At 38.1% G+C, this 57,889-nt stretch overlaps 1 protein-coding gene across 2 annotated transcripts; it reads right to left on the minus strand.

Moving 5' to 3' along the window:
* Nucleotides 1–8,503: 8,503 nt before the first annotated feature.
* On the minus strand, nt 8,504–55,737 carry ATP6V1H (ATPase H+ transporting V1 subunit H). Of its 2 annotated transcripts, none has more exons than XM_079299861.1 (14): nt 55,607–55,737; nt 54,122–54,248; nt 45,887–45,989; nt 44,411–44,500; nt 39,359–39,472; nt 36,567–36,671; nt 35,566–35,619; nt 33,336–33,433; nt 31,739–31,931; nt 28,529–28,707; nt 27,631–27,756; nt 25,414–25,515; nt 20,512–20,625; nt 8,504–8,852 (listed from the first exon to the last, which is right to left on the minus strand). In XM_079299861.1, exons 2-14 carry the CDS (start codon nt 54,223–54,225, stop codon nt 8,792–8,794), a joined length of 1,443 nt encoding a protein of 480 aa, XP_079155987.1. In that variant the 5' UTR covers nt 54,226–54,248; nt 55,607–55,737; the 3' UTR covers nt 8,504–8,791. The 2 variants fall into 2 exon arrangements, with proteins under 2 accessions (XP_079155987.1, XP_079155988.1); XM_079299862.1 differs by lacking the exon at nt 55,607–55,737 and adding an exon at nt 55,318–55,563.
* Nucleotides 55,738–57,889: the final 2,152 nt, after the last annotated feature.

The following is a 57,889-nucleotide window of genomic DNA, read 5'->3' on the forward strand; positions in this document are numbered from 1 at the left end:
CATACCTAAGTGGTAATTGAGGCTCCAGTTAGACACCACCTTATGAGTTCTACCTGTGCCCTCATGCTTAAGATTCTTTTTGGGAGGAGGCATCAGCTGCATTATAGATAACAGACATACAGTCATGTCTCATAAACCAGTTATTTCTAACATGGAGGTGAAGTTCCTGTCAGGACCCTCTGACACCTCTAACATATCAAGGCAGTGGTGCTCTTAATTTTTGCATTCTGGCTGGAGGAGAAAATCAGAGTTTGCAATATTGTCAGGAGCAGCATCACTAAGTTATTTGTTACACAGGAGCTCCTGATAATTTGGAATCTTTAGTTTTAATTCCTTTACTGCAAAGTTGTGCTGAGGAAAAGCGCTTTCCTCTACTTTGGTCAGCACTTAGTACTCACTAGATACTCATTTTCAAAAATGCTTGGAAAAGGGCATGCATTTCAGCTAAAGTAATGTCTATTAGAAGCAAATTCCCAAACATTTAGAGAAGATTTAGGCAGATCCCACTGTAAGGGCTTTTCATGGTAATTATTGTATTCAAAAGAAAATAGTCAAAATGTACAGATGAGACAGATGAGTTACTACCTGATCTGGCAGCAGAGGTTCTTAAAGCTCAGTAAAGTCAACAAAACCATTAAGGTCATCAGTGAGGAGTCTCTCTGAAAACAAAACAGAAATGACTACATACTTCAGGTATATAAGGCATCACTTTAGTTTGTCCAAGACCAATACCAGGAACAAAACCAGGATGCTGGGGCTTGGGAAAGGTGAACTTACCACGACAAGAATCCAGGCAGAAGTTAGAGGAAGCTGTCCATTTGCCCCTAAGTACCACCTCACAGAGCCCAAACCTCCCCACCACCTAGATCTGGGCTGCTACCAAGGATCCTCCAGGCTGCCTCCCTGCCACAACTCCCCAGCCAGGCTACAGGGACAAAGCAGAATCCTTTAGTTGCACAGGCTCTAGTGCCAAATATTTTTAGCTGCACAACCCACCCAGCTCCTCCTACCCTATTTGGTGAGGAATGACCTCTCAGACATGGCACACACGTCAGCCTAAAGGTACAAAGCCACAAGACTTTTATTGGCCCTTTGAGTAAGTCTCAGAATCATTTGGTAAGGTCTGACTCTATTTCCCTGCTTCACAGGCACTCTATTGCCTGCTTCACAGGCACTTCAGTAGGTAATAGCTTACCTACCACTTCAAAAAATGACAAGTTTTATCTGCAATTTCTAACAGTGTCACATAATAGAAAAAGAATATAACCAAGACTGAAAAATAGTAGCTTTAAAGGAAGTACTAACAATTCTCACACTTGGAAAAGCTGCATGGAGCTTTTTAGCCACAATTGCACCAGGAGAAAATACCACCTCTCCTGGCTTGTTTGGAGTTTGTGCCTCAGGAGGACCAGGTTTTCCTGCAGACATGGTGGAAGAGAGGAAAATGAAGCTGCAGGGTTGCTCAGGGAAGGGAACAGATTGGCAGCAATGAAATACATTCAGCATAAGCCATGAGACTCTGTCTGCTGTTTTGCCAGGCTCCAGAGAGCCAGAAGGTTAAGTGGGAATGCAGAGCAGTTCCTCCCTGCCCTTGGAGTCAGCTCTTGTATCCAGACACAGCACTGAACCAGCCAGTTAACCCAGCCACGTTCAGGGATCTGAAATAGCCATGTGAGAGCTGCACTGGTGCCTCAGCACATTGTCCTCAAGGGGCTTGTTGGATTGTTTTCCCAAGGCAAGCCAGGTGGTAGCTGTCTGCCTACAGAGAGAGGGGTAAAAAAGTCAACAGCATCTATTGTTGTACACCTCTTGCAAGGCCATACCAGCTTTTGACAGCTGCAGGGCAGCTTGAGATCCTCCACTTGTTGAGGTCTTTTGCCATCCCTTTACCTGACAAACACCCTCAGTTGGGAGCAAGGGAAAAGCAAACAGCTAGAGACGTTGCATCACAGATATTTCAAATTAAACATGGCTTGAGACACTTACCAATGGGAGAGTTAGATGGCACAGTGCAGTCAATCTTGAAAAAGACCAAGATTTAAATTCCTTTTGTGTAAGTCATTAGCATAATCTACACAAGTTGCAATGAAATTCCTTTCAGTGTTTCTCAAAATGTGGTTTACACTTCCCTGCTAATAATTTATGGTGATTAGGAAACTAATTAGGAAAAAAGTTACCTTTTTATTATTTTCATTACTATTTATTTATTTCAGAATTTTATTTTATATTGATAATACATTACCTATTCTGTCAGGCTACTGAGTTCAGGGCACACAAATTAAATTTCAAGTATCATGCTCTGATACTGCAGAGCCTGGATTTTGTGAGGTATGACCAGAGTAAAAGCAAAATACATCTATTACAAGCACTGCGTGAAAATTATCTTTATGAACTGGCTTTTAAAACTTTTTTTAAAACTGTGATTTTCCATATCTGCTTACAACAAAAGTTTAAGCTGTAGTCTCTCAGACAGCAAGAGGATGTGTTTGCATCCTCATTGTTCCAGAAAAAAATTCTGTCTCCTCAAAATACAAACTTAGAACCCAAAATTTTCATAAAACATGATTATGTAGCAGAAAGGAAGGCCAGAGTAGACCAGAGACCATCCCAGTACAAGAGATGAGAGACCTCATTTGTTTACAGTTGTTTTGCAATAAATCAGCTAACAGGAAATTCAGACTGTGCATTGAGAGCAGGGGCACAGGATGCAAAATAGAAGATGAAAAAATGTCAGTGGTTTTATGGAATGATCCACCACTTTTTCTCCATGCTGACTCACAACATCACAAGAGTTCATGGAGTCATCAGTGGATTAGGAAACAAAAACCATAAAAGGAAGATTCCAGAAATCTGCAAAATTCCTTTCATCTCCAGAAAGGGCCAGAGGCATGGCAGGGCAAACAGACTAATACAAAGAAGTTACAGTGCCTAGTCTCCACATGAAGTTTGGCCCAGGTTAAGGGCTATTCAGATGAGAAAGTTGGAACTTGTGTAGACACAAAATCTAAGAAGCCTAATATATTCTCTAAGGAAAGATTTCATCCCATTCCAGATTTCTTAGAAGAAAAAAAATCAGCACAGCACACATGAAGTCAGAGGTGACAAAATTCTAAGTGGGAAAAAATAAAAAGAAAACAGGCTTGCCAGATGAAGAGCAGTATGATAAAAAACTTGACTATTTCTTTAGCAATAGTATTTGATAGAATTTGAACTAGAATTTATATGAAAAACAGGTAAAATACAAGATAGAAGACATATAGTCTTCTCTTACCAGAGGAAAATAACTATTTGTTTCTAAAGCATTTCCCTTATTCTAGGTCTCACCCATGATCTGCTTGACATAGCAACAAAATATATTTAAATTGTGAAATTCTACCAATTCTAAGAGTAATTGGGAAATAATATAGAAAGAACTAGATGACACTGAAGAGCTGAAATTTTGAAGTGTGACATTCAGACACATTCAGAAGGTACAATGCATGCACTTCCTATAAAAGGACTTCACCAAAGACATCCCAGATGGATTTCAGTATTTCACCAGTGGTCTCCTGCCCAGACACTTGGATAGAAAGGACCAGCTCCTTTCAAGAGCTGCACCAGCTGGGGAAGCCAGATAAAGTGATTCTTTGTAAATGCACTGTGACCTTTGCAAATCTCAAAGATTGAGATAGACTGTGATTTTCCAGCAGAAAAAAAGAAAAAAAAAAAAAAAAAGCTGATCCCCACACTGACAGGCTCATAATCCTAAGCTGCATTTTAGCCACCTACACCTGACAGAACAGGCTTGTTTTGCACCCTTCCTTATCACATGAAAATTGCCTAGAGAATTATGACCTTTAAGTCCACAATTTATCATGTTTTCTTCCTATAAAACAGTCTGATATTATAGCAGTTCTGTGATTTCCAGATCAATAGGTTTTAACTGTCATTGCTGCAATCAGCTGTCCAGTTTCTTTGCCCACTCTTGGCAGAGATGGATACATGCAGTCCTTTAAAAATAGTTAATGAATGATACAGAAAAAAGTTATTTTCACCTTGACAGTCTGTCTCTGCACAGAATCCAGACATGGCAAACTGAAGAGCCTTGAGAAGGTTATGAATATGCTCAGAAGGGGACCAAAGATGGCTCTTGAAAACCTTAACTTTTTTCTTTTGCAGATGTAGTTTTCACACAAAGGGAAAAATTGTGCATTTCTGAGAAAATCTGTGAGATTATCAATTATACATAGATACAGACATATAGATAGATATAGACGTAGATGTAGACAGATATAGATATATAGATTAGATATACATATAGATTAGATATAGATACAGGTATAGATGATATAGATAGCCTTTCTGTCTACTTTTATATGAAAGTATTTTTTTCCTTTTTCCAGTTCTGCCTCAAATTAAAATTACTTTCCCATAGTACAGAAAGTATCTTGAACATCACCAAATCACAAAAACGAAACACTGCTAAACAACCAGTCATTATTCTTTTTTTTTTTTTTTTTTTTTTTTTTTTTTTGTTTAAACTCCTTACTATACAGGAATTTAGGTTAAAGTAGTAAGCTCAAAGGCCTGGTCATAAAAAATATTCTTAAACAAAGGATACTGACAGTTTTTAGCACAATTTGTGTTCTGTAATGTCTTGTATGCCTCAGAACCAAGGTAAAAAGAGTTCTGAGGTAACTCCCTAAATGCAGCACCTAACATTGCAAGACAGGTTGCTGCTTTCTGTGGTATTCGAATGACAATCCCTTTGGCCACCTGAAAATCTCAACAGCAGTCCAGATGTTTTTAATAATAATTTTGGATTCTAAGAGGAAGTAAACACAATTAATAACATACCTAGCCATCACAAGAGCATAAGTTCTCTTCTCAGCTCTGACAAAATGTGGCTGTAAGAACACAACCCCCAACTATTCTGCAGAAGCTGCCAAAGGGGAAAGCAAAAACTTTTAAAGTTAAACTTTTTAAAGATGAGTCAACTAATTTCCCTCTGAGTCCTTGTCACTTACTGCACTACTGCACAGCATGTCATACCCCTGAAAAAATACAGACCCAGCAGCTCTGAGTATTAGAAATTAGTGACCATCTTCATCTGCTCACACAGGTGCACAGAGTATTTTTGGAGCTCAGGTGAGATGCTGAAGAGAGGTGTGAGGTACACCGTGGGCCTGGGAAGCCCACCCTCTGCTCATCCCCAGTTTTTTTCCAGCAGTATCTCACACTGGCCAAGAACAAAATCTGGGCTCCTCTTCACTTGACTGCAGGCCTTAAGATCTCAACCAGCTTGTGGGGATAATGAACAACCAGTAAGCACAAAATTAAAGGTATTTTCCTGCCTTAGTTCTTGGTGTCAGTATTTCATCATGCATCCCTCCTACACAGAATTGTTACATGTTTAAATTCTATTCACAGTTGCTGTGTCTTGAAAACTTACTCAAATTTATTTCCCCTTCAGATTTCAGACCAAAACCAAAGTTCAAAGAAAATCATTTAACCAGAAAAGTAAAAGAAATATCAAATGCACAACTTAAAAGTCAGTTTATATAAAGATTTCAAATGCTCTGTCATTTTAATTAAACTACAGGAAAATTAAAGGAAAACGAAACTCCATTTATTGTTAGATGAAATATAGAAAGAGTGAAATCATGTTAGAAAAATGGTGAATTTCACCCAGAGAAGATTGATTACCCTAATTTGGAGGAGGGTGACTGCATTTCCTCGCTTTAGGAGCAAGTCAGTAATTTGGTCCATGGCAGCTCATCTCCAACCTTCTCTTAATCTTCATGTCACCAGAGGGAACAAAGGAAGCTGCTGGCACACACTTCTCTTCCTGACACTGAGCTCTACCCACACTGTCATCACACAGCACCCAATCTGCCACCATGGCAGCTGCCTGCCTGCACCATGCCAGATTTTGGGAGAGAGAGGCTGAGCAAGTAAAGCCAGTCATATTAACAGGTGAATAGCAAAAACGATGCTCGGTAACAAAAGCTAGCACTAAGCTTGTGAGACAAAAAAAAAAAGATTCAGTAGAAAGCTTTAAAATTAATTAAAATTCAACAAACCTTTTGGTTAATTCAATTTCCAGATCCAAAGGTTAAAAGCTCAACAGCTCTGTCCTCTTTTCTCTCTAGGGATCTTGGGATGGCCTTTCACTGCCAACAAGCATAGGGCACCCATGGGATGGGAGATGAAGAACCCACCTCTAGAAACTGCTCTGCAGCTTCCTGCTATGCCAAGATTCCCCAGGATGTGTAGGACACTATGAGCAGTCTGCCTCCTGCAGAAATCTCAGCTCTGGCAACTTCATTTCAAATTATTGGCTGCAAAGCAAAGTCCTTCATAACACCCTCCCCTGCAGGTTTCCAGGCTTAAGGTACAATTGTTGGCAGGAGCGCACTCAGATCCAATCTTTGAGCCACCTGAATGCTCCCACTGGCAGCTGGAAATCTCAGAGCTTGCAGGCTTTCAGGTTTCACTGGCACCACGGCATCAATAACATACAGAGATATAAGTGAAACTTCAGAACCATTTCTTTAATTAGAAAGCTGTTGGACATAAGGTGGTAACTAAATGTCAGAGAATGCCAGGTATCACACAGCTTAGAAACACACCACATGATGAAGAATTAAATTATGCACAGAATACTAGCAAAGCAGGAGAAGAGAATTTATTTGTATAATACATGAAAGTAATACTCAGATATTTCAGGTCAATCCCTGTAAGCAATTTGTTTCACATTATGAGCAACTTATTTCTAGCTCCTCCAGAAATTGAAGAGGCTTCCAGTTGTAGTATTTGTCATGATTACACCTGTAATTCAAACCCAGATCTCCTTACCCAGCAGTGCTTGAGTGTTCCCCTTGGAAAAGGAAACAACACACTTGGTTTTGAAGGTGGGGACATATTCCTTTCCCATTAATGCCATGTCACAGTTCTTGGACCCAACATTACAGCTGTAACCATAGGACCAATCTTTTATAGCAGTCTTAGGCCCTGCTTACATTGACGAGTGTGCCATGAAAAGCTGATCTGTAGAGCAAGACACTCGGTGCTAATTCAGCATTCACTCCACATGCATTTCTAAAGGCCATAGTTCAAACAAAATCTCAAATAGTCCAGTAGTCTGAACACTTGCCATATAGCCAAGACACACAGGATGTACAGCGTGATGTACATCATGCAGGATGCACATCCTGTGCTTCAGCTTGATTGGAGAAGAACCCCATTCATGGGCTGACACCACCATGCAATGTCAACTGAAGTGTGAAATGCAGGGAGGGCTCAGAGATTCATTCCAAGAGCATCCAACTGACCCAAGATAAGAATGGCAGTGTACGTGCACCCTTGTTCTCCCAACTGCTTCCCACCACCAGGGGGAATAGCCAGCGCCGAGTTCAGATCTACTCAGATGAACTGATTTTAGCTGGAGTGAGGGTTAACTCTTTTCAGCCTTCAGCATCTATCCTTGTGATACTGACTGCAATATCAAAGCCTTCTATATGCAAAAGTAAGCAACAGACAGTAAGCTACACAGTCCAATTTTAATTAAGCAGACAGAGAAATCATCAGCCTGTAGTCCTCTAACTCTGTTCTCTCTCTACTGCAACAGTGGTCAAATTTTAATTAGATATGATGAAAATCCAGGCTGGATAAGGAAAGTTTTCTCAATTAGTCTTTTCACTTGATGACAAAGTACTCTAAGCTTCCTCAGAGACTTGCACCTCAAATGACTACTGACAAGATTAAGGATAGAGTTATGGTCACCTTTTTTTTTTTATTGTAATAATGAATCACAAGAAAATTAACTACTTGTTGTTGCATGTGCCTGGAGCCAGGCTTCTATCTATGCAACCAAAGTGTTTTGATATGCCAAGCCAAAATCATCTTAAATTAATTGATTACATATTTTATACTGTCAGAACCTACAAAATACAGAAAATATTGATAGCCAAATTATCCGGCTTAATATACAATAGATTTTACAACAAAACCAGAACTCGAACATTTACAAGTATTTTCAATAAACAAAAACTCAATGAAATTACAAGTTCAGCAGTTAGAGCACATTAAAAAAAATAAATATAAAACTACCCTCAACTTGATCTCTGATCTACAGCCTCAACCAATGGTGTTATACAGCTGGACTAATAGCCTGAGGGTATGTTTTCATGGATAGAGGAGTGCTCATTTTCTTTTCTCATTTCCTGATTTTTTAATGTAGTTTCTAACCAGAGAATTACCTCACCCCCTCAGAAAAACCCTACCCATACATTTGCTTTTATGTACAATTTTAACACTATTTTGAGACTTGGTATATATTTTAGTACTGATAATCAATATTTCTTAGGCTATTGCACTTTCTATGAAACACTAAGTCAAGGCTTTATTAATTTCTCTAAGACACAAGGGGACAACTTGCTTTTCTTGGAAAGTGACAACACTGACAGTGCACTAAAAGAACAATTTTTCTAGACTAGTTATAATAGCGATTATGGAACGGATATCCTTTAATAATAGCCTTTATTATGAGAATAAATACATAAAACAAATGCAATATATTAGCCACATTTCTTCATATACATTCAGAATAGAACAAGAAGCCAATAGGCATAATCAGCAGAACTAATTGAACAAACAAATTTTTAGTAAGCCAACGACACTAGAGGGAAGTTGGAATGTTTATGCACCCATAGCAGACAAAGAGCATGTGATTTCAGTATTTTCTTTATATTGATTTTAAGACAAACACACTGTAGTTGTAAGCACAAACTGCATGAACTGACAGAAGTGTTCAGCTCCGTGCGGTGGCCGTTTGAGGCTGTTCTGACTGCAACTGCTTCCCGAGGTATTCCCTGAAATAAAACAAAAAATTAAATTGAGAAATGTTCTGGAGAGTGGGTAGTGCAATAGTGGTGGGAACTATAAAGTTGATAAAGAAGAAAAAGCTTTAAGTTCAGAATTAATCCTTCAAATAACGTCTACTATCAGTAGTCAACTGAAGCAGCGAGAGCATTCAAGCTTTAGATATTCATCATCTGCCCTGGGAAAATAAAGTACAAATCAAACATCAACAAAGCTGTCAAGATAAGGAGAGAGCCCAATGGGACCATTTAGAAGCCCTGACAACTGACACAGAACACCCATGGTGCAGATAAATTTCACTTGTTGAACACAGATTTTAGAAGCTGTGGCAAAACACTTAAAAGTATCCCTTTCCACAACCCAGCTGCAGGAGCACAAGTAACACAAAGGACATACTGGCAATGCATAACCACAGGCATGCAAAACAGTTGCTGATTCAATAACTACATATTCAAGTTGAGGAAAAGAAAAGATAATCAATCCAGGCCCACTATATAGCAACATTTTCTTTAAAGTGTCTTCCTCACCTGTACTTTGAAGTGCCCTAAGCCCCTTATTTTCTATCTCTCCTCTCACCTCTGGAACATCTCCCAGAATACTGTCACTCGCTCTCAGCAACAGTATCTAAATTCCATGGAAAAATACTGCACAGTTCTTCTGAATATTACAATCCTTCACTCTCTCTTGTGAAAGCAGATCAACACTTCACAAAAAAGAACCACAAAAAAGTTGAAAGTCATCTTTAGTAATAGTACCTGGGCTGCTGCTTGTCACAGAAAATACAATAATTGTACCACTGTATCAAGTGAAAGAGAGATTTCAGGACTTGTGAAATGTAGGCGTTCTTTTTCTACTGCTGATCATACACTTAGTACATACACTTAGTGCTTTCTCACTACACAGATATTTCAACCTACACAGGTTAAGCACCAGAAGTATCTCAGAAGGATGATGTTCAGAAAGAAGTTTCAAAAAAATCCACGCCTAACACAAGAGTATGTATTTTTGCTTTACAAGAAAAATAAATTTAAAATATCAGGTTTTTTGAACATTTCAAAAAGTAGTTTTCAGCTTAGTGTCCTGCTGAACAGTAATTCCTTATGCATTGCAATTTCTATCTCACAGTGAAGTCTAGCACCTCAACTGCACCACCCAACACCACTTTTCTCAGTTTTAACATTAGGCATCCAGAAAAGCAAAAGTTTCTATAAAATGTTAAGTCCAAACACCACTAGCAAAGAAAATAACACATCATTTGTATGCTGAACCATATGTTCTGATTTAGCACCTTCATTTACAGCTGCACCAGGTGCCATGTAAGATCACACTGTTCTAATGCTTGGGCTCCATATAATAGATACAAGTCTTTCTCGTAACAGACAGGTTATCACCCTCAAAGCAGAGGCTCCTGCTGGCAAAGAAGGAAATGAGCTGCTCTCATGTTTTGCAGGACTCAAAATATGCCACCAGAACAAAATTTGACAATCATCCAAAAACACAGCCAACAGCTACGGAAGAGCTTCCACACTCACCAAACCTCTTTCTGCTCTATGTTTTCAGTTGTCTTTTTTTCATTTGTTTCATGCCTATGTGCATGTACTCTAGTATTTCTACTCTTGAGATCCAGCCTTGAAAGCAGCTGACACTTGCTGCACACATGGCTCTGCTCAGCATATTACAAGACCATAACATTATTTATTCTTAAAGCACAGATAGAATCATATTGAATGTGAAATTCCCACACTGTTACTTCAAAGTAGGAAAATCAATCAAGCTAACAATCCATAACATTACAACTATTGCAAAGCTTACATTGTTTGAGATGCACAACCAAGGCTTTCTAAAAGCCCCACCAGAGTGCAGTGCAGTCAGCAAAAATCTCCAAGGCACCAGAGCAGTAGCACATTTTGTAGGTACTTAGTGCTTTCACAGACATATTCAACTTCTACAGTGGGTAGAACAGTATCTTCCCAACAAAACCTTTTGTAGACGTGAGTTTAAGTCCAGGGTCAAGGAAAAGCTCTCATCCCATTTCCCCATACAAAATGAGTACCTGTCATGCTGCAAAGTGAAAATACCATAGTGTTCCTACCCTATCACCTCTTTAGCCACCACTAAGGGTGATTGAAATGGAAAAACCTTGCATTACAAGCTGTTAGAAGGATCACTTAATTTTCTGTTTGGTTATCACTTCCATTTGAGGGTCATTGGTTAACCCAGGAAAGGTTACTGCACAGTGTAGATTAGATGAACATGGAATCATAGAACAGTTTTGGTTGGAAGGGACCTTAAAGATCATCTGGTTCCAAATCCCCTGCCATGGGCAGTGACACCTTCCACTGGACCAGGTTGCTGAGAGCCCCCTCCGACCTGGCCTTGAACACTCCACAGAATGGAGCATCCACAGCTTCTCCAGGAAACCTCTTCCAGTGTCTCACCACCCTCACAGGAAATAATTTCTTTCTGATATCTAATCTAAATCAGCCCTGATTTATTTTATAGCCACCAGCCCTTTTCCTTGTGAGAAGGCCCTCTCCAGCCTTCCTGTAGGCCTCCTTTAGGTACTGTATAGCTGCTCTAACCTCTCCCCAGAGTTTACTCTTGTCCAGGCTTAACAACCCAAACCCAGAGCTTTTCCTCACAGGACTGGTATCCCATGTCTCTAAATCACCTTCATAGCTCCCCTCTGGACCTGGTCCAAAATGTTAAGTAGGACCCTGTTCTCCCTCAGCTAAAATACATATTAAAAGAATAAGAAGATTCAAATGTTTTATAAATACTGGTATTTCATCACATTAGGAAGTTAAGAAGCACTGTAAGCTCCAAACTTATGAATAAGTTTGACATAAGTCTCCATCCCCATGCTGTTACAAATTAAGAGTCTAAGACTTTATCCTGCACTAATATTTAGTTAAACACCAAAAGAAAAACTGATACTAAAATTACTATTTACCTCACAAAATTAAAGTCACCTGCAAGAATGCAAGCATTCAACCCATTTCACTGTAAGAGCATGTATGATGAAAGGATGGATCTTGTAACAAATTAGTTAATAAAATATTCAAAAGCATCTGAGATTTGTGATGCATGCTACAACAGAAAGTAATGAGGTGGGTATTAGACTTATGTTTTTTATTAATTTCAAGCTATAAGCCCATGAATTGGACAACTACAATATATTTTAAAACTATTTTCCTCACACGGTAACAGAAAGGCCTTTATATAAAGGTCAGGTTTAGACATCTTCTCACTTCCTTCAACATAAAACCATCATTATTAAGAACAGATGATGCCAGTGCAAACAAGTTTGCATTTACAGATAACAGCATTCAAACATGAAACAACTGATTCAGTATAAATTTTTAAGAACATTAAAAAAAAAAAAAAAGCTTCAAACATGCAACTGTAGTACCTCACTTTTGAGACTAACTATAAAATCCTCAATTTCTCAATTAAAGCTCAGATAAACAAGACTCAGATAAACACCACACATTTTTCACTTTCCTGGTCACCCAAAGGTCTGATGGTGAAGCATAAGTAATTTCCATTTGCAAATTAATCTTTTCATGCTTACTAGAACAACAAGTGAGATTCCTTTCACACTAGAAATTCCACCTCTTTCGGGCCTCTTTTTAAACACACATTTTCTGTTGTTTCCAAAGTGCTTTTTCAAAGAAGAGAATAAGGCTTAGAGGTGAATACATGAATTCATTCTATCTTGAATTCTTATTCTAATTTATTTCTTCATTTTGTTTAATTTAATCAGGTTTTGTTTCTCATGAGAGAAGCTGACACCTTGAAGCAGAGATATACTTAAATGTCATAATTGAAACAAACGCTTTGATCCCTCCAAGACAAAAGCTTATTTAGGAAAAGGCACACAGAACTGATCCAACATGAAAGCCCCTAAACTCAGTGAATATGGAATAAGAAGATAATTGCAAACTGGCACACCACCTACAAATCTTATACTAGCATATACTATATACTAAAAGGTGATTGTGAACAACAAACAACCTATGATAGAAGGGAAGTTATAAGACACATACAACAGATTCCCTAGAGGCCATGTGTTAAAGGAAACAAGCCTTGAAGTTAAGTAGTACTACTTTCAGTGTGGTACTCCAAAACCCAGTGCAGCCAGAGTACCTGTCCTTTAAAGGACACTGAAAATTATTGAACAGGGGAAGAAAAGTATATGAAGCACAGAATAAAGGAAGGGTGACATTTTCATATTTTCTCTTTTCTGACATTCAACTCTTGCATGCTGGTTATTAAAGAAGTACATTATCAAAAAATATCCGACAGTCTTAGATATCTGCAATCTCTAGCTTGGTTTAGCAGACTGAAGTTCCCAAGAGACAGAATGCCTTTCTTTGACAAAAACCAAAATAAAAATATTGATTTTATTTTTCTCTATCAAAACATAAGTCTAGAGTTCCATACTTTTGCAAATGAAAGGGAAAAGCTAGTTCTAAAGAAATCCTTCAAAAAGCCTGCCACTTGACTCAACACACTCAAAAGACATTGCCAACATACACTGTCTACAGACAAATCATAAAGATATGACAAACAGTGAAACAAGTTCAGGCAGCAGATAGAATACTTTTAATAAATTGACCAGTTTTGCCAGCCTTATGTTGCATTTCTGCTAGAGGTCTAGTAACCTGGAGGGAAGGTATTAGACTAGAAAGTGATGGACAAATTTTACTAATTTATGGTGGCTTTACAAGCAGGTATTTGAATTACACAACTGATGCATTCCCAATTCTAAGCAGGCTAAACTAACCCTTGAAAACAGTGTCTTGTGTGTGTTAATAATCTATAGATAAACCATCCCTGGAACCTCTGAGCAGTACACATGAAGTGGCAACACCACAAGGTTGCAACCATCTGTCTAGTCTCCATCTAATCCAATGTGAGACAAAGCTGGAACACCCAACCTTTAACCCACTCCAGCTGTGAAGGCCTGTCTTTCTCACAAGGCACTCAGAGTACTTTGGTGAGACAGCCCCTTTTGTTCATTTAGCTCTCAAGTGAATTGCAGTGAAGTGCTTTCTACAAATAAGCTCCCTTGAACGTGGTTACTGCAGTGTCACATTAACACTGGTGGTGGCTGGGAGAAAGCAAGTGGAGCTCCACAGGGGCCACCACAGGTGCATTTGCCTCCCCACAGAGCCACAGTCACAGAAGCCAGGAAAGAAAATAAAGAAACCATGCTCGAATCAAACCTGGAGTGATGTTAATATTTGGTTCCTGAAATGTAATAGTAACATGTCTTACTGCTGGATCCAAAAGCACTTTTTTTTTTTTCTGTATATAATACAGAAAAAAAAATAATATATATAGTGTGCTCCTCATTATCATGTTCTTCACAGAAATAAACAGAAAGAGAACATTATGAAAGTAGTGAAGTGAAAAACAAACAGGTATCTTCCTAGAGAGCTGGGCTGGGAAGACTGCCAAAGTTGGAGTGCTACCACTGGAGAACTGCTGCTCTCTTTTGTCATTTGTTTATTGAACACAGTTTTCTTATCTGATTCAGTGGATTTACGCAATATGAAATATTCCAATTTTCAAATGGTATTAAAGAATATAAAATGTGACTATAATACCAGTGCCTACCATAAGTAGTTTTGAAGGTAAGTCATCACAAACCAACAATAAAAACAAAGAAACAAATGTAAACAGCAGAATCAAAGCCACTTTGACCAAACAGTTTTGGCCTCCAACACACCAAACTGAAGATTTGTATAAATTATCTTTTTCAGTGGAACCATGGTGATTTTCACCATGTATCTCCTTGACCTATAAATGTGGCTGTGTATCTCAAGAGAGGAAAGATACTGCAAAAATCTCTGCAATTCTCAGTACTTAGCTTAACAGATTCCACTTCATACAAACAAATAGAACAAAAGTCAACTGTTAAGAAAAACAAAATATAGGACATTGTTTCCATTTAATTATTCACAGTAAAAATATGCTCAACATTCTGATATGTACATAAAAACTAAACAGACTGAATGGTTGTACAGAAGGATTATGAACATTAAAAGAGAGGCACTTTGTGTTTTCAAATGGAGCCATGTCTTCAGCTGAATGCAGTATTACTAATAGACAATCTATAGATTATCTTGTGATTACTGAAAACATTACTCATAGCATGGTTTATAGCCCTCCCAACATGAAATGCAACATTAACCCGAGTCTTCCAATGAACCTCCTTTGCTCTCAGCAGTTTCCCTGGTTTTGTCCAATCTTTGAAACAGTTATTCTAGACTTCCAGTTCACAACTTCATATAAAAGCTATGAAGAAACAGCAGGTCAATGAGCTCTTATAACAAAGGTATTACCTAAACATTTGATTTTAAAAGAAAATAAACTGTGAAATCCAATTCAATATGTGTCTTTCTATTAGGGAGAAAAAGCATGAGCCATTTTTCACTTATAAGATGCACCATGAGCCATTCTTTGGCAATTTTAAAAACCCACTTGACTAAACCTTACAATGTGGTTTGAAAATGGTTCTATATTTAATCAGAAGTGTTGCTTACAACACTTAAGTGCTTTTTATGTAAGAATGACCAACATCAATAGTGTTTAACTGAATTTTCCTATCTGGAAATCAGATTTTTAAAGAACATTAATCAGAAGTAAATTATCAAAAAGTTGCTTCTTTGGTGACATGCTTTGCAGCACAGTTCATGAAAGCCAGCAACGTCTTTGAAAAAAGAAGATGCAAACTGAGCAGAATGTCTGATATTTTCCACGCTAACATGAGCTCTAGAAATATTAAAGTGTTTTTGCAGAGTAGAGATCTCATGACAGAAAACATGAGAACAGTGTGAATCCCAGAGAGCATATGCCAAATAAAAAAACACAGTCTCTACATCTACATGGAATGAAGTTTTGCAAGAATACACATTTATGTCCAAATAAAAAGATGGAACCCTCCATTAGACATCAAGTGCACCTGTAATTAATTGGATTTTTGCCTAACTTGTCTCATTCTAGCTAGGAAGTACTCTCTTAATTAATCTTAAAAAGATTAATTTTTATCAGAGACACTATATGCTCAAACTTCATTTAGTCAGCTTCTGTTAACTACTGAAAGAGAATGGCAGTGATAAAGAAGGCTAAGAACCATGAGAAATAAATATAGTGGAAGTTATTATCCTGAAGATATTGTTTCCTAGATTAAAGCCTACTACTCCATTAAGCATTCCACACCTTAGTGTGGAAAAATTAAGGGGTGAGAATAGGTGAAAACTTCATGGCTGCCAGTTAACTACCACCACACCCTGCACTTCTGTCTCCCAAATGCAAGCATGGTACAGAAGCCATGGGTAGAGTAACAGTTTCTAAATATAGCATATGGCAAATCCTAGGCAGTTTCAGATGTTTTACTGTCTCCTTGCAGAATTCCTCATTTTAAAGGATGGAGAACAAGTAATTTTGACTGAGCTGTACATTCAGAAAATCATGTATGAACCTCTTGCATATTCACAGCTTGTCCATTTTGTTGCTTCATTCCATATGCCCTTTATGAATTTCATTTCCATACCACACTTGATCATGCTTAAGTGATACATCCTAACTCCCACTGTTTAGCACCTGCCAACACACTCATACTCTTCATGTTGGTGTCAAGGAGGAGTTCAGGAGCCCCACGCCCAAGCAGGTGAATGTTTGAGAGGAGCCTGTGCTGGAGCAGGGTCCTGACAAGGACCTGCAGATCCATGGAGAGAGAAGCCCATATCAGAGCAGGTTTCCTGGTAGGACTTGTGACCCTATGGAGGGACACACAGTGGAGCAGCCTGTCCTTGAAGGACTGCACCCTGCAGTAGAGTGACCCATGCTGCAGTAGTTTGGCTGAGGCTGTTGTTGGGATGGACTCATGTTGGAGAAGCTCATGGAGAACAAATCTCCCATGGCAGGGTCCCCATTATGGAGCAGGGGAAGCATTCCTCACCCTAACCAGTGGGAGAAAATAATGTGTGATGAACTAGCCATTACCCCTATTGACATCCCTTCAGCCCTAGGAGAGGAGGGAGAGTTAGGAAGGAGGGAGAGGTGGAAAGAAGGTATTTCTAAGGTTTTATTTATTTCTCACTGTCCTGCCCTGGTTTTGTTAGTAATAAATTCAACTAATTATCTCTAATTTGAGCCTGTTTTGCCTGTGACAGTATTTGGTGAGTGACATCTCCTGGTCCTTATCTCAACTCAGGAATCCTTTGTTGTATTTTCTCTCCCCTGTCCAGCTGTGGAGTGATACAGCAGCTTTGGTGGGTGCATGAACCCAGGGTCAACCCACTACAAAGGATCTTACTATCAACATGGGGTGGCATGATTAAAAAAATTCAAGTCAGATTGAAACCCAGGATTAATTCCCATGTATAGGCGGTAAGTGATGCTAAAAAGATAATTCTGCTCCTCACTTCACCAAGTGCATGATCATTTAACATGCAAATGTAACTGCAGTATTTCACTTGAACTTATCTCATCTGAAAAGCTGACAGCAGTTACTGCTTTTGCCAATGTAGCTTCACCATTTAGAGAATGTCTGACAGTCTGATTTTCCCCCATTAATCCCTGACTTAAAAACCCCTAAGGGAAAGCCAGTGAGCAGCCTGTAATGAACTATTCAAATTACTTTGGAGTTAATTGTCTCAAAGTTGAGCTAGCAGTTGAATGATACAGTTGTGTTTAGGCAGAATGCTACTTCAGCTGCCCCATGGCACTCCCTGATTCAAGTACAAGTTTTTCTTACTCTGCTGGTTCCAGGCACAGCACTTGCACCAAGCCTTACTGGGGCAGAGCAAAGCTTTATTTTCTAATCCTTCTCTCAGCCTTCAGGAAAAGCCTGACGACCTCTTTCACACATGTCACAGACAGTAATGTCAAATTGTTCTGTGCCAGTTAAACTCAAGGAAAAAAACACAATTGCTTTGAGTGAAATAACTGTAATTCCAGAATAAATGGAAGCAAGAGGAAGAACATTTATTGTTTCCCCAGCTTGGAAGAGCAAGGGAAGCAAGACCTTGAAGTTGCTGAATAACACATCTTATGACAATGCAAAGCTTAGTAAGTAGGTACTTAAACCAAAGTGCGTGAGAGTCAGAGGACTCGGCTCGTGTGGTGAGAAGAGCCAGCAGTGAAACAGAAGAGCTCCCAGCACCCATCAAAAGCCAGATCTACATAAAGCCAGATCTAGCTTCCCACACACAAACAGCGTGTCATTTCCTTTGCTTAAGCTGTAAGCCCATGCCAGGGGGAACAGTACTTTGGCAAATAAGAGCCAATGTGTCCCATTGCTCCACTATGAATTAAAAAAGAAAGCATTCCCTACAGAGATGACAAATATGAATGTAGAAGAGGCACTAATTTACACATTCTTTTTACTGACATGTCAGAAGATCTGAAACTAGGCACTTTTGCCATCTCTCCCTCAGTCTCAAGTCTAAAGGTTCACAAACTGAAAAAAATGGGCACAGAAATTTTCATACTGTTAAAAAACCAAAACAAATCTAGAAGATTAGATGGGATGTTTTTACGAGTAGTATTCTCTCTCTAAAAGTGAGAAAAAGCCAGGCTTGGAATTCAGGAAAACTTTTACTACCAGACAGGTTTGTGCTGGAGAAAGACCAAAAGTCTTCCTACCAGAGTTTCAGGACAGAATACACAAGAAATAAAATCCATCCCTACTGCAGAAGCCAGTATGAGTAACTAAACTTTCCATGCTGTAAACTCTGTTTAGATGCAGCTGGTTTGTAATAGTCAGAAGGTTTCAAATGTATCAGAACAGCATAGTGAGAAATGTATTCAACTGAGAAGCAGGATGGAGCATAATGTAAATAACCAAAAATTAGATTGAACATGACCATGTGATCTCCACACACTCAGAAATTCCACGTTATTTATCAAAGTACTCCTTACAGGTGGAGAGTATTTGTCACTGTCTGATTAGGAACAGTGAATAATGCAGCAACACACACACAACCTCTTCAGAGCAGCAGGAAGAAAAGCCATGGCAATTATATATGATAGATAGTAAAAAAATAGAAAAGGTTCATTGGTCCAAGAAGGCAACACCTCTTTGAAAACATACTTTCTGCAAAACATCACAAGACACTCACATGGCTCTGGGATCAACACCAGGTGTTTGTGTTACTCTTTCTTCCTTCACTTGTTTGTCTCTGAGAAAAATGCCCAGCCTGGGAAAGGTCCGAGCTGGAGCTGAGAAAGCCAACAGCCTGGGAAAAATCCAAGTTGGATTTTTCCATGAGCCTTCAACAGTGCCCACAAATATTAGCTGGATTTTATGGAGTAGGGTATTTAAACATGTATTCCTCTTTTACAGAAGGTTACCACAATATATGAGCGAGGGAGCAGGATAAAAAGAATATAGTATGCATGAGAATTCAAACCTTAAAACCCATATTCTTCAGAAGGAAAGGGAGAAAATTAGGTTTGTTTTACCTATGATACACTGCAGAGAGAGACAATGGGAGCTTTCTGTCACCTTAGCCAGCCTGTCACAGCAAGGAGGTGACTTAACCAGTCAGAAGGTTCTTGATATACATTGTTCCCCTACCACTTTCACACTACTTGCATCATCCCTACTCAAGTCTTTCAAAAAGTTTACATTCTGTCATAGGTGAAAAAATTGACAGAAGTTACAGATATGTAAAAGCACTAAGCTTTCCAGAAATAAAAGGTTGTTTAAATTCAAAATTAAATTACTTTTTTGTATCCCAACACTTATGTTCCAACATACTCTGATGTATTGCTGTATTTCATCTTCCTTTAAGGCAATGTCAGACTGAAAATATGAGCTCTGGTGCACTCATAATTAATAAGCAGATTAAAAACTCCTAATTAGTATTTTTAACTCTCCAAGATTTATGCTTAGCATACCTAATTAGTTTGGCAATTTACACAAAGTTGCCCCATGAAAGCTGAAGTTTTCAGAGCTTCAGCCCTTCAATGTTTCCCTATAAAGGTCCTGTGTTCTGTTGGAAAGGCAGCATCACCCACCAGCAAGTTCTGTGCCAGAACTTGCCAAGACTTCAGGGTTATTAGAGAATTACTCAATCAGCCCACAAACTTCTGCTCTTCCACAAGCAGTTCAAATAAATTCATAGAATCATTACAGAATATCCTGAGTTAGAAAGGAACCACAAAAACCATCAAGTCCAGCTCCTGGCCTTGCACAAGGCCAGCCCAGTAGTCACACCATGGGTCTGAGAGCATTGTCCAAACACTCTTTCAACTCTGTCAGGCTGGTTCTGTGACCACTTCCCTGGGAAGCCTCTTCCAGTGCCCAGTCATCCTCTGGGTGAAGAACCTTTTTCCTAATAAAAATACATTTTTGCTAATAATTTTTAATACTAAGCTAAAATACATTGTTCAAGTGAATTATTTGTGTGACATTCAACCATGTAAGGAAGCAACTCAATTTAACTGCTCCAAAAAACACAGAAAAACTAAGTTCTTACCATAAGCATCATATTAATCTACTCTTTAAAAACTGCTGTCTTAACACATACAAATGTTATTTATTCCCTAAAAGAAATCTACTATCTTGGATCCTCTCTGCACAACAAAGATTTCCCATGGTTAGTAGCATGTTCAATAATCTTCACATACCAGTTGTGAACCATCAGCTTCTGCACAGCCAGTAGTGCATTATAACGAACTTGCTGGTCTTCGTGATGCATGTGGTTCATGACCAGCTGCTTACCACCAAGCTGTTCAATCACTCTGAAAAACAGGAGAGGGGTAAGTTTTTTGACATTACTTTCAAATCCGGGTAGCTATCCTATCCAATCACTTCACATTCAAGAGGTTTAATTAAGAGGTTAAGTTTAAATTAGATACCATTTTTTTATTAAAATTATTTATTTGCCAAGGCACACAACTCACCTGAAGTGTTACAAACACTGATTATCTCTTGTATGAACTACTGATGTTTTTTTAAAAATATTTTTTAAGAATTCACATCAGAAAGTGTTTATACTGGACTCCTGCTTGCTACTTTGAAATAAATAATCGAGAAAATAAACCTTTTCAGAAAGGGTTATTTACTTTACACAGCTCTCTAAAATGGTTCACAGGGTACAGCACTATCAGTTATTAGGTAGGAGAGGTAGTGCCCTCCACCCCATAAATGGGTGACAACCAGGTCACTCCATTTTTGGCAAAAATAAAACCTCAATCTCTTCTGGCACTTTCTAATACAGAAAAATGCTTGTAATCACATCAACACCTATTAAATCACCATACATATAATCACAATCACCTCATACATATAGTGCTTTTTGACATTTAAACTGTACCAGAACTGCAGCTACTCCAGCACAAGATGCAGAACTGGTACCATTCCCACAAAAAGGATATGCTTCAGTTGCATCTTTCACTACAAACTTCACCACCGTAGTCAGCCATAGCTTTTTAACAGCTATACCAAATCCCCTGTGAAATACTGATGAAACCCTGTACATAACATGAATATAATATTTCTTAATAAAAACAGCAGAAGGTAACACATTTAAAACTTGAAAAAGTATCCCCATCCAGATGATTTCATATGCAGCATTTCAGTCTCTCATAACAATAAGTTTGGAGAATATTTGTAAGAAATATATAAGCTGATGACTTCCATATGGTTTTTTTACATCAGTTCTCTCACAGATCACTTAGCAGTTAAACATGCTATCCTGTGAAGACACTATCATTTGTTTTTTGCATGTTGCACTGCCATTCTAAGCTTGCATTAGCTATCTGCATGCAGTACTGCTCTTTTCCTGGCCAGATTAATGCATTGCTGCTGCACAACACAACATACTTTTGCAAACTACAGAACAGGTAGGAAGACAGCACAGAGATAAAAAAGAGAATTTTCCATTTCATTTTATATCTCAGTCAAAACCATCCTTAAGACCACAGGAAATATTATTTCCCAGTAATATTAAAACATTTGTTTCATAAAGCTGGAATGGATTCTGAAAAGTGCAATTGTTTCAAGCTGGAAAACCCTCACTAAGAATTCAAGAAGTTATTAGCAATGTAACAGATCCAAAATAACCTTTATGCCTGCCTTATGCTGCTTTGTCTTTTTAATGAGTTATATATAAAACCACTGCACACAAAGGCAAGCATATGAAACACAAATAATTTTTTTTTTAATAAAAGGACTGACTTAAACCACTGAATTTTCAGGAATGGAAAGAACACGAAAAAGGCATTAAACTCAAAAGCTTCCTTATGCTAGAAGAATGCAAGAACCAAAATGAAAGGTTAAAAGCCTATAATCACAAGTGGTAATAGGTTCTTTCAGATGATAATATATCCCTGAAATTATTGCTGAAAACATGAAGAGTTGAAGAATAGCATTATCATTCTTACATAATGCTGCTTACAGGTAGAAATCACTTCCTAGCCATGAGTTTTTAATCCAAAGGTCTAAACAGTGAAGAAGGTTCAATCATGTTCCTTCAAGTTCTAAATGTGTCCAAAACACTATATTTAGTTTCCCCTCTCCTCAGCTGCTGCTTACTTTAGAGAAGCAATAGAGCCCAGTAGAACAGTTATATGTGCACATCTTCTGCAGTGCCTGCTCCCTAGAACACCACTGCACTAAGCCAAAATAGTGGCATTTCAAAAAGGTTTCTGGATGCTGAAGATTCAGGTTTTAAGATGGCCCATTTAGAGGAAGAAAGAAGACACAAAAGATAAAGATAAATTAATACAGTTTAGACTGTTATAGCAGAAAACAAATATAAAATCCACACTATGCTGAAAGCCAGAGAGAATAAAGGAATAAAAGGCTTTTTTCTGAATCCTGAGCTAAGGAAGAGAATGGCTCTAAGTGTCCATCTCTTATACATGTAAAACACAAAGTCCACATTGATAGCATTCAAGAAATTATAAGTGCTGATCATACATAACAATAATCCTTTGGTCACATGGAAGCTGTGCTGGAGGCCTGTATTTATTTTTAGTGACAGGGAGCACCAGTGCTATACTTTATTTCTGCTGTTACACTCTCAGAAAACGCATCTTGGTGAGCCTCATGAGAAACCCACAGTGCTACTGTGTCAACAATTTGGTCTACAATGTGTAATTTCAAAAGCAACTTTAAACTATTTAAGCACTGGGGAACAGCCATGCAAAAATGCAGTATTTCATTAAAAAACATTTATTTTGTCAGACAAAGGGGAAGGTTGGCCAGAACTGGAGCTCTATATCTCTACTGTGTGCAACAAGTGAAGTCAAGTAGTTTTAGTATCCAATTCATCTCTTCAAACTTCAAAAGATAAAGGATGATCCAGTTAAGAGTTGACTGACAATAAACACTTAACTGAAACAAAAGCATTTAAGACACCTGAATTCTTTTACTTTTCTAAACCAAGGAACTGTATCCATTCTTAAAGTGAGTCATGCAATGAGAGTGTGAAATACCAATCACACGTGGGAGCAGTACATGACTATATATCAAAAAATCATAAGAAATGGACTATTATGCTGGAACAGATACATGATCCATAGGTATTTTAAGCTTTTAGTTAGTTCCAAAATAGCTGGAGTCATATTTGGTAAGTATACAATAGATCAAAAATGAAATTCTTTAAAAGAAAGAGATTGAGGCATTTCAGTTTGTTCAATGGAACAGAAAGTTAAATAAGCCAAGTCTGTAAACAGAAAGCAAAGTATTGAAATTTGAGATAAGGATGTGGGTAGAACAGTATGTAGGACACTTTTTATTTGCTGATGACCACTCCTTTTGAAGGCTGGCACATTGCTGAACAGACTTAACAGCCTGGGAGCTGAGTGGAGCTGTAGTCCTAATAGCTATACATTTTCCCAACTGCAAGCAGAAGGACACAGGTCCTGTTTATCTACTCTTCTGATTTCACAGCTTTAGTCCAGCAATTGCATGGCCATACTAGCCCACACATTCAGGTAAATGCATCCAAGCTGTTTAAAGATTATGGCAAACACGTGATAAAATGATTTCATACAAAGAACTGCTCAAAGCAAGAACAACCAGTACTGGCCAGTCCTCCAGCTTTGCCACTTGCAGGTAGCACTTAGTTTCCACCTTACTGAAGGGTATCTTGCCTCTCCTCCAAACACTTTTCCAGTGCTTACAAGACTATGAGGGCTGTGAGTATTTCAGGAGTCAACACATCTTCCTCGCATACATATGCCTGAAATTTCAGTCTGTTGTCCATATAGTCCAAGACAGCAGTCTGCACAAGAAGAGTTCATTAAATTCCCAACAAGGCTAGAAGGTCATTGTTATCTATTGAGCTGATTCTAGATGAGATAATTAATTTTCCTCTTTATACTAAAACCAGTGTTGATTTAATTATTGCTGAGCAGCATTTGCACTGCATCAAGGACTTCTCTGCTCCTCATCCCACCAGCAAGGGGGCTGGCACTGCACAACGACTTGGGACAGGACACAGCCATGGCAGCAGACCCAAACTGACCAAAGGGATATTCTATACCATATGCCAACATGCTCAGCATATAAAACTGAGAGAAAGAGGAGGAAGGGGCGACCATCTCAAGTGATGGTGTTTGTCTTTCCAAGCATCCATTATGCATGATGAAGACCTGCTTTCCCTGGGATGGCAGAACACCTGCCTGCCTGTGGGAAGCAGTGAATTAATTCCCTGTTTTGCTTTACCTATTAGATTGTCTTTATCTCAACCCACAAATTTTCTCACTCTAACTTTTGTTTCTCTTCCTGCAAGTGGCTGTAATGACCCTGAGTTGCCAGCTGGGGTTAAACTATGGCAACCTGTTCAGAAAACAGGAACAGACTGCTTCTTTGCTTCAAAAATTGTCCCTCTGTGTGAGTGATGAGCCAGATTTCTGGAAAAACCAAAGGCTTATTTCAGCTTCACTGGTCTCTGCCTTAGAGGTAAACTCAGTAAACATTTTGTTCACAGGCTTTTAAAGCAGGAAAATATAGCAATGTCTGTGTGTATTCTAACAGGAATTTGGGTTTATAATGAACACGAAAGTTTTCACCAAAATGTGTATTTGTGTAGCTAAAACATGCTTAAATGGAAGACTGACAACTGAATCTGTGTATCACTGAAATTACACCACCAATTGTTTGTGGAAAAAAACTTCTCTGTAGTCTTAAGACACAGAACAGTCTTTATCATTGTTGAAATAGTCCATGTCTACCCTAAGTCCAATAATTACAGTCCAATTAATCATAACAGAGAGGAAAAATTCCAATTTCTTCTGGTGCCTGGCTTCTGCTTTAGTCTAAACATTGCATTCAATACTTACTTTAAACATTGGTTCCCTTCACAGTTAAGAGATATTGAAATATATTAAGTCAAAGATCCAGTTTGCAGTTTCTCAACTGATCTAGTTTGTGTTTTCTTATCTTCCCAATGAATAAAACTCAAGCATAACCTGCAATCCCTTTATAGCATATTTCAATATAAATAAGCAGAAAATGCCACAGGCACAGTCCATACTCCAGCTACTCTTCAGGATAACAACATACTGGCATTTTCCTACCGTTTCCCACGGGGGTAGTGTCGCACATATTCTCCCACATCATGAGCAGCTACAGCCAGCACCTGTGGATCATCAGAAACCTCCAGAAGTTTTGTCAGGATTCTAGGAAAGAATTTGAAAGAATCAAGTCCCAGGTTTTGGGTTGGTTTTTATTTTTATTGTTTTGATTTTCTTATTTGTTGAGAGTTTTGTAAGCAGTGATAACTTAAAATAACAAAGTTCATAAGCATAAAAATGTTTCACAAGTAACCCAAGCAGTAAAGCTAGAACTTTTTCCAAACAAATAGCTGTACTTAACAAAACTGAGAACCTGCCCTAATTAACAGAATCATTTAAAGTATTCACTAGAGTCAGTTTAGTGAGCTACATACACAAATACCTATAACCAAGGATTACAAAATTTCTCCTTTTTTATACTTTGGCTTCAAGACCAACAGTTCTGAGTTCTAGATAAGCTTCATTAAAAAGCAGTTCAGTCCTAACTCAAAGGCTGAAATGAAAGCTATACTACCTTGTAAATTATTTCAATGGCACATGTTATTTTCTTAGCATGCATAGAAATTCTGTCTGCACCTTTTAATTAAGTAGTTGAACCACCTTTAGCCAAAAACAGCTAGAAGTAACACTGTTCTCTACCCAGTAATGAGAAGGGAGGAAAATGAGACATATTATGAAGGTTAGGTAGAGTTGAAAAGGTTAAACATACAGATCACTGCAAAATTAGAGTATTCTATGTTTAGTGAGATGACAAATGTATTTCAGTCAGAGAAAATTAGAAACAAGCTGAAATAGGTAGGTTGAAAATTCAACTGGAATTTTAAAAAGTATCATTCTGGTAAAATCAATTATCACAGCCACTGCCTCCCTAGAGGCCAGAAAGTGACAGAAAAAGTGCTTCTCAAGTGAAGAGAACTCTTAATTCTCACAAGAAGAGGAAGCAGAAACTTGAACAGTAATACTAAGCAGAAAACACCCAAGATCCATATAATGATGTTGAACAAAATACAAGCCCAACATCGAAGGAGGCAGTAATGGCAGAAGGTATGAAAACAAATATGTTTAATAGTAGTATAAGAATATTAGATTTAGAAAACTAATAAGCAGGCAGATAAGGAAAAATAACATTATATGGCTCAAAGGAAATAAAGATTGTCTGTCAAATGCCTTACCAGGCAAAAAATTAAATTCTGAGGTGCAAGAATCTACGTTGTGGTGTAGGATGAGTGGGTTTTTCGTGGATTGGTTTGTTTGGCTTGGTGTTGTCGTGCTGAGTTTTTGAGAGTTGGGGGTGTGTTAAAAGAACTACTGAAGATCACTGTCTGTTGCAGCACAAGCACAATAAATTAAATCCCAGAACCAGGAGAAAGAAACACAGCAAAATGTTGTAATCACTACAGGAAATACTAAGCCTCAACATCAACTTCATGCCACAGTTGTCAGCATCTTAAATTTTTCAGTCTATAATCCTACATATTCAGCAATATGCTGAACTCAGGGAAGAATTTATCAGACAGTTTTTGGTGACGTGTCAGGCCAGTTGAAATGCACATAAAGCTCAGGATCACCTTGCTCTTGCCATGTCTTCTAACATCTCACATGCTCCATTTGACCTCCTGATTTCTGTTAGATATGGCCCTTATTAACAAGCCCTGAACTGAAAGAACACCATGTATTATCAGTTAATGCCAATGAATGTGGAACAACTGAGAGCCAGACATCATTTCAGAACACAGTTTCATAGGTCAGACAGCCAGTCTTTGATTGCAAATAAATACAAGTTCAGGTTCACTTCATCTGCCAATCTAGGTACTGCCAACACAAAATAGATATATGGCAACATAATGCATTGAGTCAAATTTCTCATGGAACAGTATCACAACTTTCAACTCCCAAATATCTAAGTTAGGAGTTCATTACTCAGATCAACATCACCCCACGGTACAAAATTAAGGTACAGTAAAAACATTTTTAATCAAATCAAACCTGCATGCAAGTTAAGCTAAAGATATTCCCTCTATTATAAATACATTTTGACCAGTAAAAGCATATAAACAATTCTGCTTTTGAACAGAACAAACTATACATTCTAAAATAAGCAGGATGTTTTGACTTGCTTTCGTTCTTGACACTATTTTGTAAATGTAAAACCTTAGATTCAGATTCATTTAAACACAGAAAATATTAAAAGATCACGTGATTCAAGACTTGAAAACTTACTTGAGTAGCTCATAATTCTTCTCATTTAGCCTTACAGCATTCTCCCGCCAGAACTTCTCAGATTTGTGCACAGGACTCCATTCCAGCCTTCCTGACTTGAGCTCAGAGCTGTATTCATCAAAGGAGCTGCAACACAAGACCTTAATGAGATATTGGCCAAGCTTCTACACTTTGAACCATATGCCCAAGCCTGTCCCTAACAAAGCTGGAGCTCAAATTGCTATGACACATTTGGAAGTCAGTACTCTGCAGAGTATGAGAATTGTTCCCTGTCTCACCATTTTGTAAGTAAGAAAATGTATGAGAAGCAAGAAGAAAAATTGCTTTCAAACACAACCCTCTATCTGCCCCAAAATACTATTCCCAGGAAATAAATTTAAAAAAAAAAAAAAAACCAAAAAACACAAAAACAAAAACCCAAGCCACACAAATGTAACATTTTGGAATTTAATTCTCTGTTTTGCTGGCTTTTTATGTTTTAACTTCCCCAATCAAGGATTTCAGTCTTTTCCTTACATCCACTTAAACCTTTGACACTACTTATAATATGCACTTCGATTTAGGCACAAGACCAAGAACTAGGTAAACACAAGCAAAAACTTGAGTAAATCTGGACAGTATAACTTATTCTAATCAGGTAGACTTCAGTTTTTACTGGAAATCCTTTAAGACCACTTTCAAGTCCTTTAACAATTTCTCAGTTACAAAGATCTCATATATAAGTGAAGATTTCTTTTCTATTCAGCTGACATACAACAGGAAATTAACAACCAGTACATCATCTCACTAACTAGCATTTGCACATCCTAACTCTGTAGATATTTTAGCCTTACAAAAGGAAAAGGTTCTACCAACATTCACATAACACATTTTTTAAAGTGCACACTGCAAAGCATACCTAAGGTCCTGCACGCTCTCGCCAAGCTTGTCCAGCAGAAATTTGATATCTTCACTGATGTCTTCATCATCATATTTCTGCTGATCCAAATTCTCTAGTTGCTTTAAAACCTTACACTGAATCATGGCAAGAGCATATTCTTGGCGAGTTTCTCTCTCAGTAGATTTCTCTAATAAATTCTAGGGAAGTAAAGATGTATGTATTTTGTTTAAGAACAGACTACTTTGAAACAAAATAGTATTTCAAAGAAATTCTTACAGAAGTCTTAAATTTAGTAAGTGACAAAATTGACTATTTCCTGAAACAATCTTTCTTCAATAATAGAAAGTACTAATTCACCTGTTCTGAATATTTTGTACATGAAACTCAGGTAACTACAGACAATTCAAAGAAAAAGGGCAGAATTACATCCCATATACCAGAACCACCACCATAAACAACCACTTTTATCTTGGATTATCATTTTAGCTTTCTATGGAGGAATAGCATAAAGCAGAGAGCCTTTAAAAAAAATAACCTGAAATCTTATTTCCAATTCAAAGTTACCATCTGGATTAAATCAGCTCTTTTCAAGTCTGAGAATATTCCAACTAGACATTTTTATTTAAACAGAAGCTTGTTGGTAAAATTGGAATTGTAAGCACAGAATGCAGTAGTCAAGTTCCAATATAATTTATTCATTACACTTCTACTCAATTTAATCAGCTTTCAATTATATTTTTCAATCTGAGCTGGCCACCTGCACTTTTTGATAAAGCTGAAAACTTCATTAAAACTTTATATGAATTTCATATAAAAGATAAAGTCCTTAATAAACAGAACATGTGTTCATATAAACAAGACTTAACATCTGCACGAAATAAGTAGGAAAAATATATAGAAGGAATTTGACTGCATCACTCTTATCACAGAACTATTACACTTGAGATGTCTTTGATATTAGATACACTATTAGCTACTGAGGAAGAACACTGAAAATCAATTTTAAAACTTGCAAACTAAATATGCCATATTACTGCTTTTAATGGCCATATACAATTAGCTTTAATGTGCAAAAAAAGCCACCCCAGTTTCTACTTCAGTAAGAGAACAAAAAGGTGATTCACAGAAAGTAATGCTAATTTACTTAAGAGTTAAAACTGCTAATGAGAGCAAATAACAAAATAATGAATCCTAAATAAGACAATTCAACACATTCAAGGAGTAGGTGGATAAAGGCTCCAAAGAACTCCTAGATAAGATAATTGCAAGCAGATGTGGAATCTATTGCAAATATTTTTAACTACCTCATACCATAGTGAGATACTCAAGCTTTTCATAGTAAATTTGAAAGGATATGTTAAGAAAGTAAAAACACAAACATATGACTATATAGAATGGGTCAGTAAACTACTCACTAATAAAAACCAAAATCAAGGTGTAAGACTAGTTCTAGGCAGGAAAGAGATGTAGAAGGGAATAAAAGTGTAAAAAATGAGGCAATAAAATAACAGGTAGAGAAAACAGTAGATTCAAAGAAAGACGAGTGCCCAATACTTGTTGCTTTATAGAAAAAATTATTACATTTGGAGTTATATATTTCAGGTAATTAACTTGAAAAAAAAAGTGAAATATGACAAATTAGGAGAAATCAAGTAGTAGAGTGGACATCCAAGTTGCCAAGACTCATGGATCACCTACAGTAATGTACAGACAGATTTTGGGAATCATCAAGCCTAGTCTTTTATTCAATTCCCTTCCCCCCCATAAGCTGATACTGTGGCATCTCATACAGGAAAAGGACTACTTTGCCTCTGCTACCTGTATTAATTTTCCTTCAGAACTCACAGCTCTGGTGTCTAATTTCTAATCTATTATGTTCCTGGCTGCCAGTTAACAACTCATTTTCACGCCAACACATATCCTTAATGTTGGAGAAAGGAAACAGCTAAGTTACACTCCCCCAAGCCTGTAACAGAAACAACTTATTCTTTCTTAGCCTTTATTTTAAAAAAATTTGCTTCATTTTTGTCTCCTCTTGCAAAACACAGTAAATCTAAGAACTAGCAATTATTTCTGCTACTTTTTATCACCTCAGAATAGGAAGAAACTGGATATAAACTGCTGAACTTCGCAGCTTCTTTTCCTCTTTTCAATTTTTTTTTTTTCAATCTGTCTTGCTATATGTTCCTTCTTAATCCTACTTTAAGAACACTGCATCTACAGAGCAAGAATAGTAAGAATATATAATAAGAGTATCTCATACTGGACACCTCATACCACTGTACTCCAACAAGACAGATTCTTATGACTGCCTTATCCAGAAATCTTCCAGTGGCAGACGTTTTCAGATAAAGAGAGCACCTTCACACAGCTTATCATTGCTAATCAACAAGTCAGTAACCAACAATTTCCCTCTCCCCATTCCAATGTGCTTGCAACACTTACCATTGGACCACGATCCACATCCAGGAAAACTAAAGAGCCTCCAAGACCTACTCTATTTCCCACTCAGGATACCAAGTGCTGCTTGAGAACAGCTTTACAAGTTGTTACAGCTTTCCTGTAATACTCACAAGACACTTGGCAAGCATGCACACAAAACTAGTAGCATCCATGAACATGAACTGGTACTCTCACAGTGAAAACAAGAAGCCTAGGTAATCAGTTCTTCCTAATTATCTTAAACAGGATCAGGAATTTTCAGGTATTGCAGACACAGTAATTCAGCTAATCACTCTTTACATGGGTATTCTCATCTGCCTTTACAGAGGCACCAAGAAAAGATTTTTGGACTAGTAAATAAAAATAATTTCTCAGTTGGAAAAACATATCTATTCAAAATAGTATTTAGTTAATTAAAGCTTCACAAGGTTAAAATTTGTCAGCTATTAGTAACTCCAGGGTTTTACAGCAGTACCAGTAGGAAAAAGAATCTTGAATTAAAAAAGAGAAAACACTAGTGACTGTATTAACATTGGCTTCTTTAGTCTTATTTTAAAGAAGGCATTGAATAGCAGATATCTATTACTAGTAATAGCCTGTATATAACCTGTAGCAAAAACTCAAGTTCACAAAAAAACCTCAACAACAACAACAAGCCCACCAGAGAATTATTCTTTCAATCAGCTTATCGATATGGTCCAGCAGAAGTAGCTGTGCATCAGTGACATTTGAGAGCTAGGAATTCATGAGAGAAGCACAGCAGGGCTGCAGTCAACAGATACTTACCCGAAATGCTGCAAGGATGATTCTGGTTACTTTCTCTTTGACAGACTCCTGAAGAATATCTGACAGCACAGGGACAATATTGTACCGACGAAGATATTCACACATCTGAGGGCTAAATGCCAGCAGCCACACACAGAAAATCATCTGATACTGGAGCTGAAAACCGCATTTGTTGCTCAGGACACCCATAATGCTAAAAAATAGATACAGTACACATTTAATTTTAATTGCTCCAATCTGAAACATTAAAAGAAATGGTAACAAAAACTTGTTGAAATGAGCTACTGAGGATGAGCGTACAACACACACTTCACAGTAACCTGCATCACTATTTTTCATTGTATAAGCAGCTTGTTCAGAAAGCGATCTTTTAAAGAGATGGTTATTTTCTCAGCCTTAGAGCCATAAAGCAGCTTTTTCCATTTGAACTGATGTGGTACTGTATCTTCTGGGTTACCAAGACAGCTTTTCTGCTGTTATATTTAAACCATTATTTGTCATTCTGGAAGAAATAGAGATAACTCAGCTACTCCTTCAGACTTAAGAAGAAAAAAACAAAACAAAATCTACACAAATTGAACTTCATTTTTTAATTGCACTTGTCCACAGGAGAGTATGAAATGAGCTGAAATATTCATTATCTAACAGCAAGCCCTCAGAAAATGTCTCACAGATACAAATATACAAATACTCCTAGAAAAAAAAAAATAGTATCACAAGACAATCAAGAAGATATCATGCAGAAGATTTGCTCAGCTGAAGTTTTGAAAATTTATTATGCAATTTACAGGTCAATTTTGAAATGGGTAACTCAATTTAAAATTTAAAAAAGAATCTACATTCAAAATCAATCTTGTCAAATTTAAGACAAGTTCAAAAATGGTAAAACATAGGCTTACTGTAATACTTTATTTGATTAAAAAGCTTCCTTGGTTTCAGCAGTGTCGACTTGATACCTAGGAACATCACTTGAAGAACACTTCACTAGGAATTTTGACTTTTCTCCATTTCAGTGTTAAGTAGTATTTCTCATTGAAGTGCAAGTTATGTACCAACCACCCCCAGTAGAGGCATAGATGGAAGAAAAATTCTTTATAAGCAAGCATTTTTAAAATAAGATTAGTGCTAAAATCCTGACCTAATGCAAAGTTATTTATTAGGAGAATTGGATAAAAGAATGATGTACTTGAAGCCATATGCAGGAAAAAATTCGTCTTAGCTCTAGAAAATGTTTCTTCTTTCACTAATATTTTCAGACAGAACAACTCCAAACTCAAAGACTAGGATGATTAGCAGAAATTCATTTCATTAGTCCTTGTTCTATTAAAAAATAAACTGAACATCTTCAGCTGAAGACAAATGGTTATATTCCTGTTCAGATACATACACAAGCAGTTCTTCTTGAACAGGAAAGTTGCATTAAAGCCTCAACAGTGTAAGTTTCCTTTGTCTATTTGACTCTGTTTATGTTTGAAAACAAATCTCTTTTGCATGCAAGCAGAACAGCTTGTCTGTTACAAGACAGCTCTATTCCAAAAAAAGATCACTGGGGAATGTAAGTGCATGTATATCCATATAAATTGAAATAGGTGCTCACCAATTTACTCCATCTGCTTCTACCCATGCAAAGCGGTATTCATTGACCCTGAGCATCAGCTGCAGACATCCAGCAACACATTGTACATACTGGGAACTCTGGGTGAAAAGAACAACACATCACTTCTTACCAGAAGAGTCAGGTAGTAAGTGCTGAAGTACAGTTTCCCTAATTAGGCTTTACTGGCATAAAAGAAGAGAGTTCTGAATATTAAGTAAGTGTTATGCAAGAGATAGCACTTTACATTATCAGAACATTTGAACATGCCTTCCTTTCAGTATCTATGAATGAAAGCTGTCTTCTGTTTGAATAAATTTTCTAGAGCATGTTTTTTTCTCTTCTTACTCAATTGTCAGCATTGCCTTCACTAATAGTAATCATACATTAATCACATATGCTGTTGATAAAATGTTGTTTGCTTTTTTCCTCTCTATAAGCCTTTTCCTTCAAAGTCTCATGGCAGCTAACTCACACAATACAAGATCATACCTTTCAAATATTTAATGAAGTAAAGAAGTTAGGCAATCCCATATGAAAAGAAAGGAGGCAATAAACAGAATTGAAAATAAAGAGTAACTCATTCTGTGTCTCTCATGAGAGATTTAAGTCCTTTATGTAAAAACTAAGTCTGTGCATCGAGACTCAAATCATCTAGAACATCAGTCTCCCAGTGAAAGGATTTTCCTACCCCATGCAAATAAAACAGCTATAAACACACAGACAGCTCTCCCACTCTAAATAATGTATCAATTTATCTGCATCACCAACCCATTGAACTTAGAGTTTTCTTTATAAAGAGTCTGTCATAAAAACATTGTCTTCCAACACCATTATAATTGAAATTTCATAATAGATCCCAGCTGTCATTTCCCGTATAAAATGCTACAACTGCATCTCTAATTTATTCTGAAATAAGACAGGACCTGCTTGAAAATCCTGCATAAACTGGATCTGAAATCCAAATACTAACAGAGTTAAGATAATACTTACCCACTTTAATTATGCTAAAACATATTTGCACTCTGCTGCACTGGGACCCAGCCATGGCACAGTATATCCATGCAGTGCCACAGTAAAATGAATATCGATTTCTGAGCAAGTCAGAGAAGCTCATGGCTCCACAGTAAGTGGTGGTGTGTGCTCTAGAACTATTTACTCTTTTATAGCTGTGTGACAGAGGGATGTCAGTCTAATAAAACCTAACACTATGGAACATAGATCAGCACGTGAAATACTGAAATACTTCAACTTATATGTTCAGGCCATCGCTTTACACCCTACCCATGGTTTTGCATAACAGTCTTTTCTACTTTAAACCCCAGACAGGGGATAATTTAAGAGGCTTCTCCTCTACAGGAAGCCAACACTTTAAAGCCATGAGTACACTGTGAAGAATAACAAATCCCAAGTTAAGTCTTCCGAGAGACTGTGACCACTTTCAGGCTGCAAAATGAACAAAAGACCAAACTGAATTCTACCCCACATTCAAGAACCATGATAAACTGTCTCATCATGCCACACCACCAGAGAACATCCAGTTAGGATGATCATTTGCATTTGTTATACTGCCACAGTTCATCTCCAAGCTCAGCAGCTATTATAGCTACATGAAATTCAGTATTTAAAAAAATATTGATACAAAAAGAACAATCTATTTTCCTCTGAATTCAAGCTATTCAAATACGAAAAGCTTACAGCTTTGAAAGCACACTTGCAATTTCACACTTCAGTGGTTTAGGGGCAATATCAGCTTTAATATCTGATGTGTCCTTTTCTAAGTTCTGCACAGCATAACAGACAAAACTTCATGGTTTCAGGTTTCTTCTACAAGTCCAGCATCTCAGTGGTAAACAGATAGTACTGAATCACAGAATCATTTGGGCTGGAAAAGACCTCCAAGATCACAAAGTCAGGGACTTAAAATCTTTTGAATATTAAATTAATTTTATAATTTTTTTTCAAGTTTTAACAAAGAGAATCCTAGATACATCTATAGCTTTAACTGGACAAACTAACTTGTAAAATATACACTACCACTGCCAATATTCTACATGAAATCAGTATTTAAAAATACTTTTGTTTCTTGGCGCCATCACCTGGCACTCTGTTGTACAGTTCTGATTCCAAGTATTTCTTATCACTGGCACCAGAAGAGATCTGCACCTTAATCCAATGAGTGAACATCACCTGCCCAAAATAGCAGAATGACAGATCTCAAAGATATACTCACATCACTTGTGGATACTGCTCCTGTATCCACAGAACTCCCTGTACCACGTAGTTTCTACAAAAAGAAAAAATAAAAGTTTAAAATCAGAGTTGTTATTCACCCTTAAAGAACAGTTGTTACCAAGTTTCTTACAGTTCTCCAATTTTTGTAAGCATAAAAAAAAATTAGAAACTATTAGATTTTTTTTCCTGCTTAATATATTACCGTAATATACAGTATTCATTTCCTACACACACTGCATGTCTAGAGGAAATTGCTTGGAACTGATCTGGTACATCAACATTTTTAATTATTTAAGTGTGGATTGATACAAGAAATTTATTTATCTTAGAATTTGCAAACTGTACTCTTGCATCTTTCTGAAGGAAATTCCAACTTTAAGATTCTCCTTCCAAGGAAAAAATTAAAACTGCATTTAAATAAGCCTAGTTTAGAAAACTATGAAAAATATATAATTAATAACTACTGAATGTTTCTCAACTCTTCAGAATCCACTTGTACTATAACACTAAGAGAATGAGAGACAAATCACTGCGTTTTGAAGGAAAAATGTCCAGAAATAAATACAAAGGAGAATGATTCATCTTTGAAGGACAAGTCAGAAATTAGCAGTTCGAATTGAGCTAATACCACAAAAACACTGTCCAAAAACCCAGAATTTATTCAGTTTCAAGACACAGGAATAAAAGTAAAGGCTTTGTACTACAATAAACTGGAAAAGGTTTTGATATTCAGTTTCTGCTGCCATGTGGCCTTTCTTCCAGCAGAAAAGGCAAAAAGCTTTATCATTAATTTACATTTCAAGGACAGGAATAAAACACTTAAAATACTAAGTTAAAAACTAAGTGCTTGAATAAAGAACATTTAGCTTTAAAAATTACAAAGTAAAATTTTATTTTAAAAAAACAAAAACATACCTCTTGTTTGCACATTTATACATTCATATTCTTGAAAAAAGTTTCCAAAGTTACTGTAAAGTTTAAACAAAACCAGATTTTTACCTGTGAACTAAGCTGAGTTTTAATCCAGTTGAAATAGTAATTCAAGTCACTGCCTTCCATCAGCTCCCTCCCCCACGCAGCCAGTTTGGCAATAATTCTTGCTGCCTGAAAAAGAATGCAATAAATCAATTTTTCAAACACAGCAATTTCAGAATTCAGTGAGAAGTTCTGTAAACTTTGGAAATCAATTTTAGACAAAACACAGTCCGTTACAGAAATGTGTTTTCTATGTAGGAGACTCTGTGCCTATTATCAGTTACCTGTAGCTGTTGAAGGTCACAAGGCACCAATAAAGAACTCAAAAGATGGAGGGGAGCTGTCGATGGGCTACTGCTGCAGGTCACCACTACAGTCAAAAATCAATCAAAAGCAAGACACTTGATGGCCTAACACATTCAGGCTTGATTTAAGCAACTATGACATCTACCAATACAAATGACAACATAGTACTGAAGGGTTCTTGCACTTAAACTGAAGGAAGTAATCTTCAAGAAGGGAGAGGTTTCAAGTCCAAAAAAGGAAGAGCAGAAAATAATATGGAAAGTATAATTTAAGAATGAAGTTGGGGATCAGGTTAAGAATTTTCATTATTTCTATGGCTTTAAGAATACTTAAACAAGAGTGTATTTCTACATCAGAATTTCAAAATTATATTTGAAGCAAGTCTACATTGCAGCCTGCAGTTAATCTGCAAAAGTATTTGAGCCATCTTACATATAAAGAGGCAATGTAAACAAGAAATTACTGAAGCAGGGGTTCACATGCACACAGTTCCATGATGCAGTGAGCACACTATTCCAACCACCTTTTCACTTTACTGCATTCACATGTGCAGCACCACCACCACTGATTTCTAGAGGTATTATAAGTGTGAGGCTGAAACAACAACTGCTATACTAAAATGTGTCAAATCCCCTTCTGAATGCGAGCAAGTTACCCTATAAAATCCCTCCAGCTTCAAAATACAAGATATTAGCTCTCTAGTCAACCATTCTTCTGAGCGAAAATTGCTACCTGGCCCCTGAATGAGAGACCATTTATGCTTAGCAGAATTTGAGCCTACACAAAGGATGAGTATTTTTATCTGCTTCAACAGATGTAATGATGTGGCATCAAAAATTTTCTAGTGTCCACAGTAAGGAGAAAAACAAAATAAACCAAACAAAAATAAGACAATGCTAAAACTTGCTTTTGAAAACATTCATGTGCTTTAAGAGAACATGCACTGTACTCAAAGGCATAATAAGGCAGGAAACTTAGTAGATCCACTTTAAGTGGATTCACTTTACATAAGATTCTCTGTGTCTTGTTAAATTACTTATATATTTTTGCAGTAACTAAAGAAAACAATATCTGAATAATACAAATCTCAGTACAGAAAAGCTGATCATCAAAATTTCTATACCATATGTTTAAAAACCACCATTCCATGCAGACTAAATAGTTTTCACTGCAAGGGTCTAAAAATTATATTTTACCAGCATGTTTGGGCAGTCAGCATTGTCGGACTGCTCAAATTGCATTTTTGCAGGATGGGTCTTCAGTAGCACTACCACCAAAAAAACCCACAAAACAAACTGCATTGGCCAAAAGAAACCCCAGTCACCTCCTCCCCCAGCTACACCAAGAAAACTGATTCACATCCCTGCAATCAACCAATTAGATTAAATAAATAATTAAATCAAGCCTGACATTTTTCTTGAGAGCATGCCAGCTCACTGTCCAAGTTGCAGTACAGCCCCAAACACAGTTGCACTGGCCACACCCCAGGGTGAACAGCACAGCTTGCTTGGTGTCCTGGAATCCTTGCACCAGTTCTGCCCCCACAGCCTCATGCAGGCCAGATAGTGGGACTCTAGTTTGAGTCTCTGATTGGACTCTACCATATCATTCCAGCACAAGCACATGCAAAGTAGAACAATACAAAGCTCTGTAGTTTTCTTTTCCTCAAGCCATTACATAAGTTTGACTGCTGGAAACTGTGGTCTCATCTAGGAATTTACAGTAATACAAGCATATTTTTGCCCCACAAGAAAAAAAAAAAAATGCTCAGATGAAATGGCCTCTTCTCATCACTGACAACAGAAGAATATTAAGATTCCAGAAAAGCTATTCCATACACAGGGGCAGAAAGCAGTAGTCAAAGCATAGCAAAAACCATACACTGCACCTGGCTGTAATGGGTTTGGCTGGGATGGATTTAATTTTCTTCACAGCACTCCATATGATGCTGTGGTTTAGACTGGTGTCCAAAACAGTGCTGGCAATGTATCAATGTTTCAGCTGCTGCTGAGCAGCACTTGAACAACATCAAGCACTTCTGTTTCTCACTCTACACTTCCAGTGAGTCAGCTGATAAACTGAGCATATGAGAAAATAAGGTTCATTGAGGTAAAGATATTTCCTTTGGACAAGATGAGAACTTAAATTCTAATATTTGTACAGCATTGACTGGCAGTTGCAATAAAAGATTTTCAAGTATGTTTTACTGTAGTTATTGTTCTAAAATCCCCGCTCATCTGAATGTTTAAAACCTGCCCTAATCTCCCAAAAATAAACCAATGCAAATTAACAATGTAACTTTGCTTTTTAAAATGTGGTTAAGTAAAGCTTGTATTAAGAAAAGACTTTTCCACACTGCAAGAAGAAAACTTGGATTTTGGAATTTGAAACGAAACATCTGCCTGGACTGGAGGGCAGAAGTTTAGTTTCAAATTCCAAAATCTCCCGAAGAAAAATAGAACCAGCATTTTTCTCTACAATCTTCAGAGACAGGTTCATTTAAAACTTACCATATGCACAGTGAAGAGATCTTGTCGATTCAACATTGGCAGAAAATAGGACCATGCAGTGTTTTTACCACGTTTTGCATAATCAAAGAAGATGCAAACACGCTGATGATTTTCCTGTAAAAAGTGAGAGAGAGGAAAAGATGACAGACTTGTAAAAGCATTCGACATAAAGCAGTTATTTGTTCCTTGGTATGTTGGCATAGATTATCAGAGTGTATCCTGGCTTGTAAGAGCCCATGGAAATTACATGTGGATACAGCCCATTTCAGCACTCCAACATTAAGCTTGGGGATTTGGGGTGGAGGAAACAAACCTAGAAGCCCTAGCTGTATCCCAGTACTGCAATGCCTGCTTGAGCAAGAACACATATATTCTTTTGAACATGCAAGAGGAGTAAGGCAAATGAGAAACAAGCTAAATACTGCAATTTTTTTCATTAGAATAACACTAGTCTTCATCTAACCAATTATGCTTGATTCAAGCCCATACAAAGTTTTCAGTGTACTGATACTTCCACATAAGACCCTGTTGTTTAACTTCTTCTATAAGTGAAACCCAGGGGGTGTAAATGAGCCTTTCCATTCCTCTCAATGGAAATGAGCTCTTCTCTCCCAGATCAGGCTGCAACTGATTCAGCAGTTATCTCAGGCAACCTGCACATGTTTAAGAGGACACTGCCACCAGAAGTCTGTTCTCCAGGGTTCCTACTCCAAGTCACAAGACCATGACTACCAGAGCCTGGGCACTGGGGACAGCCTCTTTAAGTATTTCCCCTAATAATCACTATGAAAAACAGCTACTGCAGTTCTCCTTACAGCAGGTCAGAGAAGAGGCCATACAATCATGACGGAGAAAGGAAAGCTCTGCTGTTTCCTAATAGCCTAGAATATAGACAGACTGCTCCAAAAAATCTCACATATGAGTTCTTGCTTTTCCTTAAGCATTTCCATATGCTTTCCAGCCTGGTGGATTGGAAGCTTTCCTTCTGAAGAGATGTCTCCCCATTAAAGTCAAACTACTACCACCAAGTACACAACTCCTATCGAGGAAGGCAAATGAGAAACTCACAAAAGGACATTATCTCAGTCTCCATTATCCAGACATTTTAATTTTCAAACTCCCCTCGCTAGAATAGTTTTTCTCTATCAGTTCTGCACCCTGTTATTAATTCTAGGGATGAATAACCATCTAGGCAAGCTTCCTTGTTGGAATGTGATTCATTAAGCACAAGAAGACCTGAATGTATCCATGATTCAAACTGCAGCATCTTACTAAGCCTTAGAGCTTCAACCAGCTCTTCCTTGAAAGAAACAGTCCTTACCTTAAAATACATTTTCTGATTTTACTATTCTGATTGTATTCCCCATCCCCCTGCTGGAAGACTGAGTGAGTGGCTGGGGGGTGCTTAGCTGCCAGCTGGGGTTAAACCACAACAGTATTGTACCACATTTTCAGGATGCAAATTGCTGCCCCAGTCACTGACTGGGGAAGCTCAGATGTCACCAGTTATAACCCTTACAGCGATCCATTCTCTATGTGGCATGCATAAAAAAGCACCCAGAAATGTTCTCAAATTTTTTTGTTCAAACCATGAAATAAATAAAAGAGTAAGATTTCAGGAACACAGAGCCTTTGATGGAGAGCTTTTACTTTGTGAGTGCTTGTTTGAAAAGAAATGGCAGTTCGATCAAATAATTAGCATCTGAATGTGCTAAACAGTCTAGCTAAGAAAGATCAAAACTTACCAGGTCAATGAGTTCAGTTTACAACATAAATAAGAAAGAGACAGACAAGTCTGGAAGCAGAAATACTGAAATAATTTCAATATGCTGTCAGTCAGAAGACTCGTCTGGTTTGCTGTGAAGGTGCAGGATCAAGACAGAAGGGAAGAATGGAAAACTCCCCACGGCCCTGAAATATGTAGTGTTGCACCTTCCTAGGAAGCTAGTGACTACACTGATAAAAAGAAAATTCTGAAGCTCTCACATCAACAGTTGAATAATTTAGCAGCTGTCATTTCTGAAAAAGCATAATGAAGTTCAGCTGGTACTGCTACCTGCACCAACTAGAGTGTAGGTTCTGAAAGACTTCATAAGTAACAGACTGTGGAGTGTGACGAGGTCACTAATCCAAAGAAATTGTTGCAAGAATTTATCAGAGTAAGAGAGTAAAAAATGTTTCCTCAAGGATGGCAGTATGCTAACATTCTCCACCTTCAGAAGTAAGTAGAACAGCAATATCTTATATGATAAACACCACACTAATTTCAAATCTGCCACTGTTCAAAAGAAATCTTTCTTAGACAAGTCATCAACTCAGTAAGTAAAACTGCTGGACACCCAAGTAAGCTTTTGGTGAGCTCAAAATACAGTTGACATAATTTTTACCACCTCACAAGCAAAGCTTAGAAAGGTAATAGAAGAATTACTGCTAGTAATTATTAGACAAAAGCTGGATACTACTAACTGGCAATAGTGTCTAAAAGTTCCAGCTAGGAAAAGTAGCTTCAAATATTATTTGTTTGTCTCATGAAACTGCAGAAAACTTACTTTCTTGAGGCAAATTTTACCCAGCCAATGGCACCATGATAGGCCATGTCCTTGAACAATTTCTTGCTTAAAATCTTTGAATGTACTAAATTAAGACAAGTCAGGCAAAGACTGGAGACTTCATATCCACCACAAGAAACATGGGGCAAGACTATTTACATGAATACTGACAGGACAAGTGGGAATGGCTTCAAACTGGGAGTAGGTTTAGGTTTTAGGGAACGATTGTGAGGCACTGGAACAGGTTACACAGAGAAGCTGGGGATGCCCCATCCCTGGAGGTCTTCAAGGCTTTGAGCAACCTGGTCTAGCTGAAGGGCTCCCTACCCACAGCAAGGTTGGCTGGAACCAGACATCTTCAAGGTACCCTTCCAACCCAAACCATTCTACTATTTTATCATACTGTGGTTCTTGTACCTGGGCAGTCTGCAGAGATCCTGTCCTAAACTCACAGTCACACCATTATTGGCCAACATGCTTTTTTCTGACAAGAATCTTATGCCTGAAAAACGTGCAACCACAGGTTCATAAGGCACCACCGGCTGTATGTTCCAACCCCTGAACATGACCAAAACAAAACAGAAGTTGTGTATCAGCCTTGCTGAGTAGAGGTGTCATAGGTTAGGAAATTCTGAAATAATACAGCGTGGATGCCTTTACACAAGCCTTCTATGCCAGCATCCCTGAATAATGCAATCACACACAGTATTGCAAAACTCAGCACAGCCTTTCAGATACTGAAGCAGAATTTCTAAAGTGAAAAAGGCATTCAATTTCAAACAAAAGCAAATACTTAGTGTGCTCCAATATCTCTTTTCTACTATATCACTACAGAGGCTCAATAATTTCAAGCCATTGTATCTAGCATTAAAAATTCCATACATGCCACTTCTGGGGCAGGGTAAAACCCAAAATACAGCCAATGTCAAGAAGTCAAGATGACACACACACCTAAGCACTTATGACAGAAACAACAGAGCAAAAGAGAGACTAATCAAAACTACTTTCTGTGACAACCTAGAACTATTCCATCTGTTCAAAAGTGGGCCAGTGAAAGCATTACTTGTGGGGTATTAATTCCACAGCACAGGAGATATCATCAGCTATCATATACTGTAGCTGCAGGCTATGTGCTAATGCCAAAGCACATCAGTGAAACAAGACTTACAAACACTCACAAATTCTGAAAAAGGGCAAGTGAAATGATGACTTCTCTGGCCACTGATGCACAGAAAATAAGACCCATTCCTCACAAAATTAGCCATAATAAACAGAGTTCTCACACACCGAGCCAAAGTTTGTCATCCAATGTGTAAACCAAAACAAGGTACTCCCAGCTCAGTGTCCTAATCAAAGAATGACACTGAGGATCATTTTCACCTTTCACATTTCACAGGCATATAAATAACACCATGGTCCCCATGTTATACAAACTGTGGAGAGGTTCATGCTTTTCAGCTTGCCTTTTGAAATATTGTATACTCCAAGCTGGAATTAGAACTCACATGGTTCACCTCCTAGGGGAATACCCTAAACTAATAGCACTAATTACATATCACTGCAACCTTGGATCAAATATATCCTAAACCATGAGTATAGAAACTATCAAACACAGATAATTCATGTGAGTACTAAGAAAAAACCTCACACAACTCAAACCATCTTGTTAGATCACACCAAATGCCTTCTCTTACCCACCTTCAGAGCAAGAAAACATAAAAGCAGGATTATCTGATTGAGTAAAGCCTCTCCTTGAGCTATGCCAATCAGCTCAGCAGTCTTGAGACCAAGTTTAATAGCCTACTCTTATAAGTCATTGTTGTCCACAGCTACAAAGAGCTGTATGCTACATTGAATTTAAAGTTCCTGGTTTAAAATTAAACCATGCAGAATTTCAAAGCATGCTGTCCCAAACAACCTAACTTATGTTGGAAACCTGAAGCTGCAGAAAATACACCTTCTTGCTGAGGGTGGCCAAACTGACACCTTCATAGGAAAAGCTTCAACAACTTTAAGTGAGAAGTCATAGCCTCCCTATACCACAGGAGAGAACCGAGGTCACAAGTCACAGAAACTTAGAATCACTTACTTTGGGAAAGACCTTGAAGATTACTAAATCCAACCATAACACTGACAATTCTACCACAACATAAGCCAACATATCAAATGTAAAAAGAGTTTAGAAAAAAATTCTGCAAATTAAGATCGCAAGAAATGAGACCACTATGGAACACTAACCTTAACAACCAAATTGTGAATTAAGCAGTGTAGAACCAACAAACAAGCTTAAAAGTTTGTTTTATTTCCAGAATTTGAACATATTACAAGCTAAGTTACCCTTACAATTTTAGGTCTAATATTTAATCTCTGAAGACAGAATCTGAAAATTTAACAGAATATTTTTAACTCAGTATGACAAACACCTGAAAATAAATTAATTGCACTAAGGAAACATCCATGCATGCATTTAAAGACTTAAAAATAATACAGATTATTAACCTACTTGCAGCATATCATCAACCATAGTCAGAATGTACTGAACAGTCTGTTCCTTGGAGATATGAGTCATCAAGTTTATAAATGTTTTAGCACACTAGAAAAATAAAAGAGACATTAAAATTAATATTAGCAATTGTCTTTGTTCTTTTTCATAATATAAAACAGGACCTTATTAATTCACAGGTAAGTCTTACATAAGCATTGAGCATCCCAACATCTTATTCAGTTGCAGTAAGAGATTAATACATTCGACATTATCTCACAGAGAACATTTTCTGTCACATTGGTTGCTACCCTTCACAAATTCTTTTATGGCTTTCAAATTAAATAAGTACTTACTAGTGAAAGTCATCAACATGCTTGGTTGAAAGTCAGATTAGAAAAGCCTTCCTCAGAACCCTTTTTTGTGGTAGTGAGAAGATCAAGTAAACTGATAAAACAGCAACTAAGAGTACAAAAAAAGTTTCAGCAATTTAAGTAGAGGGAGAAAGATGGTAACTCCTTTGCTCACTTACTATATAACTTGTAGAAAAATCTTTTTCATCTTTGAAGAATGCTACAATTTCAGCAACAGGCTGAAATAGTTACAACATTACTTTTTACACTTGCTCCTTCACCACATTCAACTAAAACACAAAGAAAATCGAATTCTGAACTGCTACATTTGAATTATATAGTGACATACAAGGTACATCACATATGTTTTTATTACTTTGCAGACTATGATCCACTAGGCAACAGTAACACAGTGCAATTTGGAGAAAAGAAATACAAAACCAAAACAAACAGCCTAAAATTAAAGTAGAAAAAACGGCTAGAAATGTTTGTGTTGAAAGTATCTACTCTGCACCTTCTTGCCTGCCTCTCCAAATCCTCTTGATGTCTGATATTCTGTGCTAGAACCTCAAGCTGAAATCCTACTGATTCAAATTTTACTAAAGTGTCTTTGGGCATCCTGCCTGGACTCCATAAGGACAACAGGCTGATTCAGTCCTGAATCAGCTCTGTCCAATGCAAAAGTCTCATATGTTACCATGCCTAAAATGACACAGGACCCCCATGTGTAACTGAATCCAACTCAGCAGTCAATGGACTCCATGCTGTAACCAAATTATAACTGCTAAGCTAACTAAGCAGCAATCTTGCTGGAAGCAGCTGTCATCAATAAACTAGAAAGAAAAAAGCTCAAAAAGAAGAAGTGACTCAAGTACAAGTGTGCAAGATTAAGTTAACTGGGATGAGGGAGGACTTGAGTTAGCTTGTCCCACAACAGAGTCAAAGTCAGATGACAATTATTTTAGTAAGTTTTAAAAATAATGAAATAACATCCAACCTATAACTAAGAAAAAATGAAAGAATCATGACAGCAAGTTTTATATTTATTCCATAATATTTTAACTGCATACAGCCAACAGTAAAATAATAATTGATATGACAATTTCTGCCCTCCCCAATAGAGACTTCATTAAAAGAAAGTTACTTGATTGCCTTCTGTTTGCAACAACTCCTGTTTTTCTTCTGGATTTCTTTTCTGTTCAAATCTTTGAATAAATTCACAGTCTTCACCTGAAATCATCTGACCTCTGAAAAACAAAACATTAAACTGTAAGTAACATGAACAGTAAGTTGGAAATAACTGTACTGGTTCACATGATAAGGCTGTGTTAGTAGGGGACTGCTTGGCTCCTATGAGAAGACAAACTTGCCCCCCAAGTAGGACAGAGCCAGTGCAGCCAGTTCCAGGACAGACCCACCACTGGCCAAACCTGAGCCACTCAGGAATGACAGTAGCACCTCTGTGATAACATATTCAAGGAGTAAAAACCACTGTGCAACAGCAGCCGTGAGACAGGACTGAGAATATGTGGAAGAAACAACTCTGCACACTGCCAGATCAGGGCACACGGAGGGAGAGGAGGTGATCCACATGCCAGAGCAGAGATTCCCCTGCAGCCTGTGGTGAGGCAGCTGTCCCTCTGCAGCCCATTGAGATCCACCTGCAGTCCATGGAGGACACCCATGCCAGAGCAGGCAGATGTGCCTTACAAGCAACTGCAGCCTATGCAGGTTTTCTTACAGGACCTGTGACCTCAAGGGCAATGTATGCTGGAGCAGCCCCTGGAAGACTGGAATCTGCAGAAAGGATCTATGCTAGACAAGTTTGTGAATGACCATAACCCATGAGTGGGACACCTCAGAATGGAGCAGGGGAAGAGCGTGAGAAGGAAGGAGCAGCAGAGATTGTTATGAACTGACCACAGCCTCCATACCTCATTCCTCTACACCACTCAAGGCAGGGAGGCAGAGAAATTGAAGCGAAGTTGAAACTGAGAAGAAGGGAGAGGGTAGGAGGTGGGGTTTAGATTTTTTCCTATTTTTGATTGACCTACTCCATTTAATCAGCAATAACTTAATTTAATGCCACCAAGTAGAGCCTGTTCTGGCCATGATGGTAAGTGGTCAGTGATCTCTCTGTCCTTACATCTCAACCTCAGAGCTTTTTCTCATGTTTTTTTCCCCTGTTCTTTTGATGGAGTGAGTGTCCTGTCCTGATGGGGCACCTAGTGACCAGTCAATGTCAACCCACAATACAAACCTTGTTTTCTTTATCTTGAGCTACCATAGAATCATAAAATGGTCTGGTTTGGAAGTGATCTTAAAGATCATCTGGCTCCAACTCCTCTGCCGTGGGCAGGGATGTAACTTAAAAGATCAGATTGCTCAGGGCCCAATCCAAACTGACCTTGAACACTTCCAAGGACAAAGCAGCCACAACTCTCTGGGCAACCTGTTCCACTATCTCACCAACCTTACAGTTAAGAGTTTCTTCTTAACATCTAATCTAAACCTGCCCTGTTTCAGTTTAAAACCATTGCCCTTTGTTCTGTCACTATCTTGGTGGTCCTGCTCTGGACCTGCTCCAACAGGTCAATGTTTTTGTTGTGCTGAGGACCCCAGAGCTGGATGCAGCATTTCAGGCAGGGTCTTGTCAGGGCAGAGTAGAGGGGATACAGTATCAACCATATCACTTTACCAATGCTGTATCCCACAAAAAATGTAACGGGCCCCTTCCTGCAAAGGGTCTCAGGTAAAAAAATTTAAAACTAAGGGTGGTATAAGCTCTCAAAAGCCTTCTCTACACGTTACCTCTCAACAGCATTCTCTAAATAATTTTTGAACTTCCAGAGGTTGAATGCAATGTCAGTGGTAAGAATTGAAATACACACAGCGAGCATGTTATGTCAAAATGATAATACATAACAGAAATAACAGTCTAATCTAACCAAGAAATAAGTGCTGAAAAATTAAATTGAGTGTTATTTTAAGTTTGCCATAAGCACTGAAGAAAACTGTAAGGAGGACAGAGATCATGGTTCATAATTTATTTTTAGCTTTAACTAATTACATTTTGAGATCCAAAACTGATATGCATGCAAGTTCAAAAGACATAGCAAGCTTGATATAGTGAACTGTTGTGGACACCTATAAGATAACAGAAGTCTACTTAATCTTCTCTTCAACTTTATATTGAAGTGGTTACTGCCATCATCAGTGCTATTTCAGAAAGCTGTTGACTCAGCTGAAGAGTCAGACAGACTCGCAGAACACTACTGGGTTTTTTTGTATAATACAGAACTTGACAATAAATAAAAAAACTTGACAAAATAGTACAGTCAGGTACTCTTCAGGTAAGAAAAGTAATTTTAAATCAAGTAGTCCTAAAAATATCCAAGATTTTAATAGGTGACTAGCTTTACTAGGTTATACCAGGAGGACTTCGAGAAAGAATAAATTCATGTAGTCTTAGGGGATGAAAGAGTTAGACATTCTTGTTTCAGTTATTTCCATGACTTATCTCCTCTTAACATTTCCACTGAATGAAACACCTCTTCCAATTTGCAAAGCTATGTAGCATGGACTCTTGACCCATCTTTTCCATATTCAAGGTCAGTTTTCAGATATTCCTTAACTAGAGACTACATTAAAACCATTGTAAACTTTACAGGAAGTGTTCACTTTTTTTTTCCCCCCAACTGACTTACCTGGATTCTTGAAACAGACAAATAAGACCTACAATGTGTTATTTTCTTTGCTCTTATTTAAATGACTATGTCTTGAGTATGGCCTTATCACAGAGCCATCCTTTATCTATTCACTATTCAAGAAAAGACATAAGTAGTCCAGTGCCATGGGTGCTATTCCTGTATTCCAGTTGCTTTGTTACAGATCTCCTTATATGCACTAAGGAAAGGCAATCAAGATTTACTAGATGGAAGATTTCTAAAGCCAGTGGTGGGGTAGTCCTTGCCCAACTCCTGCAAAAACTAAACTAATTATAGATGAATCATATGTGATTAGCCAATGATGACCATGTTGCTACCATGCTTTTGAGACTGACCTAGGTTCTTTCTTGCCTACTAAGGATGGATTTGAATAGTCATGGAATGAGGTGGATAATTCATCTGCCACAAATATTGGATTTAAAGACATAACTAGAAGCCTCTTTTGTTTCCAATAATGCTGACCAAGCCAGGGACTCGTGGCTCATACTGACACAAAAGTAACTAGATAAGCTGCTTTTTTATAAGAATATTGCCATTTACAAAACACTTCAAAGATGACATACAATGAACCCTTAATTTTCAGCTTTAATGTTGGAGAAAGCCTCCAAGAGAGATACTGCTTTCCAGTCAAGGTATTAGAAGAGGTCAGCCAACTGCAAAGGAAAAAAGCTCTCAAGCTTTTGCTTTTATCCTACATTAGCCCACATGAAAAAAGAAAAAGATACGTGGGGATTAACATTGCTGTGAGGAAAAAAATATGTTAAAGTTTATTTTTTATTGCTTTATTAGCACCACTCAAAAATACATCTTCCAACCCATACAAAACATTACAGGGGATCTGACAGCTTTTTAAACAATTTTTTTTTAATATTTTATCAAGGAACTCATACATCTGATTAATAGTTCTAATAATTTCAAATCCATCTATTTCCATTCATCTCATTTTAAAATTGAAATAACTGATTACAAGTAAACCTTCCCCATGGGGGGGAGGGGGAGAGAAGAAGAAAAAACAACCAAAAAGCATGAGAAAAAAACAGCTTCAGACAGCTGATACTAAGTCTCATGGTGTTATTACACATTTTACTCATCCCTCTGCTGCCACAAAGCAGCAGAAATTTCAGCAAACCTTTTAGCAAACAAGCAACCAAAGCTTCCCTCTATCCCTCTTCCTAGCAACCATTTAATTTGTTATTTTCCAGGATGTGTCCCCAAGACAGAAGTCACTTTGAGCTTCAACTCTGTCTTGGTTCCAGCAAGGATAATTAATATTCTTCAAAGAAGCTGGTACAGTTCTCTGTTCCAGATCTAGTATAAATATTTTTTTTTTAATTTTTTTTTTTCCTCTTCCTTTTCTGTCCTCCTAAAGACTCTTTACCTTAACATGTGAATTCTCCCTTTTTTTTTCCTCCTGTCTGAGCATATCAGGCTTAGGCCAGGAGCCTTGTAAGTACCTTTAGAAGCTCTGTGCCTGGGATACCAGCAGCTGCCTTTGAGAGCACTTCCTAGAGGAGACAAAACAAACTCTAGGATTTAGAAAGCATGAAATTGCAAGACCACCATTTTAAAATCCTCCTGATCACTCAATATGATTCAGAAGCTTGTGATTCCTTATTTTAATTATGCATTTCCTCCAGCAACTCTTGTTCCTTTTTTGGGGTTTTTGTTGTTGTTGTTGTTTGAATGATTTAACAAAAGGAAGTTAGGGTATTTTTGTTTGGTTTTTACTTTGGTTTGGGTTTTTAATATCTAGAAAAATGACTAAAGATGCAGAAAATATGAAGTTCATATGAGGCCATAATATCAAGGCATAATTTCTTTTATCCAGGTATCTACAGTACCTGCATGTACCTAGAGACACTAAATTTCTCCAATTGCTCAACAGTTTTAACACTGCAAAATTAAAACAGTGAAATAGACTGAATGTACTCCACAAAATTCAACTAGATTTGAGGGGGGGGGGGAGAAAAAAAAAAAACAAACAAAAAACCCACATACAATACAAATTAGGAACTTCTATATTTCCTCTATAACAGACTTTTAAAGTCTGAGATATTTAACCGTCTTTAGAAGGTTCTTCCACTAGGAAAATACAATTTAGCATCAGAATTCACAAACATGCATGTGAAATATTTGAAAACACACAGGAAATTATGTACAATTTAGCCATCAAGTATCTCATCTGATTAAATATAAAATATTGTCAAATGCTGTGTATCTAGAAAACCTACAGGGCAGTAAGGGACAAGTTAAACTCTGAAGCTCAATTTTCCATAGAACTCATTTCCTACCCTAAGCAAACCAAAACCTGCTCCAAGCAGGTCCACACACCCTCCCCTGGCATTCTGACACCCTGAGGCAAATGCTGAAAGCCACCACACAGAGTAAAACTGGTGGGACTGATGGCATCCACACTTCTAAATTGCCACAAGTCTCAAGATCCAAAGGCAGCAAAGTCCATACAGAACTAATGGCCTCCACAGGAAGACCTACACATCACCTTCCACTGTTACAAGCTTTGTTACTTTCTCCTCCGTCAGACACAGACCCCAGATAGAATTTAACATAAAGCAAGGACACATTTTAGCACCAGAAACCAAATATTTAATTTTGTAAGGAGAAGTGAACACACTAGCAAACTGGTAATATAGACAATTGACATATCTAACAGTATACAGAAAAAACATTAAAAGTCAGCAGCTGTGTGTTAGTGTAACTTGATATTTAGTTTACAGTTACAACCTTCAGAGATGGAATAAACATTGTGTCAGTTAATCTTTAGCTTGAACTGACTATACAAGAAGTCAGGCTACTGAAGTCTGACCAGCTACAAGTAAGCCATTTTTCTTTTGCACTGAAGAACAGAGAGAGAAGAAAAGAACTTCAGAACACCCTCCTGTGTGACCCTGAGTTCAATGTTGTTCCAAGTGATGCAATCTTTAAAGCACCTTTATACACATACAACTGCCACAGCCAGAGGAGAAAAAACATTTCATCAGAATTTCTTGTGAAGTCCTTCACTTCAATTAAGCAAGTACTATCTATAATTTCTTCAACTACATAAGTACTGTCTCTAGTTTAAGAAACATAAATCATGTCACACCTGAGTTGATGTGTTAACTTAGGGGAAAAAAAATATTTCCTCTAATTTAAAAGCATCTGATGACTTGAAGTAATGCCTTCATATATTTATGTGCAAGTTTATCACAGTAAGTGCACAGACAGTCAGAACTCAAGAAGTTCAAAAGAAATTCAACTGTCCTTTCAAGCATCTCATTTTCCTTCTGGTCTACAAAGCAGACCAAACCAAACCACTTTAACAGATGCATCAAAGAAAGTACTTTCCATTCATTTAATAATGTGCTTCATTCCAGAAATTAATCAATACAACTGCACTGACTGACTTTCCAAGATATCCCTTAAAGCCCATCTCAAAGACACCATTACATCCAAACTTGTCCATTGTTAAAAAAGGACATGTCCAAATCAAGATGTGAGTTTAATGGCTTTGGAAGCACCAAAAGTTCTGCTGATGTTTTTCAATAACTCATTAAGAAAAACTCCACAGTGAAAGAAGTAGTTATCTTCAAGATGCTCCACAATCCCTCTGGCACCATTTAAGTCAATCCTTGATGCCAACTCAGCCAGTCAGCCAGGCTGTTATCAGTAAATATGACACACAACAATTACATTTATTTCAGAGCAATAATAAAGAGGACACACTGTTACTGACGCACAAAGGACACCAAGGATCAAAAAGCCTCACTTGTCCTCTCATAGGATCTCAAACAATAGCCAGATGCACTACAATAGCCTCCAAAACCTGGCTAATGCAAAGAGAGGAAGTAACTACTTTATTCTTCCTTCATATCTTCCAGAACAAAATCAAGTCAAATTCTGCAGGTAAAATCCAAAAAAGAACCCTGCCCTCTGGTCAAAAGAAGTTAGATAAAAAATTTCTGCCAGACTTAAAAACAAAGCTCTCCATATCTTATACTGCACCATAAAAAGAGAATCCCAAGAATGAATGAAAATGATTAACAGCAGACCACATAGTCAAACAAATAATACTACAGAAATACAGCTCCTTGTCAAATAGAACCATCCTCTATATCAACAAAAGTAACAGATTTTTCTCACCATCCCAATAGAAACACCAGAGAAGCAGTGAAAGAACTTCATATTCACTTCCATGAACAGGGAACAACTGTAATCCTACTTTCATCCTGAGTAACTGCAAACTAGCCATTCACTGCCACTAGGAGAGCACAGGAACAGCTGTTCAGGTATCCTTGGGACACACTTCCTATCAGACAGATAAGAGGGCACCCAGCAACAGCCAAAGCCACATGGTGTGTTTGAAAAGTGCTTGGGAGCTGCCACTGTCAGGTTACCACTCCAACCTTTCTCTTTCGCCTGCAAAGCCACTGAGTGCCACACTCAACCAGAAACAGATCCATCTTAAAAACAGCCTAGGAAAAAAAAAAATTCTCAGAAGATCAGCTCCTTTATGCAGATTTATCATGCAGATACACAATCACACAGAAAAGGACAATACAATTCAATGAATGGAATAAGCAAGTCTGAAATACACAGGACAGGGTAAAGTAAGTAGTCATTAGTAAACTTCCACTGGGTTAGCATTTCTCAGCTTACACATGTGCAGTTTTGCAAGGTTATTTAAAATGTGACATATTTATATGTACCACAGCAATCTGAAAAAAAAAAACCTATTTTTTAAGTGGCATAATGTTGATAATCACAAAGCATCATCAGTATGGTTTGTATATCCACAATCAAGAAGACTTCTGCCACTTCAATTACAAAGCAATTAACTATAATTAATTAACGAATTTGCTACTATACACAGTAATTTTCACTTTGTCAATATTTCTCATACCTATCTGTCACAAGGAACTGGTTGCAAGAATGTTGCATTTCATTTCAGAGTAGTGAAATTTTGTTTCTTCTCCCCATTTCCTACTTCATCCACAAAACTTTTCCTCAGCTTGCTTCTATGTCCCCTCAGGACAATATTTCTCTTGTGTCTCCTAGTGTCATCATACCCATGTCAAAGGAAACTCTGAGCTTGCCTGGAACAGCAGCACAGCTCTCCCCAGACTGAAGTACTTGTTTCAGCCTACTCACTGATTTACTTGCTTAAATTGTCCTCCAGTATTAATGTTCCTTTACTCAAGGTACAGTTTATTTTCCTGGACTACCCCTCCAGTTTTGCTAGTACAATTTGTATTCCCACAAACACCACTTCTGCAATAGACATACCATACCCACATTTAAGACAATGATTGCTGTAAACTCTTCTTAATTCAGCAGTCATCCAATAAGGCTAAAACTGAGAATAGTATTTGAATCATCAGGGACAAAAAAAAAAAAAAAAAAGTTTTACCACACATTTATGCCAGTCTATACTATTGCTATTACAGCATTCAGTTGACAAAAGCAGAGTTCCCCTTCTGATAATAAGTCATAAGAAATTTTTCCACAACTACTTCCACTTAACGTAGACTTTTTCCAACTTCTTCCATGTAGACAGAACATTCTTCAATGCAACATAATGCTCCACTGCAGCCTAAAATCTCAAAAAGTCTAACACTTAAGAGGGGAAAAGAATGTGGAAATGTTTTACTTACTGGAGATATGACTGCCAGTTTACTTTGTTAGCCCGAACCTCAGCAGCTTTGGCAGCAATGATGTTTGTTGGGACAGCAGCATCTACAGCACCTCGGATATCCATCTTGACTGATAACTAAAATGCACCTAGAAATGCAAATCAGATTGGAGACCTCTTATTAAACAGCAGACTATTTGTCCAATATTTTAAAGAAATGAAAAAAAAAAAAAAAAACCTGTTTCCAGGTGTCCCATTCTTTAACACTGCACTAGTTAGTTTCTGAAAAAATCCAAGTTTTATAAAGCATTTAAAATGTGGCTTATTGGAAACAAACAAAAATAAGCCATACCTCCATATTCAACTATAAGCTAATCATAAGTTTACTAAAATAAAAGACACAGACCATTACTAAATAATTCCCAGTCTAGAGAATCCTTAAACAATTAAATTAAGTTATTTGAATTTAGATGGATTTTCTGCATCACCAAGTAGCCCTACAGATATGAGAACTCATCTTCTTTCCAAATCTTCTTTCCAGAGTTAAAATTCAGGGTATATCCTCCCCACCACCACACATTAGAACTGATTTACTTCAGGTATTTGTCTAAGAGTATTTAGATATTAGAAATATGCAAAATGCAACTTCAGGGGGGGAAAAAAAAAAACCAAAACATAAGTATATTAATTAAAACCATGCTACATAGACTTAACAAGAAAATCAAGATCTTTAGTGTACAGAAAGCAAACTGAAAAATAAAAACGAACAGAAGCTCTTTATCAGGATATACCACATTACCACAGATAGTGACCTTTGCATTTCTTTCCCCTTCCTTTATAGCTTAAATCTCCACCTGACTTTGATGCCAAAACAAGAAGTGTGTTGGCAGAGACTTCAGATCCAGCTAGAGCTGGAATTTCTTACAACCTGAACTGTTCCCAGCCTCCCCATGCAGCCTATTTCTGGACTGCTCTGGCCTCCCTTACAGACCAAGCAAGAGCAAACTGGCACATTCAGGCCTATCCCTAGCAAGCACACCCTGCCTTCATGATTGAAGGAAAACACAGTTCTACAAAAGAGAGGAAAAAAATGAGGAACTATCCTGGGCAAACAGAGGAGGACAAATGCCCTCCCTTTGAAACCACTTCTACGAGCAGCCACAGACGGCACCACTATGTCCTTCAATGACCACTGACGGTTCCCAGGCTCTTACTGACCCACCCAGAGCCATTCAAACACTGCCCGAGGGCAGAGTCGGTACCAGCGGTTTCAGGAGCTGCAGTCGAAGAAGCAGAAGCGCCTGGCACAGGGACAGGGACAGACCAGCGCGGTCCTGCCGCTCCCTGCATGGGCTCGCCGCCCGAGGGGCCCGGCAGAGCCCGGACCCTCGCGGGAGCAGCGCAGCTCTTCGCACCCCCCGGGCCCGCCAGAGCCCCCCGAGCGGCCGTGCGGCGGCACCCTCGACCCCGGGCCCCACGGGCCAGGGTCGGGGCAGCTCCCACTCACCGCAGGGGCGTGCAGGGACGGAGCGAAGCAGAGCGAGAGGAGGCGGCGGCGGCCCCGGGCAGCGCGGGCAGCACCGCGCACCCCACAGACCCGGCGCTGCCGCCGTCATGTGACGCCGCTCACGTGACGCGACGGCGGCCGGCGAGGGACATCCCGCGGGACATCGAGCCCGTCCGCGCCTGCGCGGAGCCCGGCGTGTGGCTGTGTGCTTGTGTGTTTAGGACACGTATATAGACACGTTTGTATATACCTACACATGTCAGAAACCCACAGGATGGTTACGGTTGAAAGGGACCTCAAGATCACCTGATTCCAACGCCCCTGTCATGGAGGCAGCCCAGGATTGGCGTTCCGGGCTGTGGGGGTGCGTTGCCGGGTCACTTTGAGCTTCTTGTCAACCCACAGCCCCAAATCCTTCTCCTCAGAGCTGCTCTCAATCCATTCTCTGCCCAGCCTGCGTTTGTGCTTGGGATTGCCCTGACCCACCCGCAATGTCTATGTATATTTTATATATAGCCATTTCTAATCCCGTAGTGGGAAGACAGGATAAAGCACGTACCCACAGGTGCCCATTTGCAGAAATGGCTCAGCTTTTCAGAGAGACAGCGCGAATCTGGCTGGGAAGGAAACTTGAGACTAAAACCCCAGTTGTTTCAGAAGCTATGGGCTTAAACTTCTGTGTTTCCGAGAAAAATAATCTCAGTGCATTAATTTGCTGAGTGAGGTTTTCCAGTCATACCGTGCTGAAGTGCATGGACACACCATTCCTGGTCAGAAATGATCCCAGAAAGTCATTCTGCTAACATATAAGGAGAAAACAAAAATAATCAAGGGTTTGTGTGTGAGCAGATCAAGTCAGCCAATGTAGAGCTGGCTTAGAGCTGGTCTACTGCTAATTTACTTTTTCTAGGGTCTCTATATTTTGCATTTAGAGGATAAACTGTTAGTTAAATTATGCCTGGCCTGTAACTCAATAGGTGGGGGTTTTTTAACCCCAGGACAGTTGTTGTCACTGTGCCACTGATTTATACTTCTTCCATAGAATTTCCTTTTAAAATTAGTCTTCCTTCATACCACAAAAAAACCTGTTGGTTTCTTCATAACAAGTGTAAATCCCAGGTACAGCCCAAGTAACAGCATTTGCCTTTCTTTATGCACCATCAGAAGAAAGCTCCCTAAGCCCTGTGCACACTCTGTGCCATCTAGTCTGATAAATACATCCATTAATGTGATTCCATGGATTACCAAACATGTGGGACTTGGAGGTTTAATCTGACAAAAACTGTGTTCTTGCACATTGCTTACTCAAAGTGATAAGAAATGTTGGCACAGTTCCTGATCTCTAGCATATAAATCTCCACACAGTTTTGAAAAATGTTACTTGAAAGCTGATTTGAATCTGATTTTGGCTTCTTAAATGAGAGTTAGAATTTGGCCTTATTTTAACCAGTTCCTCTTTTAAAAGTGTGTTTGTAACTTCTGTCCTGTGGCATTCAATATTTCCTCCTTCTGCTCTGCCTGTTTATGACATGTCTCACTTGCTACTCCTTTTGTGTCCAGTACCAGGCCTCTGGAATAAACATATTCACTTTTTCCACAGTCATTTCAAATCATGTTACCGATGATGATACATATGGCTCTACCCATTTTATAAAGAAATCAAAGCCAAAGGTCTTGCAAGATAAACAGAACAAAGCTTGAAGCTTTTTAAATGCAATTTGCATAATGAGAGCATGTGCTGGTTTTGGCTGGGATTGAATTCATTTTCTTTACAGTGACTAGCATGAGGCTATGTTTTGATTTGTGCTGGAAACAGGGATGATTTCGTTACTGCTAAGCAGGGCTTGCATAGCATCAAGGTTTCTTCTGCTCCTCCCTCCACCCCACCTGTGAGAAGGCTGGGAATGCACAAGGAGTTTGGACAAGACACAGCCAGGACAGGTGACCCCAGCTGGCCAAGGGGATATCCCACACTGTGTGGCATCATGCTCAGCATATAGAGCTGGGGGAAGGAGATGAAATAAGGAAGATATTCAGAGTGATGGTATTTATCTTCCCAAGTGCCTGTTATGCATGATGGAGCCTGACTTTCCTGGGGCTGGCTAAACACATGAATGCCAAAGGGAAATGATGAGTTAATGCCTTTTTTCTTTGCTTGCATGAGCAGCTTTTGCTTTTTAAACTGTCTTTTTTGCTTTTAAACTGTCTTTAACTCAAACCATGAGCTTCCTCACTTTTACTCTTCCATTTCTCTCCATTCCATGGGGGAAAGTGAGCAAGCAG

This window comes from Erithacus rubecula (assembly GCF_903797595.1).
Source record: "Erithacus rubecula genome assembly, chromosome: 3".
Taxonomy (NCBI): Eukaryota; Metazoa; Chordata; class Aves; order Passeriformes; family Muscicapidae; genus Erithacus; species Erithacus rubecula.

Excerpts from the sequence above, each read along its gene's own strand:
- ATP6V1H (XM_079299861.1), bottom strand. The coding sequence starts at position 54,225 with ATGGATATCCGAGGTGCTGTAGATGCTGCTGTCCCAACAAACATCATT. Across the intron at positions 44,501-45,886 it reads TGCAAACAGAAGGCAATCAA|TGTGCTAAAACATTTATAAA; the intron begins GTAACTTTCTTT and ends TTATTTTTCTAG. Across the intron at positions 27,757-28,528 it reads GAGAGCGTGCAGGACCTTAG|CTCCTTTGATGAATACAGCT; the intron begins GTATGCTTTGCA and ends CTTGTGTTGCAG.